Source organism: Bidens hawaiensis, unplaced genomic scaffold (genome assembly GCF_021521415.1).
Source record: "Bidens hawaiensis isolate Kalapana, Puna unplaced genomic scaffold, B.hawaiensis_p1.1 tig00067589_1, whole genome shotgun sequence".
Lineage (NCBI taxonomy): Eukaryota > Viridiplantae > Streptophyta > Magnoliopsida > Asterales > Asteraceae > Bidens > Bidens hawaiensis.
In genome coordinates this window covers 1-61,249 of record NW_027501984.1, presented here as the reverse complement: position 1 = coordinate 61,249, position 61,249 = coordinate 1, and the positions used below count along the sequence as shown (strand labels likewise).

Sequence of the window (61,249 nt, the reverse complement as noted above, 5' to 3'; positions counted from 1 at the left end):
CTATAATAAGTATTATTGTAATTAGTGTTATCATTTAAAAACCTAAAAACCATCTATTAATGTTAAGTGACTTTGCTGTGAAACGTGTTCCGGACGAATTTTCCGACCAAATATCAGTTGTAATGGACCCACTACGACAATCGTCTAAAAAGCATAGGATATAGTCTTATCGAAAAGTCAATACCCAATTATCAACGGATGCTCTGTCGCAAGGGATTCCCACCAAAACCGACAAATTGGGATGCTAGCGATTTTTTTTAATGGGTTTTGCTGCAAATTTGTCGGTAATTACTGTCGGACTAAAGAGGTTTGAGTCAGTAATTTGTTTAGTAGTGAAATGTTGTTTCAAAATTTGTTATGGGTGTGTTCAATTTGGAAAACAATGAGGTAAGAACGTGCATTTAGGTAAATTGAATTAAAATATGTTAAAGAATAACTTTATAATGAAAGTTTTCTAAGTTGGCGTGTAAGAGTTTAAGAGACAATGCTTAATAACACTATTGAAAGTGTGTACATAAAAGAATTTGAGAAAATTGTTGAAAATTGTTGGGCCAATTATGCTAATTATTATTCTAATTAGTTAAAAATTTTGTTGGGTTGCATGTAAAACTGAACTATGTAGTTAACAAGAAGGAAAATTGCAAAAAGTGAAGGATTGAGATATAGACTCAAATTATTACACTTGCAAATTTAAGGTAAGACTTAGGTTAAGAGAGTGGCTTCGGTATAAAGCAGGATGGAAGATCTGTCGTGGTGCCGGTACAAACACCACCCCTCATATGTGCTACCCCCCAAATCCTCGTCTAGTCGGGGTGTATGTTGAACAAGAGAGATGAGAGAAGCTATGTAATTTGTACAATACAAATCATCCGAGCAAAAGCTAAATAAATTAGTAGAACGAGAATGAGAAAGATGAGCATCTTTATGGTTCTCAAGATGGTTCATGGAACGAATGGGCAAAACAAAAGTTGATTTGTCACTAACTAGAAAGATGGATAGTAAAAGATGAAAAGGAGGTAAAAGTGTAGCTAGGCAGATCTACAATGGAAGTAGAGATATCCCAAGATACCCTTAAGTTTTTTGACGAAATGTAAAATTAGTGTAAATTTTTTTCTTCCGTTTTATGTATTTTGATACCCCTGAACAAATATTAAGATGCCCCTGGATCTAGATATTTTTTTTGATACTCCTGAATATTTCTTCTAGATATGCCTTCGGGTAAAAGGATGCCACCCACCTTTAGTTAGAGTTATAAATTTGAATCAAGCACCAAATTCGGTTTTAGATCATTTATATTATAAACCATGTTACATTTTGTAGCCTAAGACTGCAAATGATGAAAGTTTATTTATTTAGCCAGGTTTCAAAGGAATGTATATTAGTCGAAAGCTCCTAAAGTGAAATAGTGAAATTGTATGAGTTATTGACAAGTAACCAATGTTTATTTAAGACCTTTGATGAAAAAGATGTTATACGAGTAAGTATATAAATGAAATTGCTATGTTGGATGAAGTTGCTGTATAGTCTGAAAGTCCTTATAAAAACATGCTTATATATTATAATGCACATACAATGTATTAATTAAATTGCAAAGAAACTAATAGAGCTATCCCATTTGTCTTGGGCCCGTGAAAGACATGTCATGGAAGTATTAGGCATGTCCAATATAATTGTAAACACATGAGTGACGTGACTAGAATTTCATTAGCATTAATTATGTACAGTACGGTATTGCATGATTGAAAGCATATGACATTGATCTAAAACCTGAAATTATTGGATAAAAGATTTTTATGTATCAACATTGGGTGATTATCATTTTAATAAAGTGCATCAGTATCATGAGAACCATTTATTGGAAGACCTAATCACTATCATGAAATCGTTTAAAACCCGTCAACTTGATGACCGCAATTAGATAAATGGGTTATACCGGTCATTAAGTGTGTTTATGTTAGATGTATTTGTACGAATAAATTTATGGTTTCTGAAATATGATTAAGTTCTTAACTCCAACTCTCATAACCGACATAATTATTATCACTAAATTCACACCATGTGGCAATACATTTGACATAGTTGCATACATGGTGATACATGTGGCATGTCACACCACAATGGTGGTCTATGTGAGTGTACGTATGACACGCCATATAACATCATTGATCTTGGTGATAGTACATATAGAAATGACAATTAGCTAGGCATGGACGAGTTATGGGAAGTCTAGTCTAATACTCGATTAAAAGGCGCATCTCATGCCCGCCGATACCCCTTAATCATTACATGTTGGATTCGCGAGTTTCCGTATGACTATCTAGAATCCCCATTATATTATAACATTATATGGTTAAAAGTTACTCGTTGGAGTTCTCATTACCCAAAAATCGATCTTAAACTCACCTAACATGATCACATATATCACTACCCTTCTTACAAATCAATAGGTTTTTATAATTTTATGTTTATATGAAATTCAAATACTATTAATTATATTTTTGAATTTCGCGCAATATACTAACATATTAAGTTTCAGTGCAGGTAACCAAGTATGAGGTCACTTTTGGGTTAATCGAATGATTATCACATAATGCAATTCCCGTCTCAAATCCGTGAATAGAACCTGTCTCCAGCTAAATACACGTCACGAAAATTTTGAGTTTGGATTTGTCTGCCTTCTAATTACATGTCATATAAGTGTTGTTTCAGCTTTAATGCCTAAAATAAATAAATAAAAAATGATATAAAATTTTAAAATTTTATCTCTTTCTGTCAACCCTAATTTATATATCGCCAATTTTGTCATGTCCACATGTTACCAACTCATAATATTCAAAATAACTTGGTGCAAATCCGTAACACATGCTGTTGAATTCAACTCCTTATCTACTCTCATATTATATTTAATAATTAATAATTTAAACTAATAGATTATTGGTAATAGACATGCTTACTTAAATTTACAAAAGGGAATAAAATCCTCAAATAAATGTATTGATTCGTATCCCCAATTATTATAATTTGCTGCATGGTAGCCTACTCACTCTCAACTACCATGACCCATCTTAACATAATCGATCCCTTGTTAACGAAACAACTCCAAAAAGAGTTATTACTTAATGTACACACTCTTCTCTTGCCACATCGTTTACTTTATTAGCTATACAAACATATAGATATGGTATACGGACAAATAGTCATGATATACGAACAAATAGCTATACGATATACGGATAGCCCTAATATAGTGATATATGCTCGTATAATTTTATAATACACCTGGTGTACCAAAGACGGATCTTTTAGTTGAGGGGAAAATGGACATCTATTTTACATCATTTACATCAATATATATATATATATATATATATATATATTTTATGATGTTCCTTTTCTATTTTATTAATATTTTACATTAAGCCCTACTTTTGCTATATATACTTGACATCAAGGTTCATTATTGAAAGATAAGATTTAAAGGACACAGATTTAAGAGGGAAAAAAAGGTATCATCACAATCATATCTATTGCTGTATAAAGATTTCTAATGGAATCTGTAATTTATCTATTTTTTGAAATAGTGGTGCTTTTTTAACGAGAAATTTATGTAGTATGGAAGACTTGAACCCCAAAACCTCCCATATTTTATGGATCTAGTGAATTAGTAGTTTAATATGTTGGACCAAGCTGGGGCCGCATTGTATAGTTTAGATATTATATTGTATTTAGCTACATTGTTTGCGGTGACTAATATTTGTTTTAAATTGTAATTTAAATATAGATATTTTCTAAAATTATCTTTCTGTTTTTATGATATTGTTCCTAAAAAATTCTTTTAACAATAAAGTCGGCTATACATTTTTTATAACCAAAATAATTTATATAAAAATGATTAAAAATGACACGATATGATGTATTTACAGATCTTGGTGTTATTAAATGAATATTTACATCATTATTGTGTTTAAGAACGAGTAAATTTAGTGCAACTCTTTTACCTATTTTAGAGTTCTAGCTTAACTCATTTGATTTGACTTGTTATGGTTTGTCTTATTTTTCTCCTCTACTGATAAAAAGTCTTGGATCGACTACTACGATGTTCATACGTTTACCTGTAACACCCCGACCGATGGCGGATTATACATCGGGGCGCCACGTATTGTTTCATTACTCGCGACACTATTTGGGTGTCAATATTTAATAAATACATTTCATTGCGCACGCGCAGAACACGACATAAAGTAACATAATTCATATCATAACTTAAAATATTCAAATAACATAATTTGTCTTGTTACATTTTAATCTAGGTCCAAACAAAAAGAAAGCATCCTACGTGTCCTTGAGATTCCCAAAAGCAGCTACAGCAAACCTGAACATGTGTTAAAATAAAACGTCAACACTTGCGTGTCGGTGAGAAATCAAGTTTAATAGATATAAATAGATAATACAAACACTGCGCGCAACATGTGCTTAACTGGGGTTTAACATAGGGTGTAATCAGATTGTGATCAAGCCTTAAATCATAGCTCATAGTTCAATCCGTGCTCCCAATTGAGCACAAAAACAAGAAATCATACGTGCATGTGTAACAAAACAAGAAAACCGTAAACGATAGGTCTCCCGTGTTCATCTAATGGATCCATGAAAACTTCGGAATAGGCCGTCAAAGCGGTTAATGATTCACACATACAAATAAACAGCCAAGTAAACGTCCATAACACATGGGGTTTTGCGCACATAAATTTCATAAACAAGTTTAAGACTCAAGTTGTACGAACACATGAACATCCCAAAACGTTAAAAATAAAAGGGGATTAAGTACGGCCACATCGGTTACATTGTCGACACGGGACTTGAGTTGGATGGTGAAGTCTACAGGTTGGGCAAAAGGGTTGGTTTCCTGTGTAAGGTTTCTTAGTTGACAGGGTAGGGAGTGCGGGATTGGTTAAGGCATAGTTATGGACTACAGGGGGTGTTGGGTAAGTTGACAGTGGGTTAGGAGCGTATACTGGAGGTTGGTAGGCGGGTTGCTGGACAACGAGCGGGTTGGTAAGCGTGTAGGCTTGATGATTGGATTTGCGCTTACGCTTGAGGTTGTTACGGTTTGAGGGTTCTGGCTTGGTTTCTGTTGGTTCTGGGACAGTCTTGGTGAGTTTGGTCTTTTCGGCTCCCCGCAGGAACAGGGTTCCTGCCCTGACATGGTTGTCGCTGAGCACAGCGGCCAACTCGATGGCGTCAGAGAGGGTTGCTGGGTTCCTGGCCCATACAGAATCTTGAATTTCCATGGGAAGACCCCCAAGAAACTTCTCGATGGCTCGGCGGGAAGGGGTAACTAGGTGCGGGACAAGCAAACTTAGTTCGTGGAAGCGCGTAGCGTACTCGCGCGCTTCGCCACTGTACTGCTTCAAGTTCCAAAATTCCTCCTCAAGGCGCTTTATTTCGTTGGGAGGGCAGAATTCTCTAGTCAAAAGTTCCTTGAATTCCTCCCAGAGCATGCTAGAAGCAGCCTCTGCGCCACGCGCATGAGCTACTCCGTTCCACCAAGTAAGCGCCCTTGATTCTAGGACACTTGAGGCGTATAAGGTTCGTCGGTCTGGAGGGCATTGGGTATGGAGGAAGGTGTTCTCAATTTTCTCGAGCCATTGGAGCATTACGGTGGCTCCTTCAAGCCCTGTGAATTTCGGAGGGTTACCCGCATTAAAGGATTTAATATTGTATCCGGAGGGGTTGGTATTATTTTGGTTTAAGGCTTGGGCTATCGCGGCGGCCATTTCCTGGGAACGTTGCTGCCTACGTCTGCGCGAGGCTTCTCTCCTCTGATAACGGCGAGATAGCGGAGGCATTCTATAAAAGTTTTAATTTTTGTTAATATCTTGGTATGGGAAATCGTTTTAGCGCAAGTTATATCGTCGTAAAGCTTGTTTCGCGGAGTTAAATGCTCTCAAATTTTGAAGTAAAATATGAATTTAAATGCAAACTTAATACAGGTAATGAATTCGAATTGAAAATCGACAATTCATGCATCACCATGACTTTCCGAATTCTCAATTTAAAATATCGAGTAAATGAATATTGGAGATTGACAATTCATGTATCACCATGACTTTTCAAATCTTCAATTTAAAATATCGAGTAAATGAATATTGGAGATTGACAATTCATGTATCACCATAACTTTTCAAATCTTCAATTTAAAACATAAAGTTAATGGGGATTGAAAATCAACTATTCATGTATCACCATGACTTTTCGGATTTTCAATGTTAAGTCCCAACAACAAACGAATATGTAAGTAAAGGAATAAATTGAAAGTTAACAATAAAAATCGAAAGATCGCGGATAAAACACGAAATCATGTGCTGCATATACGCAAGCATTTTTTTTATAAATATCGAGTAATCAACAATTAGCGCGCAATCATGAGATATTTCTCATGCGCGAGAAGGGACTCTTAGGTATTCTAGGTCGTTACGTCTAACCACCTATCCTAAAGTCACGGAGCTCTGATACCAATCTGTAACACCCCGACCGATGGCGGATTATACATCGGGGCGCCACGTATTGTTTCATTACTTGCGACACTATTTGGGTGTCAATATTTAATAAATACATTTCATTGCGCACGCGCAGAACACGACATAAAGTAACATAATTCATATCATAACTTAAAATATTCAAATAACATAATTTGTCTTGTTACATTTTAATCTAGGTCCAAACAAAAAGAAAGCATCCTACGTGTCCTTGAGATTCCCAAAAGCAGCTACAGCAAACCTGAACATGTGTTAAAATAAAACGTCAACACTTGCGTGTCGGTGAGAAATCAAGTTTAATAGATATAAATAGATAATACAAACACTGCGCGCAACATGTGCTTAACTGGGGTTTAACATAGGGTGTAATCAGATTGTGATCAAGCCTTAGATCATAGCTCATAGTTCAATCCGTGCTCCCAATTGAGCACAAAAACAAGAAATCATACGTGCATGTGTAACAAAACAAGAAAACCGTAAACGATAGGTCTCCCGTGTTCATCTAATGGATCCATGAAAACTTCGGAGTAGGCCGTCAAAGCGGTTAATGATTCACACATACAAATAAACAGCCAAGTAAACGTCCATAACACATGGGGTTTTGCGCACATAAATTTCATAAACAAGTTTAAGACTCAAGTTGTACGAACACATGAACATCCCAAAACGTTAAAAATAAAAGGGGATTAAGTACGAGATTACTCACCTGAAAAAGGTGTGTTTGAAAGATAATGCAAGAACCAACTTTTAAACAAGCACAAGTTAACCTATAAATAAGAGGTTATTGGTTTAACGATTGGTTTTTATGTCTTGAATATATGCAGTAAGTATCGATTTTTGTTAGTTAAACAAATTAAAATATATATATTTATATTTACCGAGATTCCGGGCAGAACAGAAGAGAAGACGGAGGCAAAGAGAGGAGCGGAGGATCTTCGGCAGAGAGCAAAGATTTGGGGAGTGTTTTAAGTGTAGTGTGTGTAGTGTTAATAAACAAGAAAATAGTTTTATTTATAGGAAAACCCTAGGGTACACAATCCCTTAAAAGGAGGAAAAGATCTTATCAAATCAAGCAAAGATAGTAAAAAGTACAAGAATCCAAAAGCAAAAGATATCAAAAGATATGCCGGCAGCTGCAGGGGATGGGGAAAAGCTGACAGGTTACAGGTCAAAGCATGGGAGGGTCAGATAAAACACTGTTCAAGACATGCAAAAGAAGATTTCAAAAGATTATGTCAGTCGCTTTTTCTGTCAACCAATAGGATTGGTGCGCATGCTGCGCCGAAAGTGGCTTTTCGGACAGATGTCGGAACTGACCTAAAGTGCTCAAACAAAAGATAAGATATTTCAAAAGCATACAGGCTGGCATAGACTGAAGAAAAGACTTAAGGTCTAGCGCGAGAAGACTCGAGCGCGCGCGCGCGAGGGCGAAGGCAGACAGAGAACAATCCTTAGCGCGCCGCGGGAAGAACTATAATTCTTAGCGCGCTGCGAGAAGAACTACAATTCTTAGCGCGCCGCGGGAAGAACTATAATCCTTAGCGCGCCGCGGGAAGAACTACCATTCTTAGCGCGCTGCGAGAAGAACTAAAATTCTTAGCGCGCCGCGAGAAGAACTACCATTCTTAGCGCGTCGCGGGAAGAACTACAATCCTTTGCGCGTCGCGGGAACAGTTGGTCTTCGCGCAGGCTTCCTTGTAAGGAGTCTGGCGCGTGGAGCTGCGCAGACATCCTTAGGCGGGAAGAACCAAAGGACAAACAAAGAGTTAAGAGAAAAGGGGGTTTCAGGCTCAAGGGTTAAGCAAAAAGGCGGGACGGCGACAAGAGAGAAAAAGAGGCGGGACGGCGACAAGAGAGAGAAAGGGGCGGGACGGCGACAAGAGAGAGAAAGGGGCGGGACGGCGGAAAAGAAATTATTATTATTAGTAAGTAATATAAAAATATATATATAATTTATTTAATGTTAAATTTACAAAGATAAATAATCAAATTTTAAATCATAAAAAGAATCGGATTCGAAAACGGGTACCTGGGTCGGGTCGGATTGGGCAGTTGTCACAGTCTCCCCTACTTTAAGAAATTTCGTCCCGAAATTTATCTCGAAGTAGGTTGCGCAGAGAAAAGGTGCGGGTACTTGATCTTCATTTGATATTCCCTTTCCCAAGTGAACTCGGCTCCGCGCTTGGACTGCCAACGAATTTTAACAATAGGGATGCGACTGCGCTTGGTTTGCTTTACCTCGCGATCCATAATCTCAACAGGCTTCTCAACGAAATGCATAGACTCATCAACTTAAACTTCATCAAGTGGTATGTGGAGGTTCTCGTCAGCTAAACATTTCTTGAGATTGGATACATGGAAAGTTGGATGCACATTGCTGAGCGCGGGCGGCAGGTCAAGCTTGTAGGCAACTTTTCCCACCCTCGCAAGAATCTTGAATGGACCAACATAACGAGGTGCAAGCTTACCTTTCTTCCCAAAGCGGACAACACCCTTCCAGGGCGACACTTTGAGGAGAACAAGATCACCAACTAGAAATTCGAGAGGCTTCCGCCTGCGATCTGCGTAACTCTTCTGTCGGCTTCTGGCAGTCAGCAGATGATCACGGATCTTGGCGATTTTATCGGTTGTCTCTTGAACTAGTTCGGGTCCTGTGATTTGAACTTCACCCACTTCGTTCCAACAAATCGGTAACGGCACTTTCGACCGTAAAGTGCTTCAAATGGGGCCATACCGATGCTGGAATGATAGCTGTTATTATAAGAGAACTCGATCAGAGGTAGGTGTGAATCCCAATTACCTCCAAAATCAAGAACACAAGATCGAAGCATATCCTCAAGGGTTTGGATGGTTCGCTCAGACTGTCCGTCAGTCTGAGGATGATATGCAGTACTCATGTCCAAACGAGTTCATAACGCAGATTGGAGAGATTTCCAAAAGCGAGATATAAAACGGCCATCGCGATCAGATATGATGCTCAAGGGAGTACCATGACGGCAGACAATTTCCTTGACATATAAATGCGCAAGTTGCTCAACACGGTAAGTTTCACGAATGGGCAGAAAGTGGGCAGACTTGGTCAATCGATCCACTATTACCCAAATGCTATCATGCTTGCTTGCGGTCAAGGGTAACTTGGTGATAAAGTCCATTGCTATACTTTCCCATTTCCACGTAGGAATTTCAGGTTGTTCGAGCAAACCAGATGGGCGTTGATGTTCAGCTTTTACCTTAGAACAAGTTAAGCATTTAGCTACGAACACAGCAATATCCTTTTTCATACCAGGCCACCAATAAGAAAGGCGCAAATCTTTGTACATTTTGTCAGCACCAGGATGAACGGAATAACGAGTTTTGTGCGCTTCACTCAGTATGACAGAGCGAAGATTCTCATCATTGGGGATCCAGATGCGATTGAGATAACAGAGAATTCCATTCAGGTTAGGGACTAGATGTACTTCCGCACCACACGCTAGCTCGGCGCGTAGGTTGCCTTTGCTGATCGATGCGCGCTGCGCGTCGCGAACGCGCGATTCAAGATCGTTTTGGATCGGCGCGAAGCGAAGCTGCGTGCGCGGCAAGATACAGTTGAGTTGACTGGGTTTGCGGCTGAGCGCATCGGCTACCACATTAGCCTTTCCAGGGTGATATCGGATCTCACAATCGTAATCGCTGATGAGTTCGTTCCATCGGCGTTGTCTCATGTTAAGTTCCTTTTGATCAAAAATGTGCTGAAGGCTTTTATGGTCGGTGTAAATGATGCACTTAGTCCCATAGAGGTAGTGTCTCCAGATTTTTAAGGCAAATACAACTGCACCAAGTTCGAGGTCGTGAGTCGTATAATTCTTTTCATGAATTTTGAGTTGCCTAGACGCGTAAGCGATAACCTTGCCTCGTTGCATAAGTACACAACCGAGACCTTGGTTGGAGGCATCGCAATAAACGACAAAGTCGTCAGTACCCTCAGGTAACGCTAGAACAGGAGCTTCGCACAACAATTGCTTGAGCGTTTGAAAGGCTTCTTCTTGCTTAGAGCCCCAAATATACGGTTTGCCTTTGTGCGTTAATGCTGTTAAAGGCAAGGCGATTTTTGAGAAGTTCGCAATGAATCGCCGGTAGTAACCAGCTAAGCCCAAAAAGGAACGGATTTCGGTAGGAGTGGACGGTGTAATCCAGTTCTTGATTGCTTCAATTTTGGATGGATCGACATGAATACCCATCTTGTTTACAACATGACCAAGAAACTGTACTTCATCCGACCAGAACTCACACTTGGAGAGTTTGGCATAGAGTTGTTCGGTTCGAAGCTTTTGCAACACCAACTGAAGATGTTGTTCATGCTCGGCCTTGGTTTTTTGAATACACCAGAACGTCATCGATAAACACGATCACAAATCGGTCCAAGAAAGATCTACACACCCGGTTCATTAGATCCATGAAAACAGCGGGTGTGTTGGTTAAACCGAAGGGCATGACCAAGAATTCAAAATGACCGTAGCGGGTTCGAAAAGCAGTCTTGGGAATATCCTCTTCGCGGATACGCAACTGGTGATAGCCAGAACGGAGATCGATTTTGGAGAAACAAGAGGCACCTTGGAGTTGGTCAAAGAGGTCGTCAATACGTGGTAAGGGATACCGGTTCTTAATGGTGAGCTTGTTCAGCTCGCGGTAATCGATACACATGCGAAACGAACCGTCTTTCTTTTTAACGAACAACACCGGAGCACCCCATGGCGAAGAGCTAGGGCGAATGAATCCTTTATCGGTCAACTCTTGAAGTTGACTTGCTAATTCTTGCATTTCAGCGGGTGCAAGTCGATAAGGAGATTTGGCTACGGGGGATGCACCAGGGACAAGGTTAACACGAAACTCGACTTCCCGAGCGGGAGGTAAACCAGAAAGATCATCGGGAAAGACTTCAGGAAAGTCACGCACGATGGGGATTTCAGAAAGTTTCTTCTTTCCTTCATCGGGTTTGACCACATGGGCTAAGAACGCTACACAATTCTTCCGCAAAAGTCTTCGGGCTTCAGAGCATGACATAAGTTTAAGACCGTTAGAGGGTTTCTCGCCGTAGATATGAAGATTTTCACCATTTTCCCGAGGAACGCGAATCAACTTCTTGGCGCAGATTACTTCGGCGCGATTTTGCGAGAGCCAGTCCATTCCAATAACCACATCAAAACTTCCAAGAGGCATGGGGATGAGGTCGATTAGAAAATCATGTTCATTAAGGTTAAGCGTGCAATCTTTGATCACGGAGTTTATTAAAATAGTTTCGCCATTAGCCAATTCAACTGAAAAGTTTTCGTTTAAGTTTACTCGCGGTCGCTCAAGTTTTTGTTCAAATGCGCGAGAAATAAAACTTCTATCGGCGCCAGTATCAAAAAGTATAGATGCATATTGTCCGTTAAGTAAAAATGTACAATTAACCACGTCATTATTCGCTTGCGCTTGGTGCGCGGTTATATTAAAAGCTCGGCCGCACGTCACTTGGTTTGAAATTTGGTTAACCGGATTAGCTTGCGTAATTTGTACTTGCAGTCTCGGGCACGCGTTCCGGAAATGACTGGGGTCACCGCAGTTATAGCACGACCTGGGTCGTGGATTAGGGTATGTTGGTTGTGGGTTTAGCGGGTAAGTTGGTGGTGTTTGCGCGATCGGGTTGGCGGGAAGGACTCTACAGTTCTCTGCAGTGTGACAAGTACGGCCACATCGGTTACATTGTCGACACGGGACTTGAGTTGGATGGTGAAGTCTACAGGTTGGGCAAAAGGGTTGGTTTCCTGTGTAAGGTTTCTTAGTTGACAGGGTAGGGAGTGCGGGATTGGTTAAGGCATAGTTATGGACTACAGGGGGTGTTGGGTAAGTTGACAGTGGGTTAGGAGCGTATACTGGAGGTTGGTAGGCGGGTTGCTGGACAACGAGCGGGTTGGTAAGCGTGTAGGCTTGATGATTGGATTTGCGCTTACGCTTGAGGTTGTTACGGTTTGAGGGTTCTGGCTTGGTTTCTGTTGGTTCTGGGACAGTCTTGGTGAGTTTGGTCTTTTCGGCTCCCCGCAGGAACAGGGTTCCTGCCCTGACATGGTTGTCGCTGAGCACAGCGGCCAACTCGATGGCGTCAGAGAGGGTTGCTGGGTTCCTGGCCCATACAGAATCTTGAATTTCCATGGGAAGACCCCCAAGAAACTTCTCGATGGCTCGGCGGGAAGGGGTAACTAGGTGCGGGACAAGCAAACTTAGTTCGTGGAAGCGCGTAGCGTACTCGCGCGCTTCGCCACTGTACTGCTTCAAGTTCCAAAATTCCTCCTCAAGGCGCTTTATTTCGTTGGGAGGGCAGAATTCTCTAGTCAAAAGTTCCTTGAATTCCTCCCAGAGCATGCTAGAAGCAGCCTCTGCGCCACGCGCATGAGCTACTCCGTTCCACCAAGTAAGCGCCCTTGATTCTAGGACACTTGAGGCGTATAAGGTTCGTCGGTCTGGAGGGCATTGGGTATGGAGGAAGGTGTTCTCAATTTTCTCGAGCCATTGGAGCATTACGGTGGCTCCTTCAAGCCCTGTGAATTTCGGAGGGTTACCCGCATTAAAGGATTTAATATTGTATCCGGAGGGGTTGGTATTATTTTGGTTTAAGGCTTGGGCTATCGCGGCGGCCATTTCCTGGGAACGTTGCTGCCTACGTCTGCGCGAGGCTTCTCTCCTCTGATAACGGCGAGATAGCGGAGGCATTCTATAAAAGTTTTAATTTTTGTTAATATCTTGGTATGGGAAATCGTTTTAGCGCAAGTTATATCGTCGTAAAGCTTGTTTCGCGGAGTTAAATGCTCTCAAATTTTGAAGTAAAATATGAATTTAAATGCAAACTTAATACAGGTAATGAATTCGAATTGAAAATCGACAATTCATGCATCACCATGACTTTCCGAATTCTCAATTTAAAATATCGAGTAAATGAATATTGGAGATTGACAATTCATGTATCACCATGACTTTTCAAATCTTCAATTTAAAATATCGAGTAAATGAATATTGGAGATTGACAATTCATGTATCACCATAACTTTTCAAATCTTCAATTTAAAACATAAAGTTAATGGGGATTGAAAATCAACTATTCATGTATCACCATGACTTTTCGGATTTTCAATGTTAAGTCCCAACAACAAACGAATATGTAAGTAAAGGAATAAATTGAAAGTTAACAATAAAAATCGAAAGATCGCGGATAAAACACGAAATCATGTGCTGCATATACGCAAGCATTTTTTTTATAAATATCGAGTAATCAACAATTAGCGCGCAATCATGAGATATTTCTCATGCGCGAGAAGGGACTCTTAGGTATTCTAGGTCGTTACGTCTAACCACCTATCCTAAAGTCACGGAGCTCTGATACCAATCTGTAACACCCCGACCGATGGCGGATTATACATCGGGGCGCCACGTATTGTTTCATTACTTGCGACACTATTTGGGTGTCAATATTTAATAAATACATTTCATTGCGCACGCGCAGAACACGACATAAAGTAACATAATTCATATCATAACTTAAAATATTCAAATAACATAATTTGTCTTGTTACATTTTAATCTAGGTCCAAACAAAAAGAAAGCATCCTACGTGTCCTTGAGATTCCCAAAAGCAGCTACAGCAAACCTGAACATGTGTTAAAATAAAACGTCAACACTTGCGTGTCGGTGAGAAATCAAGTTTAATAGATATAAATAGATAATACAAACACTGCGCGCAACATGTGCTTAACTGGGGTTTAACATAGGGTGTAATCAGATTGTGATCAAGCCTTAGATCATAGCTCATAGTTCAATCCGTGCTCCCAATTGAGCACAAAAACAAGAAATCATACGTGCATGTGTAACAAAACAAGAAAACCGTAAACGATAGGTCTCCCGTGTTCATCTAATGGATCCATGAAAACTTCGGAGTAGGCCGTCAAAGCGGTTAATGATTCACACATACAAATAAACAGCCAAGTAAACGTCCATAACACATGGGGTTTTGCGCACATAAATTTCATAAACAAGTTTAAGACTCAAGTTGTACGAACACATGAACATCCCAAAACGTTAAAAATAAAAGGGGATTAAGTACGAGATTACTCACCTGAAAAAGGTGTGTTTGAAAGATAATGCAAGAACCAACTTTTAAACAAGCACAAGTTAACCTATAAATAAGAGGTTATTGGTTTAACGATTGGTTTTTATGTCTTGAATATATGCAGTAAGTATCGATTTTTGTTAGTTAAACAAATTAAAATATATATATTTATATTTACCGAGATTCCGGGCAGAACAGAAGAGAAGACGGAGGCAAAGAGAGGAGCGGAGGATCTTCGGCAGAGAGCAAAGATTTGGGGAGTGTTTTAAGTGTAGTGTGTGTAGTGTTAATAAACAAGAAAATAGTTTTATTTATAGGAAAACCCTAGGGTACACAATCCCTTAAAAGGAGGAAAAGATCTTATCAAATCAAGCAAAGATAGTAAAAAGTACAAGAATCCAAAAGCAAAAGATATCAAAAGATATGCCGGCAGCTGCAGGGGATGGGGAAAAGCTGACAGGTTACAGGTCAAAGCATGGGAGGGTCAGATAAAACACTGTTCAAGACATGCAAAAGAAGATTTCAAAAGATTATGTCAGTCGCTTTTTCTGTCAACCAATAGGATTGGTGCGCATGCTGCGCCGAAAGTGGCTTTTCGGACAGATGTCGGAACTGACCTAAAGTGCTCAAACAAAAGATAAGATATTTCAAAAGCATACAGGCTGGCATAGACTGAAGAAAAGACTTAAGGTCTAGCGCGAGAAGACTCGAGCGCGCGCGCGCGAGGGCGAAGGCAGACAGAGAACAATCCTTAGCGCGCCGCGGGAAGAACTATAATTCTTAGCGCGCTGCGAGAAGAACTACAATTCTTAGCGCGCCGCGGGAAGAACTATAATCCTTAGCGCGCCGCGGGAAGAACTACCATTCTTAGCGCGCTGCGAGAAGAACTAAAATTCTTAGCGCGCCGCGAGAAGAACTACCATTCTTAGCGCGTCGCGGGAAGAACTACAATCCTTTGCGCGTCGCGGGAACAGTTGGTCTTCGCGCAGGCTTCCTTGTAAGGAGTCTGGCGCGTGGAGCTGCGCAGACATCCTTAGGCGGGAAGAACCAAAGGACAAACAAAGAGTTAAGAGAAAAGGGGGTTTCAGGCTCAAGGGTTAAGCAAAAAGGCGGGACGGCGACAAGAGAGAAAAAGAGGCGGGACGGCGACAAGAGAGAGAAAGGGGCGGGACGGCGACAAGAGAGAGAAAGGGGCGGGACGGCGGAAAAGAAATTATTATTATTAGTAAGTAATATAAAAATATATATATAATTTATTTAATGTTAAATTTACAAAGATAAATAATCAAATTTTAAATCATAAAAAGAATCGGATTCGAAAACGGGTACCTGGGTCGGGTCGGATTGGGCAGTTGTCACATTACCCCTTGTGTATGACTATATAACGCTTTTATACAAACGTATACTCCCCAAATCAATCATTTCGACAAGGGTTTGATTGGTAAATAGAGGAATGTTAGTATAGTCTCTAAATTATTAAAAAGACGATTATGATTAGAGTAGAGATAAGTTGACATGTAACAATTCTTTTGTCTTTCTTTTTACATGTAAAGAATAAATATATTAAATATAATAATCATAAAGACTACTAGTAAAGTTACCTATCTAGATTCATAAATAGGACAATTGAAATATTGTAATAATTTGAATATACTTTTAATGGCTTTAATGACCTTTGACATAATTATCTTTAAATTAAACACGTTTAATTTGTTATCACCTCTAGCCACCGATTTGGACTATACGCCAACAACTGACAATGACTACCTACCCACATCACCTTCATCGCTATGGTCTCTTCTTCCGGTTATTCTATTCTATTTTATTTATTTATTTTTTCATGTTTTAACCACAACTATTATGACTATATCATCAAATACTAAAAATCTATCAAGCTTTAAACATTTTATATTAAAGGAGGCCAACTCCAAACTTATATAAGCTTCCGTTTACAATCCAAGTATATTATAATAACTAGGTTAGAAACCTCATATATTATAAATGTTGAACAAATTCAACTTGTTAACTAGTTATTTTTATAAAGATTTATATGTTGGATAATATCCTTAGTCCAAAAATTTTAAAACTATAATAACAAATATTAAGTTTTAATAAACTATTAGTTTAAATTTTAGATACTTGACTATTGAAATTCATTATTATTTAGTAACAAGAAACAAAAAAATAGACTACCATAAATCGAAATGTGGCCACGTTAGTTATTTATTATAATAATATTTGGAAAATATAATTCATTCACACTTATCAATATCACTATCCTCTAATTATAAGAACTGCTCGTCCATGCTAGTGAACAATCTAATATTATCGTTTTTCAATCAACATGATTTCTATATCATAACTACTTTATAAGTAACTTTTGTATATTTCTCTATATCAATTTTGGTATATATGCATACACGCACACATACACATACACATACACATACACATACACATACACATACACATACACATACACACATACACATACATATGTCTAGACGAAACTACTTCTAGAATAAATTGACTAAAATAAATGATACACATACACCCGTTCGAACAGTTATCCAAAGTAAAAGATACTTCCAATTATTTTAATTCATGCTTAATATTGATAGACTAGTTAATGTATTAAAAGAATATATATAACTCAACAAAAGGCAAGTTTCTTCAATGTTTTACTAAAGTCGCTTAAATCTTACAGACAAAAGTGCTTTACTTTCACTGTATGTTAATATTTGATTTTTTTTTATAGTTTATCTTTTTTTTTAAATTAAATGACATAAATGGATGATATATGAAACCATACTTTTATTATTTACTGATTATTTATTATCAAGTTCAGCTTGAATATGAGGTAATTATGAAGAAAACGAAACTTTACTAAATCATATTAAAGTTTTTACTAAATCATACTAAATGGTAACCAAAACCAATAACTGCTTTATTGAAAAAGTTGACATGACATGTATAAAAAGTTTTCCCAATATTAAAGCATAATAAAAGTTGAGCACTAATCTATTCTAGAACATAGACTCAATAGACAAAACTTGTAAAATAATTTTATCCTTAAAATTAAATATACTTCAATAATTTGTGGATATATTATTAACACTAATCTGTTGTAAATAAATTCCAAATTAGCTCAAAATAAAATATTGACAAAGAGAATCATCAGCCAAATAGGTCCCGAATATGGGACACGATTGGCAAACACTTGTTTGGACTTACTGTTTTATTATCTTTGTCGGATCCAACACCTTTACTTTAAAGTTTTAACTCATGTTTCTTGTTTCTTAATGTCTGGAACGAAGCTTGCTTTCCACTCACAAATCATCTTCCAGTAAATTATCCCACCAATCAAACATAGGTTTCACTCAAACCACTCACCTTTAACTAACTCTTTACTCATTGTTTTTAATCGGTTCCAGTTAAAGATCATTGCAAAGTTATTGTTGAAGACTCCAGAAGAAACAGATAAAAACTCTGGATTTCTTCTTAGATTTCTTGAAAAAAAAGAATTTGTTAGTTTCTGGTTTGAAATATGGTTGACTCCAATATGGGTTTTCAAGAAGTTGATTGAAGTTTGATTATTTTAAGATTTTAATCTAAATTCTTGAATAAATTGTGAATTTGGTTGCTTTTACGTACAGTTAGGGGTTTTTAGAAAAATAATAACAAAAAGAAGAAGAAGGGGTGTAGTTGAGCTCGAGCCCAAGCTAGGCTCATTTCAAGCTCTATTCTAAAGCCGAGTGATTAGTTTTTCAAGCTTGAACTTAGCTTATTTAGTATTTATAAATTAATTTATATACATTTGTAATTAATTTTTGTGTATAAATTTTAATTACAAGGTTTATATGTAACATAATATAGATAATAACAATTATATATATATTTAATACAATAATAGGCTTGTTTAGCACTTTATCTTGTAAGCCAGCTCGAGCGCAATAAATAAAGTTTGGGTTTAATTAAACAAATTATTCTTAGGACTCTAGCTCATATAAGCTAACTCATTTCACGTTTTTAACGAGCCAGTATTAAGTAGCTCACGAGCCGTTTGTGTGATTTACACCCCTACATTTTAGTGATATGTATTCCAATTTGTTAACATTTGAGTACGGTTACTTAATTATGTGGTGATGACACTTGGACTTTTAATATAGCTTGAAATAGTTTGTTCATTTTTTTTCATAGATCAAACATTCGAACTTCTGTTTAAGTTTGCTTACCGTAGTGCTAATCGTATAGGACGCCTTATTGAGCTATGAATCCTCAGCTGAAGAAATCAAACTCGAGTGGCCCCTTAACAATCGAAGACCAACAAAAAATTGTTAGTAATTCGGTTTAAGTACTTTAAATTTACCCTAAACGCAAAATTAACTCTAAGGGTGTTTAATTTCAGATTAATGAAGTGCGTGAGACGATTAAGAAGCAAAAGTCAGTTGAGAAGATCAAAGAAACTCGCCCAAACGAGTTTTCTCGTTATTGTTGTGACGCATCAATAGCAAGATACCTAAGAGCACGAAATTGGAACATTAAGAAAGCTGTTAAGATGCTTGAAGCGTCGTTGGTTTGGAGAACGAATTATAAACCCGAAGAGATTCTATGGGTAAGTAACAAGTTTAACTAAACGTGCAATATGATAAATACCGTAAATCCTTTTATATATAACACAAACCGAACTGCATCTGGATAATGGGTAAGCGAGCAACAAGCTGCGCCGCTATCCCCTTTTGAATCGCAAAGCCTATTCTACTAAATATAAATCCTTGGTTCCTCGGGCTCTGCGAGTCACTGTGGACCACCTTCTGCACCCGCTCCAAGAAGCGAACCGCCTCGGGAGCTAGGGATCCAAAAGTGTCGAAGGCAAATGGAATGAACAAGTGCTGATTCTCCAAACACGATGTCTCATGCTTAGCAACCTTCCTAGACTCCGCTCTCAAAACCGCCTGTCCCGGTACGAAGCCACTGTCTCTCAGCCCCACCAACGGGGACACCCCAGTGAGGTCAACACACGCATGCTTACCCCCTGCCCAGCCAAACACAAGAACATCCGCAGGACGCAGGGTAGATCTTCCCTCACGCGGATCAGTCCAAAAGTTAACAGGTGCCTCTTTCTTGGCTGAGATCCCGGCACGTCTAAGCACATCCCATAACACATCTCTAACCCAGTCATGACGATACTTGAATCCCGACAATTCCTTACAGTGGAGGGCATGCTCACCGAATCTATCCAAACAAGCTTTTTTACAAATGGGGCATAATTCATCTGGAGGGAAAAGGGGAATCATAAGCCGGTATTTAAGGATGGCTCTGTATTCAACTGTCGACATCCGTTGCCCAAGACCTTCAATGGGCACAACAGTCAAAAAATCCTGGGCATGAGCCCTCTTGAGACAAGCTAAAACTGCCTTTTGTCTCGGGGTCATATCGAATCTCTCCTCCAAATCATGTACGTGTTTACCATAAAGAGCACTCGCCAAGGTTTGTTGAGGTTTCTTGGGGGCGGTCTCCTTATCAGTAAAACCGCCTATATCAAGGTTCGGGAGAGTTGTTCCAATATTACCAAGTGCAAAAGAGTAGTCAGGATCTACCCCCGTAACACCAGCATTTCGCAGGACGTGGTCCTGCAATTTCCACGACTGAGACCTGGAAGCCACAAATGCATATGCGGAGACATCCTCAGCCGAGAAAATTCCTAAAGTAGATTTGTTAAATTTTAAACAACGTATAATAAACAGGTCAAATGAGTAGATTTGTTAAATGAGCAATATGATCAAAAATTCAAAATTAACTAGATTTGTTAAATTTTAAACAACGTATAATAAACAGGTCAAATGAGTAACGATAGCCTAAAGTAAATGTTGGATCCGTTAATTATGCTTTCAAGATTCGTATCGAGTTTTATAATGAATTATATTAAACATGTGAGTTGTAAATCTGTAATTTTAAAATAACAATCTAAGTTTTTTAATTAAAAAAATTAACTTATGATTCTTGTAACCATTATTAATTTATTACTTGTAATTTTATTATGTTTGTAATTCTCTGATTATTTCTTACAAAAGCTTAATGTCGTCTTACTTATCGTTGTTTATGTTTGTTTGATCAAGGAACATGTTGCTACCGTGGCAGAAACAGGAAAAATCTACCGGTCGAGTTTTAAGGACAAGAACGGGCGGGTAGTTATCGTTATGAGGCCAAGATTTCAGGTTTAAACATTTTATTTGGCTTCCATAGTTTTTGTTTTTTGTTTTTGTTTTTGTTTTTGTTTATCTTTATAAATAGTGTGCAAATTAATTAACACGAATATATTATATTAAACAGAACTCAACGTCAGTAAAAGCCCAAGTGAAGTATTTGGTGTATTGCATGGAGAATGCAATATTGAATTTGCCTCCGGATCAAGAACAAATGATTTGGCTCATTGATTTTCATGGCTTCAGTTTGTCCAACATATCGATCAAGTCGACCAAAGAAACCGCTTATATTTTACAAGAACAATATCCCGAGAGGCTCGGTTTAGCAATTCTATACGATCCACCTAAATTCTTTGAACCGTTTTATAAGGTATACATTTATGAACCGAAATGTCTTAGGAGTGCTAAATGAACCGTGTTCACAGGATCGTGGGTCGAACATGACTTGATACTGAACACAACATGAACTTAGCAATCATGACAGAGACATGAACCTGAATAAATGCATATTCACGAATTCACATGAACATGTAAAAAGTTCTATTGCTTTTCTTTTTTTCATATTAAAAAAAATACAAATTTACAAGTAAAAATACAAATGTGTATAGAATAACTAAGTGTAAACTATAAAATGGAGATTCATTTCATCATTTAAAATTTTGTATACAATACCCAACTAGTTTAAGATTTAAAAAATTATATAAAAATAAATTAGCTAAACAGCTACATCTATCATTTTTAGGTGTGCATGGGTTGGTTTTGGTATGTTTTAAGCTCAAATCAAACCAAAACCAAAACTTTGATTTTTCGGTTTCACATATGGGTTCGGCTCAAGCATGGGTCGTGTTTTGTTATATACTAGCTTGGTGCCCCGGCGATGCTGCGAGATACACGCTCAAACACGACATCGAACGTATAAGCGGTGACCTCACTGTAGCACGCGCGTAGCCTGACTATAGTATGCATGTAATGCGGTGTCGGACGTGTAACCATTCGTCGGTGAACGGGTAACTCGGTCTGAAACATGACCCAAGTCCACCAGACCCGTTGCGACCCTAATTGCATGTCACGTAACATGTTATTTTTTAAATTTTAATAAGTATAGCAATACCATGCTCAAATTAAAGAAAATAAAATGCTCGTTTTTATGGTGTAATTTTTTTAGAAAAAATATTAACATGTAAAACAGTTATTGTCGTTAAAACTTCTGGGGTTGTTGGTTTAGAATAAGAGGGTTAATTTGTAACTATTTAACAAGTTAACAAAACTTACCCCTAAGTTTAAGGACCATAATTGTAAGTATGTTTCAAACTAAATTAACTTTAACCGTACATGATCATAGTAAGCAAAGACTATATTACCCCTAGATTTTCAAAATTGATTGCATTAGTGATTATACTTTAAGCAATGATGATTGTATCTCTTAAAATTTAAGAGGTCCTTCACTCATGCATTATATATAGTATAGATATAGATATAAGCTTTAAATGTTAGGCCCAAATAATGAAGTTGGGCCCAAACTTTTGACCAAAGATAGCTTGGGCCATAATTTGAAATAAAAACATTCAAACAATTTCAATTTCAGTATAGTTCGTTTTGTAACGAGGTGTAATGAAACCGAACTGTAACTTTCGGTCTTCAATAAATCAAGATGAACCATCAGCTATCAATTTGGGTCGAATGCTCGGTTTAGTTTTGTCGGTTGTGTTAGTTCGATTAATCAGTTTTTCGCTCGCCTCAATATTATCTACAATTGTGATTGTAGATAGTAAAGCCTTTCCTAGAGCCCAAGACAGCAAACAAAGTGCAGTTTGTTTACTCAAACGATCAAAACACCAAAGCCATCATGGAAGGCTTATTTTGCATGGATGAACTCGAGTCTGCATTTGGCGGGAAAGAAGAAGAATGCTTTGATATCAAGAAATATGCGGAGAAAATGAAAGAATATGATGCAAAGAGGATCGATCTTTATGGAAGAGATAGTTGTTCTAACCCGAATTCTAACCCTAACCCTAATGAGAAAGCAATCGATACAAACTCGGTTACAGCAGCCGACGAGGAAAAGACCGAGGCTAGAAAGACTGACGGTAGCTAATGAATCTCTACAAAGGGTAAAGATTTTTGTATGTAATCGTATTAAACAACGTATGTTTTAACTGATTATCAATAATTTTTATGAGTTTGAATTTAGAAAATGTTTATGTTTAGTCTTGGGTGAAATAAGCAATTTCCGACTATGAGTCTAAGATTACTCATTTTATCGTTATAATTATTAATGAATTCATAAATTATAACGTTAAATGATCTCCCATTGGTTGACATGGTATTACCGGGAGCCTAAACAAGCTCGTTTAGGCTCAAGGTAAAAGAGATTGCTATTTGTATGATTTTTATTTAATATATGAGATATATATTACATTATTATGTAATATATAAAACTAATAATATAAAGGTATATAACAAATAATAAATAATTAATACGTAGTAAACAGTTGATCTTAAGCTTTAGAAATAGAGCTCGAAGTAGGCAGAGACTGAACTTAAAACGGACTCAGGCTTAGTTCTGCTGACCCAGTGATTAGAGGTTTTAGGTGTTTGGATATATGTTTGATGTTAAAAGTTGTAAATGACAAAATAATCACTTTTGAAGTAGTTAATATCACAAACTATGCATTACATCCTTAAATAATCAAATAATGAGGAATAATAGGTTACCAAATACTATAAACTAATTATCTTAACAAATATAGACAATCAAGACTCATGACATAATGAATACATAAATTTGCAGCATCTACTTACCAATGCAAAATTTACCAAAAATGTTAGTCAGAACTTCTTCAGATATATCTTCTCCACTTATCTGGCCAAGCGCGAGTGCAGCGTCCCTCAAATCGATGGTCCAAAAGTCAAACGGAAGATCATCGTCTATGGACGCCTTCAGCCTCGTTAAAGACTCCTTGGTCCGAACAAGTTGTTCACATTGTCTCTGATAATAATAATTCATCAACAAAAACTTGTAAAAAACCGATGGCTGAATTTCAAAACGAGTGTCATTTTGTAACGGTTGGATCGACCTGAAATGCTTTTTGTAAAGTTGTTTTTAACATTTTGTTGATGTACAGTTGTTTACTCTCACTAAAAATGTAATTTGGCCCCAGAGCTATTTTGTGATTGATTAAAGTCCTCATATTTTGAAAATTGTGGTTTAATCCCTCAACTTTTAAATAAGATAAATAAACTAAATGGTTTATAAACTGTATATAATGTTATTTTATTTACTATAGAAGGGGTAAGTATATATGACATTTTTAGTGTTTTTCAAAGACAATTAAGAAGTGTGTACATATGAAATTTTAACTTTTTAAAGGATATAAATATACATGAATTGATCACTGATTCTATCAAGAACTAGGGGTGTGTACGAAACCGAACCGTAACTATAATAACCATAAAAAACCGATGGTTTGGTTTTATATTTTCTAAAACCGATTATTCAGTTCAATTTCAACCAAAAACTAAAAAGGTTTAAAAAACTGAACCAAACTGAGTAAACCAAAGAAACTGAATTTAAGTTATTTATAATCAGTAAATAGCGTATCCCAAAAATTTTAGATCCAAATGTTTAATAATATATCAACTAGTCATTTATAAAAAAAAAAAATTAATAACAAGCGTAGCCCACAAATTTTATATCCAAACGTGTAATGATCAATTAATCATTGATTTAAGTTTCATGCCCAAATTCATAATTTTGGGCCATTTTTTAGCCCAAAATTTTCAAGCCCAAATGGTAAAATCAAAAGTCCAAAACCAAACCGAAACCGTAACAGTTTTCAAACCCAAAAACCAAACTTTCGGTTTTGGTTCGGTTTGAGCCCAAAACCAACCCATCAACACGCGTATCAAGAATTGTCAATTAGCATATATCTATCAAACCTGGTTAACGGCCCACTTGCGTCCACCTGCGGGAATATTTTGGAGGCCTACAAGCTCGAGAATTGTGGTCTCTAAATCTGAAATTCCTTGACCCGTAATGGCACACGTGTAAATATGCTTATCAAAAGATTCAGCTATGGTGTTAACAAACTCCAAGCGTGCAGATGGGGCCCGGTCGATTTTATTAATCACCAATATTACTGGAGATCCTGAGGCCGCCTGTTGTCACCAAAACATGTGTTAGTTAGGTGTACAATTGTTTTTTTAATAAAACTTGATTCGCAAGCTAGAAGTGATGATTTTGAACTTTGACCCCTATATGGATGCGGGTCAATTCAGATTATACTGTCTGTCATGTTGAATTTTGGATTTTGACCCATGTATGGATGCGGGTTAACCTGTTTAGAACATTAGCTAAAAAGCCTAAAATGGTTTTGAGTTGTCCAAACGGGTCAAAAGTCAACCTTGCCCATTTAAACCCATTCCAAAAATGAACCATTTTGACCCGCTCCAAAGTTACCCAATTTGACCCATTCAAAAAATTTCCAACTATTCAAAAATCACTCGTTTTAACTCGTTCCACAAATTGTCATTTTCACATGCTCCCAAAAATTAACCATTATGACCAATTCAGCAAATGACCCATATTGGAACGATTTTGGCCCGTTCCAAAATTTACCCATTTTGCACCGTTTCCAAAAATTGCCCATTCTGGTCCGTTAAAAAAACCACTCATTTTGACCCGTTACTAAACCCGAAAATCTTGACACAGTGGAATAACTATTTGAAATAAACAACAGAAGGGGCCCACAAGCAAAACTTTAGCAACTTTAAAGTTTAAGTTGGTAAAAGTAACTAACAAGCAAAAACAAATAGAAGAAATTAATGTTTTTTAACCTTCATCATCATCATCGTACTCAGTATATCCCACCAATAGCAAAGCTATGTTAGGGTCTGAGGAGGGTAAGATGTACATCTTACCCTCCTCAGACCCTACCATAGCTTTGCTATTGGTGGGATATACTGAGTACGATGATGATGATGATGATGATGAATGTTTTTTAACCTTAGTGTGTTTAATCCTGCCGAGCAGTTTAGAATCTTCATGAGTCCACCCATCAACAGCACTAACCGTCATTATAACCACATCAGCACCCAAAGCAACCGCTTCCGATCTTTCAACACCTTTATTTAGAAAAAAAAAATATAAACTAGATAATTTAAAACAAAAACCTCATTTAAAAATAAAAACTAAAATTCAAATTTCACCTATTTTCTCCACAATATCATCGGTTTCTCTGATGCCAGCTGTATCGAGTAGCGTTACGGGGATACCTTGTACCGTCACATTAGCTTCCACAACGTCACGTGTTGTTCCAGCAATGTCTGTAACTATTGCTCTTTCACTCTGCAAGCTAAATCATAAATATTCAATGAGCAAAAAAAAGTCAAAAGTGAAAAAACAAGCTATTACTTTTTTAAAGTATGATTAAGTTCCCCAGAATATGTTTATTGTTAAAAAAAATATAAGACTTAATTTCAAATACATCCTTCTAAAAATTCAAACTTTCATATGATATATCCTTCTAAATTTTATAAATATCATATTTACCCTTCAAATACACTAAATCGCTAACAATATCATAATTACTCATTAGTAAATAAAACAATAATAAATTCAACTAAAGCTAAATGTGTTTATTTTGAACATACCTTACTCCATGAATTTAGCAAACTAGATTTCCCAACATTTGGGCGACCAATAATGGCGATCTGTAATTATCAATGCATCGATGAGAAACAATCGCAATTTTTATCTAGTCAAAATACAAACGTGCCCATAAATCCTCTTTCTTAGTGCTATCATGATATCTGGTGAAATATTGTTTAGTCCATCATATGCATGTTAAAACTGTGTGTATTCAAATGTCATTGGTTGAATTGCACAAAGATTTGTGGACCAGAAGCCATCCAACAACAACGAATCCAAAACCGTTCTGTCCGGTATCAAACCAGTTACCAATGGTAATGATGATGATATTAACATTTGTACATCATGCATAAGATCACACCCTTCATCCAAAATTACGCTGGTCATCATTGGTTGGAAACCAGCAGAGAGACCTGTGCTCATGAATGGATAGTCAAAGATGATATCAGAAACAGTGGATTGCTACTCGAATCAGTTTCCAACTTTATGTCTTGACTTCTTGAGCTATCCACTATTTCCTGAAAACCTCCCCAACTATTCATTCATGAAAAAAATCCCTGTCGCTTTTCAACCAATGGTGAACTAGCATGAATTTGGATCAAGTGTTTGATCATATGCATGATGGTCTCAAGTTATCATCATCATCAAAACAAATCTTTGTTGGTTTTCAACCGATTTTGGATCTGTTGTTTGATTATGAAACATTGTTGTTGGGCCGTTCAGATGGGGCGAACTGGTCGAGGTCAAAACATGAACACAACTTTTTTGTGTAATTCAACCAATGACACCAAATATCATGATGGTATTAAGAAAATAGATCCTTAAGATTTCCCACATTGTAAAATAAAAACAATTTAGGGGTTTTGTGTATGTTGAGTACACTTTAGGTGACTTTACTTGCTTAAACTACAATTTTTTTTACCCATTTGACCCTTTAAGAGAAAAAAGTTAACCAAAATTGGCCCATTTATGACCCGTTTACTCAAACTAAACTATAGGGTTAAAAAGGAGAGTGAATTCATTAACCCCCAACAAATCAAAAAGAAAAATCAAGAATGTGTTTTGAAATGTAAAAGAAACTTTCTTTGACTTTTACCAATCAAACCGATATTTTGTTTACGATGATAATACCTGTAATCCAGACTGCAAAAACTTGTCATAGTTAGCAGTTTCCATTGCACTCTCCACATCATGTGACATTGCCCGAATTTTACTCAAAACTAAATTCATGTCTAGTGGCGGCATTTCATCATCAAAATCTAACCGGGCTTCTATCTCTGTAAGCAACTCAATGCATTGTGTTCTTAGTGATTTCACTAGAGAAGAGAAACCACCCTGTCATGAAAAGTCCATATAATTGAGCATTATTCCATTAACCATTATAATATTTTATTTCAAACCGGTTAAGAAAGAAACTCATGCCTGAATTCCTGCAAGTGCAGCATCGGCTGCAGCCACAGACCTGGCGGAAACAAGTTTTCCAACATCTTCTGCTTGAGAAAGGTCTAACCGACCGTTGAGGAAAGCGCGAAGTGTGAATTCACCTAATATATAAAAGAGCATAAAAGTAAAAATATATTAAGTGTCAAATCTATTCGAGACTTCAAAATGTTTTAGAATTCATGTTTAGAAGATGATTAGGATTCCTTATTGAATACGGCGTATTTCACCCTAAGGGTAAACTTGTAAATTTAAAATCAGCAAAGACAAATCTATTATCAAAATAAGCAATCTCAAACTTATAATTGAAAACAACTTATTTCACCCTAAAATCAGCACTATTATTCATCCAAAAAGAACTCAACGCAATAAGCAAATAAGGTGATTTATAAACAATCCTTGACACCAATAAAGTTTATGACTTTGGAGTTTAATGTTTAGTGGTATGAACTCAACCTGGTTCTGCAAGCTTTGCGCCAGCTTCTAGACAAACCCTTAGCACACGTTTTAGGCAAACATCGTTCCCGTGACACTGTAGCTCAACCACATCTTCCCTCGTGTATGATCTTGGAGCTAACATAGGTACCACTAATACCTGATAAAAAAAATGAGTATCAATACGACCACAATTGCACGCTTATAAACCAAACAATTCACCTTCTAAAATCTCAACAAATTCGATCACTTTAGACTGACCATTTAAAGATCATTTTGATTCTCATTTTCAAATATGAATATATAGGGGGGGGTGTGGTGCGGTTCGGTGCGGTTTTTGGCCAGAACCAAACTGAAAACAAAAACTTCGGTTTTTGGAGTTATTGAAACCGTTCGGTTTTGGGTTTGGTATCGGTTCGATTTCGCTTTTTGCCATTTGAGCTTGAAAATTTTAGGCCGAAAAAAAAGTTGACAAAAAATAATGAATTTAGGTATAAATGATTTTGTTAATTGTAAAATAACAGACTATTATACAAATTATCAAAAATATTGGAGTCACATATTTATTAAATTCTTTTAAATTACTTAATATAAAATATAAAAAAACAACACTTTAGGAATTCGGTTTGGTTCGGTTTTTTTACGTGCAAAACCAAAACCGAACCGTTTGTGCGGTTTTTACAAAAACATAAAACCAAACCGTCGGTTTTTGTTTCGGTTTGGATTTTCGGTTTTTTCTGTTTCGGATCGGTTTTTTCGGTTTCTTGCACTCCCCTATGAATGTATATATGATTATTACAAATTGAAGAATCAAATTAAACAAAACAAAACATTTACCTCATCAACAACATTGCCATGAGAATCACAAACCACACCATACTCCACCACATGACTAGTCGGCTTCCAATAAAAATCCTTCCTTTTCCGTTTCTTCACCGGCCGAAAAACCCGACCCGCAATATTCACCGCGGACGGGCCCGATAATCTCACAATCCCCACCGCACTCGCCTGCCCACCTAAAGACGTAACAATGGCAGCAATTGTACTACTTGAATTCACATCCGGGTCGGGCAGATTCGACCCGACCCGTTCATCTTTGTTCAATACCAAACCACTCTCTGCAATTTGAAAATAATTCTTTTAACACAAATCATAATCACTTTTACCCAAATAAAGTATTGTGATTTGAATCAATCCAATTGTATAGACGTACCTGTGGATGAGACTTGAGGGTTGGAGATGGGTTTGATTGATGAAGACGAGAGGAAAAGAGGGGTTAGGGTTTTAAAAGTAGGAATTGCAGGTGTGAGTGAAGTGGGTTTTAAGGTATGAGCGAGAATATGGCGGAATACGGGAAGAAGAGACATGGCGGACACTGGTTTGGTTGTTTGGATAGAAGGGGTTTTGTGGGCAGCTAGGAGACAGAGAGGGTTCTGGGTACGGTACCGCAGATATTGATGTAAAAAACAACCATAACCATAACCATAACCATAACCATAACCATAACCATAACCATAACCATAACCATAACCAGTATTTTAAAAACCGGTTAAACTGGATTTCGCACGGCAGACCGGTATTTTGGCCGGTTTGCTAGAACATCGTACCGCCGGTTCCTGTCTAATATACCGGTTTTTACCGGCAAACCAGTTTTGTACCCGAGAAACTTTATATTTGTGGCCCATATTTTTTCAAAATAGCTTTTGACCCAACAATTAACATTCAAACGTGTAAACTTTAAGACTATTTTTTAAAAAACCGAGTGTTTTTGCATTGTTTTTTTAATATGGATTAACTTTTGGATTATTTTTTGTTATGTAATCATTTACTTTTGGGTTATTTTTGGATTATAGAAAATTATAAGGTAAACCATTCAAACGGTTGAACCTTCTGATATAATCCGGTTCAACCGGTTGTACCATTTTTTAGCTCAATCCGGTATAATTAAAATACGGTTTTTGAAACATTGACTATAACGGTACACTACCAGAACCGAAGACAAAAAAGTGGTAAAATGCGGGTATTATTTATTATACCGTATTGTGTTGTATGAATCCGAAACATTAAAAAAATTAGATACCAAATTAATATTGAACATAAGAAAGAACTAAGAACTGTAAAGTTATACCTACCTTCAAAAGAGAGACATCTAAAATGGTTACTAACTATATTAGTAAGGTGAAACAATTAACATTTATTAAAGTATGTGGTGTTTGTGTGATTAGATTTTTCTCTCATATTCTTTACGTGGTTTATTTAAAAAAAAATTGTTTTAAAGTGATTCTTTTTAAATTTCTAAAAGAATATATATTACTCCACATTAGATTTTAACAAACATGATTGAAGGCATCAAACTCAATACTAGGTGGCCAATAGCCTCATGGATGGGGTTAGCTGTAAAAGAGAGATGGAGACGAAGAGAAAACTCAACATTCAGGTTGGATGAACCGTAACATATAAACGACTTTCATCAAACCCAACATTTGTAATGGGTTCTTTCTGATTTTAGTTGGGTCACTTTAGTTAGGTCAATTCAATAATGGGCATGTGCCCAAGTTCGTTAGTTTGCATGGGTTTTTCATGCATTAGAAGTCCAGTCATTAGTCAAGTCCTTATGTGTCGTTCAGGTTTGTTAGTTTCTATTTGTCCTGGTCTTTAGGAGATTGTGATGATCATCGTGGTCACGTACTATGTCATGTTGAGCCAGTTTTTTTTTTATGGTTGTAAGCTATTTAATAGCATCAGTAGTTGTTGAACAAAGTCATCCAGAAAATTTGAGTGATTCAATATCTAATATTACCTTTACAAGTGGTATCAGAGCAAATCTGGGAGAGAAATATGAGAGAGAATGGCTGCAGAGAATGCAAGTTTTCAAGTTCCAAGTGTTCCAAAGTTTGACGCCGACTATGAACATTGGAGCTTGTTGATGAAGACGTTGTTAAAATCGAAGGAATACTTGGTTGTGATCGAACCTGGTTATACGGAACCACGTGAAGGTGCAGATGTCACTCCGGCTCGACAGACGAGCCTAGATGCTATGCGTCTCAAGGAATTGAAGGCTCAGAATTACCTATTTCAATCCATTGATAAGCAAATCGTGAAGACGATGACCCGCAAAGACACGGCGAAACAGATATGGGACGCCATAAAAAACAAGTATCAAGGAAACGTGAGGGTGAAGAAGGAACAACTGCAAAGGCTTCGAAGAGAGGTCGAGACCTTAGAGATGAAAGAAGGAGAAAGTATCACAGAGTACTTTGGCCGGGTGATGACAACGGCCAACGAGATGAGAAACTTAGGGGAAGAGATGGATGATGTAAAAGTGGTAAAGAAAATCCTCCGGTCTCTAACTGAAAACTTCAATTATGTTGTGTGCTCAATTGAAGAATCAAAAGATACTGATGAAATGACAGTAGATGAGTTGCAGAGTTCGTTGTTGGTGCACGAACAAAAGCTATGTAGAAGAACAAACGATGACCAGGTGCTAAAAACTGAACTCGAACCCACTGGCAGAGTAAGGGGAAGAGGACGAGGTCCATCCACGAGGGGACGTGGTCGGGGACGCGGAAGATCCAGACCCGACTTTGACAAATCATCCGTTGAATGCTACCGATGTCACCAACTCGGGCATTTGCGTATGAGTGTAACCAAACAGAGAAGTCGGCAAACTATGCCAAATTCGATGAAGGCGAAGACCTGCTGCTAATGACTCATACCACATTGAAGGATGAGTCGAAGAAAGGTTTATGGTTCCTAGACTCTGCTTGCTCGAACCACATGATTGGGAGGAAGGATTGGTTCATGAACTTGGATGAAAGGTTCACGCATACAGTGAAGTTGGGCAACGATCTTCAACTAAATGTGAAAGGAATAGGATATGTGAAGTTGGAAATAGGAGGTGTCTCTCAAATTGTCTCGAAGGTGTACTATGTTCCAGAACTAACCTCTAGTCTCTTGAGCATAGGACAACTTCAAGAGAAAGATTTAACCGTTGTGATTCAAAGAGGTGTTTGCAAAATATATCACCCACACCGTGGTGTGATAATAACTTCAACAATGACCAAGAATAGAATGTTTTTGGTAAATGTGAATGTAAGAGTTTCTCAACACAGGTGCTTCAAGACAGAAAGTGATGAAGAGGGTCAAATGTGGCATAGAAGGTTTGGACATGTGAACTTCAAGTCCATTCGAACCATGCAGTATAAGGGCCTTGTGAAAGGGTTGCCAAAGGTGGTAGAACCTACTACAAATTGTGAAGTGTGCAACCTAGGCAAACAACAAAGAGAGAGTGTGCCAAAGAAAAGTATGTGTAGAGCTAATGAAAAACTCCAGCTCATTCACACTGACCTTTGTGGTCCAATCGAACCAGAATCTCCAAGTGGCGAAAAGTATGTGATGGTCCTTATTGATGATTATTCTAGAAAGGGTTGGGTGTATTTTTTGGGCAAGAAAAGTGAAACTTTAGACCACTTTAAACAATTTAAAGTGATGGTAGAGAAAGAATCTGTGTTGTTGATTAAAGCATTAAGAAGTGACAGGGGATGTGAGTTTAACTCAAAAAAATTCAACGATTTTTGTGAAAGTTCTGGAATTAAAAGACAACTTACTATAGCCTACACTCCACAACAAAATGGAGTGGCAGAGTGCAGAAATAAAACTTTGATGAATATGGTAAGATGTTTGTTAATTGAGAAACAAATGCCAAAATGGTTCTGGCCAGAGGAGCAAATTGGGGCTACCATGTTTTGAACCGATGTGCCACTGCATCCCTTGAAGAAAAGGTCCCTGAAGATTCCTGGTCTGGACACAGACCCAGTGTTGACCATTTCAAAGTTTTTGGTTGCATTGGGTATGTGCTCATACCTTCACAACTGAGAACCAAACTTGATCAGAAAAGTATTAAATGCATTATGGTGGGAATTAGCAAGGAATCTAAGGCTTATAGGATGTATGACCCTATAAAGAAAAAGGTGATTATTAGTAAGGATGTGAAGTTTGTTGAAAATGAAAGGTGGGATTGGAACAGTGTTGAGTTTGGAGCAAGAAATTTAATTGTGCCTGACAATGATGAGACACAAGAAGGAGCCAATAGTCAAACAAATGCACAAGATGAGACATCTCATGACAATGTGGACCCACCACCTACACCACATGTCATTCAAAACCAAACAAATGAAGAAACTAGTGGCCATTTAAATAATGAAAATAGTACCTCACCTACTCACCACAATAGTACACATTTAAATCACAATGACCCTACACCAAATATTGTAGTTGGTGAGTCTTCCACCATGCATAAAAGAAATAGGTCAACACCAAGATGGATGCATGCATATGAATCAGGGGAGGGGCTATCAGAAGAAGAAGCTGAGTTTGTCATGTTCAGTTCATCAGATGATCATGTGTATTTTGAAGAAGCCATTAAGGAAACTAAGTAGGCCAAAGCCATGGAAAGTGAAATGGAAGCTATCACAAAAAACCAAACATGGGAGCTGGTAGAGCCACCCGTGGGAGTGAAACCAATAGGAGTAAAATGGTTATTCAAGACTAAGTTGAATGAGAAAGGAGAAGTGGATAAGTTCAAGGCTAGACTTGTGGTGAAAGGATATGCTCAAAGAAAAGGCATAGATTATGATGAAATCGATGCTCCAGTCGCACGTTGGGAGACCATTAGAAGCTTACTAGCCGTTGTTGCTCAAAATGATTGGGTTGTATACCAACTTGATGTGAAGAGTGGGTTTCTCAATGGGGAGTTGAAAGAAAATGTTTACATTGAGCAGCCACAAGGTTTTTTCAGAAAGGGAGAAGAACACAAAGTTTGCAAGCTGAAGCGGGCACTTTATGGTTTGAAACAGGCTCCGAGAGCCTGGTTCAAGAGGATCGAAGGTTATTTCATTAGGGAAGGATTCACAAAGAGTCAATATGATCACACCATGTTCATTAAAAGAGAATCCAAATGAGTTGTCATTGTTAGTCTGTATGTCGATGACTTAATATACATGGGAGATAATAAAGTTATGTGTGAAGAGTTTAAGAAGTCTATGATGATGGAGTTCGAAATGACAAATTTGGGAAGGATGAAATGTTTCTTGGGTGTAGAAGTGCATCAAGGAAAGGAAGGAATAAAAATGACTCAAAGGAAATATGCCAAGGAGATATTGGAGAGGTTTGGTATGTGGGAAAGCAATGGGGTAAAAAATCCAATGGTGCCTGGTACATCAGTCACTAAAACTGGTGATAAAAACAAAGAAAGTGAGAAGAATTACAAGAGACTGGTTGGAACTTTCATGTATTTAACAGTGACAAGACCAGACATTATGTATGCAGTATGTTTTATTTCCAGATTAATGTTAGATCCAAGAAGTGAACACCTGCTCTTGGCCAAGAGAATACTGAGGTATGTGAAGGAAACTTATATGTTTGGGCTAATGTACCAACGTAACAGCAATGCAAAGTTGCAAGTTTTCACCGACAGTGATTATGCTCGAGACATTGAAGATTGGAAATGCACTTCTGGGTACGTATGCATCCTAAGTAAAGCGGCAATTTGTTGGAGTTCAAGGAAGCAAGGGATAGTCACACTATCCTCAACTGAAGCTGAATATGTGGCAGCAACAACATGTGCATGCCATACTATGTGGCTGAAAGGATTACTTGAGGAGATAAATGGAAAAGAAACTGAAACAACAGACATAATGTGTGACAACAGTTCGATGATCAAGCTGTCAAAGAACCCGGTCCAACACAAGCTCACCAAACACATTGATGTGAGGTTTCATTATCTAAGGAACCTTGTGAATGAAGAGAAAGTACAGTTGAAGTTTTGCCCTTCAAAGGATCAGGTTGCAGATGTCATGACAAAGCCAGTGAAGTTGGAAGTCTTTGAGAAAATGAGGAAGATGCTTGGAGTGCAGGATCTTGATGATTAAACTGAAGGGTAAACCATACTTCAGTTTAAGGGAATGATATGTAATGGGTTCTTTCTAATTTTAGTTGGGTCAGTTTAGTTTGGTCAATTCAATAATGGGCCTGTGCCCAAGTTTGTTAGTTTGCATGGGTTTTTCATGCATTAGAAGTCCAGTCATTAGTCAAGTCCTTATGTGTCGTTCAAGTTTGTTAGTTTCTCTTTGTCCTGGTCTTTAGGAGATTGTGATGATCATCGTGGTCACGTACTATGTCATGTTGAGTCAGTTTTCTTTTATGGTTGTAAGCTATTTAATAGCATCAGTAGTTGTTGAATGAAGTCATCCAGAAAATTTGAGTGATTCAATATCTGATATTACCTTTACAACATTAAGGTCGGAGAAATTTCGTTTGATGGGGGTTTATCATATCAAACACCATACTACCATTTATAAATACATAACTTCATATGGAACCTCCAAACCAAACAAAAACCTGGTATCATATTCATCAGGAAATCCTTTTAATTTTTATAAAATTAAGCCATCCCATTCATATATTTATCTAAAGTTATTTCAACTAGGAGTGGACACATTGAGGGTGGATCCTATCTAAATAACTCACTCTTCGATTTTTGTATATTACGTCAACTACGGAAATAATGACCCGGGCTATTTTGAACACTAATGACTAACTTAGTAACTTGTATAAATAATGGTTTATTTTTTTTCTTTTTAAGCATTACTCGGCCTTTTTATTTACTTTTCTTTTCTTTTCCTAAATAAAAGTGACTATGCCTACAAAAAACTTATACCGAAAGTTATAATTTTAATGACAAAATTTTTAAGAAATTTTTACATATATCCCCTTATTAAGACCACTAATCACATATTTTCCCAACTTATAAAACCAATTTACATATTTCCCCTCTTTATAAAAAATTACCAATCTATCAATTTACACTACTATCTAATAAAATAAATCAATAAACCAAATAATCTTTTCACCACCATAGAACCACAAACTCTACCACTGTGGCACAGTCTGTCACCAGAGAACCACTGCCGACGACCCACATCACCTTTCATCTCTTGTTCATTTTAGCATACTGATAGAAGCCGAAACCACCGTAGCCAACCAATTTGCCAAAACGATTTTGCCTTAACTCGGATCTCTCTTTCGTTCTCAACCCAGATCTGACATCTTAAACGCCATCGAACTCGCTACCCGCATATTTAAGATGGAGACGGAGGGCGGCAACCGGAAACCGTGACTTGACGCGAACCTGCAATTCCAGAGAGAGAGAGACGAAGAGAGGGAGAGAGCAAGCTATAGTGTACGCCGATGGTGGTCAACGTGTACGGCAATCTGCAAGTGGTGCCGCGGTGGAGCTTGGAGAAGAGTCGAAGACCAACACTCAATATCATCACGAGCAGTAACATTAAGACCACCCGTAGTGGTGCGTTGTGGATTGAGTTTTGGAGGATAACGCGGGGGGTACACCGCCCCCCTACGTTTTGTATTTTTTTACGCGTTTTATCTAAAACGCTAGAAACGGCACAAATATCAAAAAAGTGACCGTTGCATTGTTACCGTTGAGAATAAAAAAAATATTTCTTTATATATTAAACCAACTAATTCCCAATCAAAACTCATCAAATTCTTTGGTGTTCCCGGTTCCAACAATGACAAAACCGTCTTAGAGCAGTCTCCTGTGATGGAGAGTTACATATATGGGACCGTTCCCGTCGCTTCGTTTTGGGCTAACGATAACTTCTACCATCATGGGTACTATCTGGGTGATGGAATATATCCAGAGTTCGCGATAATCGTTAAAACTGTAACATCCCCAAAATTTCAATCCAAATATGACAAGTTAATAGAAGAAAGGGGATTAAAAATGAAAATTTTTGATTTATTAACCCATCGCGATACGCGACGGGCATAGTCAAGGAGACATCGCGATACGCGATAGGAACGTCACAGAAACCCAAAAAGGGCGGTGTCGGTATAGGCTACGGTTCAAGACATTAAGCCATCGCGATACGCGATGACTAGGATAATAAGAAAGCGACACGTGTACGCCACGTGTCCACATGTGGTAGAGGGTGTCTTAGAAAATGACACGTGTCCGCCACGTGTCAACACGTGGCAGAGGGTGTTTAAGAAGGTGACACGTGTCCGCCACGTGGCAGAAGGTGTCTCAGAAGATGACACGTGGCGACACGTTCAGCTATAAATAGAACGTTTCATGGCTCATTCCATTCACACCAAATCACTCTCTCTAGAAATATTTTCTTTCTCTATCTCGGTTTTCGTGCCACCGACTCGACGATCATCACCTCGTAACCCGTACCATATACCGACGACTCCTCGAATTTCGTACCGACAATCCCAACGACCGGCGCACCTCGTTTTGCGTGCCGGCCTCGTAACGCGTGTCGACCTCGTAAACCGTGCCGACCCGACGTCCCGCCTCGAAGTACGTGCATGACCCGGCGACCCCCGAACGTTGCCTCGTTTTGCGTGCCGAGGATTTGTTGACCAAGATTCTCAATATACGTGCAAGCGTCGAAGTGCTGCCCGAGAATCTAGAAAATAATAAGCTAAGCAAGGTAGGGGTTCTGTCCAAATAAAATATTATTATTTCGAAGGCTTAGACCCTAGTCAGAGATATAGCCTAGACCTTGATCAAATTAAAAGATAATAATAAAATAAGATTTCTTTATAATTAAAGAAATACAAAATTTATATAAACAAATGTTATAACTAAAACATAACTTTTTATGATAAGAAATATAAGTATTCATATATACATGGAAAGATAGTTAAAATAATATCTCTTCAAGAGTAATAAAGATAAGTTTTACCTATAAGAGATATAGTTAAAAATAGTGTTTCTTTATAATTAAGAAACATGAGATTTTATATAAAAAGGTTATAGATAAATGACGCTTCTTATTGAAGAAGAAACATATCATGGACATTTTTTCTTGAAGAAGAAACATAGTACATGACTGGAAAATAAAGAGAAGGAATTCATATCCAAAATGTTTTTATTCACACAAACAAACAATCAATCAAGGTTTAAGTTATCAAAACCAGACTAAAGGTCTGTAGCCGGATTAAGAAACGATCCGGGTATTTATATAAACCTATTTTATTATAGGTCAATCATTCATTTATTCACAAAAGGTTTTCAAACGAGATCACCACATCATTCAGAACAGACAATCAGAGGTGAATACGTTAAACCTTTTTCAGTCAAGATAAACGGGTAGTTTATCTTAAATAAAAACAGTCACATAAAGATTTATGGGATTACGTGATCCCTAATTAATTACAAGATAGAAAATAAAAGCAACTCAGATCGAGTACACATGTGTCTGGATCCAAACATAATTAATCTAGTCTATCAGTCAAGGCTACGTGGCCGCAGACTAGAGATCATAATAAAAGTTCTCCAATGGGCATCAGTTCCCAATGGGCGTCAGTTTCCGAAGGGCATCAGTCCCGGAAAACCGTAATTGTGTGTGTATGGCAAGTGGTACAAATCCCAGAAATAAGAGACGTTTCTGCTAAGGGTGTTTCATGAAAACTATCTTGTCAGTTAAAGAAAGATTTATAAAATGTTTTTAGAGTCAACGATTCATCAGCATATCGCTGACGTATTTCCCCCCCAAATATTACAGGAAATAAAGGTAGCACAGGTAGCATGGAATTATAGCCAACTCATGGAGATAGATACACGCAAGGTAGAGATGGCTCAATATTTTAAATTATTAAAATATTACGAACAATATTTAAACAAAGTTTTATAAATAAAACAAAGGTTTGAAAATCAAACTCTTGAATATTTATTATTCAAGAAGCTTATATTAAATCAAATATTTTGTTATATTTTACAAATAAACTAATATTTCAAAACATAAAATAATATTTTATTATAAACTAAAGACTTCCGCTAAAACTCTGATATATTTTCAAAACAGGTACCAACTATTGGTCACACGCCTAGGCCCTAAGTGAGGGTGTGACAAAAACATTCAGAGACCCGATGGATGAAAAAAGACAGTATTTTAAGAAAGTGCAAGAGTCTGCGAGAAAGGATATCGAGAGGTGTTTTGGTGTTCTTCAACAACGATGGCATTATGTTAAAATCCTTGTCGTCTGTGGTCTTTAGAAATAAGGAGATGTGCTATGTATGCGTGTATCATAATGCATAACATGATCATCGAGGACGAGGGAAGAGCAATATGTCCAACTTTCATATCGGACCCGGATCCACCACGGACTCCGGCAAGTATGGAGCAACGACTGGAAAACTCGAATTCCGTGCGGTCAAGAGAGATACATAACGCACTAAAGGAGGATTTGGTCCAACATCTTTGGATGTATCGTCCTCTGCCTGGTGAAAACGATGATCAAAACGAGGGCAACAATGAAGACGATGATGAAGACAACGACGACGATGGCGAAGACGATGAAGACGACGACGACGACGAAGACAACGACGACGAAGAGGGCGAAGACGACGACGACGAATAGTTTTTTTTTTATTTTCATGTAATATTTATTTAATAAAATATTATTGTTATTTGATTATTCTTATTAAAAATTAAAAAAAACAACAAGTGTAAAAGTGACTGGGTGCCACGTGGCGCATAATGCCTGGGGGTGGAGAGTTATGACTACAACCTGTTTTTGTAAAAAACCATAACTCTGACTGGCGCCACGTGACGCATAATACCTGAATGTGGAGAGTTATAACTACACATGGTCTAAGAATCATTATATAATAATATGGTCATAGAATTTTGTTTTGTTTTCAATATTAGGAGTTCTTTTAATATTAAAGAATAGTTTGATATTATTTGAATAAGGGTATATTTGTCTAATAATTAGTAAATTATAATAAAATGGGGAGATATGTAATATAAGTGGATTAAAGAGGGGAAATATGTAATTAAATGTTTAGCATTGGGAAAATGTGTAATAAGAAAACTTAATAAGGGGATATATGTAAATGCCCCAACTTTTAAAATCCATTGTTTTTTTCTAATGGATTAATCCATATAATAGTAACAAATTTTAAAAGTTGTTCCAATCAGGTAACTGATAAAAATTTTGTTCCAATTAAGTCATTGAACTTTCACTTTTGTTCAAATCTTAGATATTTTACCTAAATAGCAGGTAATTTAGGTTTTTTATTTAATTTTTTAACGTTTTTACTTTGCATAATAACTTTTAGAAAAAATGGATTTTAATAATCCAAACTATCACTTATTGGTCAATAATAATCTCGACTAACATTCTAACTACTAGCAATCCCAACTTTCAATTTTGTTACCAATAATAGTCCCACACTAACTGATCATTAACTACGTTTATTTTTAAACACAAATAGTCCCTGTCGTTTCCACATTTTACGATTTGACATAGTAACCATTGAATCTTCATGGATATTATTAGGATATATCATATCTGTCTCATTGTATTTCCGGCCACCACACCCACCAGCGGCCGTCATAAACGGCCTGAACCACCATATTCTTTCTTTTTCGCTTGAACATCGAGCTCCTTCTTGGAATTTAGTCAGCTACTCCTCAAATCACGAGCCGCAGGAGTGGTTCCTCATGAGGAAATCTGAATCTGATGTGCGTGAATTTCTACAGTAACACCGACGTTAATGAATTTAAAACAGGAACAAAAGAAATCGACGATCCAAGGCGGATTCTTTCGCCGACGTCAATGGCGACGATGAGCGGCTCACGGAGAGTGCGGGAGCTTATTAAGGTTGCACGGCGTGTGAAATTATCAGGGGGTTTTGTGGATTTAAATTGGGGATTTTTTGTTTTACTAGTGGCGTTTAGAGATTATCCACATTCAAGACATTGTGCAAAACATTTGTTTGAGAAGAAATCACATGAACCTACTCTAAATTGATAAGTTAGTAAATTATCACCATCAGATTTTGTCGATCTCAGTGGTTGGTGATTGGAATGAAAGAAAACAAAGATGGTGGTGGATGGTGGTTGCGGCAGGCGGTTGTGGCAGCCGGAAATACAATGAAACATCTAATATCTATAAATTAACTTAACAGATTCAATGGTATAACATATATCTATAAAGATTCAATGGTTATTGTATCAAATCGTAATATGTGAATACGACAGGGGTGTTATTTGTGTAATTAAAAATAAATTGAGTTAATGATTAGTTAGTGTGGGACTGTTATTGGTAACAAAGTTGAAAGTTATGATTGCTAGTAGTTAAAATGTTAGTTGAGATTATTATTGGTCAATAGTGATAGTTTGGATTATTAAAATCCAATTTTCTTAACTTTTAAAGGTTGCGGAAATTAGGAAAAATGTGAAATATATTTTTAAAATTCCGAAAATTTGCAAACGAGCTGTTAGGTACTGAAATGAACTGAAAAATCGCTTAAACGAGCTGTTAGGTGCTGAAACAAACTGAAAAATCGCTTAAACGAGTTGTTAGGTGTTGAAACGAACTGAAAAATCGCTTAAAGGATCTATTAGGTGCTGAAACGAACTGAAAAATCGCTTAAACGAGCTGAAAATCGCTTAAACGGGCTGTTAGGTGTTGAAACGAACTGAAAAAACGCTTAAACGAGCTGTTAGGTACTGAAACAAACTGAAAAATAGCTTAAACGAGCTGTTAGGTGCTGAAACGAACAGAAAAATCGCTTAAACGAGCTGTTAGGTGCTGAAAAGAACTGAAAAAATCGCTTAAACGAGCTGTTAGGTGCTGAAACAAACTGAAAAATCGCTTAAACGAGCTGTTAGGCGCTGAAACGAACCAAAAAAATCGCTTAAACGAGTTTTTCCTGTTAAAACGAGCTGTAGCGTGTTGAAAACGTGCTGATTCGTTGGTCCAAAAAAATGACCCGAACCCCATTTTGACCCATTCCGACCTTGACCCATTCTAACCCAAACCTGTTGACCCTAACCCATTCTGACTCGTTTTGAACATTTTTTTATTTGTTTTTTCAATTTTTGCAATTTATTGCAATTTTCATATCTTTTTTTGCAATATTTCGAAATTTTAAAAATATATTTCGCATTTTTACTAATTTTCGCAACCTTTAAAAGTTATTATGCAAAGTAAAAACATTGAAAAATAAAAAAAAACATAGATTTCCTGCTATTCGGGTAAAATATATAGGATTGGAACAAAAATGAAAGTTCAATGACCTGATTGAAACAAAAGTTTTTATCAATGACATGAGTAGGACAACTTTCAAAGTTGATTACTATTCTATGAAGTAATCCCTTTTTTTAACTATACATTGTTTTACCCTAAACGAAGTTGTAGATCCACAAAGATTTATTTATCAAACCTATTTTTATTTTCAAAAAAAAGTTAACAAATATTTTGACAACCAACAAATTGTAATAAACATTAGACACATGATCACCGAGACTAAATGTGTGAAATAAGACACATGTTAGTGTTAGTGCTCTCAGATACTTGGACCAAAAGCTTAACCTCATTACATTATATCATATGTATTATCTTTTAAATTAAAAGCATCACTATTAAAACTTATTCGATCAAGTGAATCAAAAAACCAAACACAATATTACATAAACTTTATACGACTCTTTTATAAGTAACAATAAATGATAACGAAATACAGTGAAAACTGTAAACTCCTTATTTATATGCAACCAAAAACTTAAAGCAACAAGTAAACACGAATTATGATACATAAACAACTTCTAATTCTAATTAAAATAAACTTCATAAACAAATATATTAGTCACCAAGAAATAATCATTAGTAACTGAACTTTAAATCTCTACCAAATCGGCTATTAAAATCTTTCTTACCACCTTTATACTTTTCACATTAACTATTCAGTTCCTTTAAGTTGGTATTGCACAAAGTTTTACAATCACGCTATACTACTACATCAAATACGTAACTATTAAAAATAATTATGTTTTACATCACTATACAACTTTTAGTCAAACAAGTTTACCAAGTCGTGTTCGAGTTTACCATATGCTTAGTTAATCAGGGCGACCCATTAACCAGACTATCCCATTTTTTGCAAATCAGCCAAACTGATTAACATACGTACAACTTGATTACCATCCGTCCACCCATCCAACACGTTTAACAGACTAAATGAGTTAAACGGGCCAATATACAATATTCGAAACTTTGGGGGTGTGAATAAATAAATACTCATAATCCTCCTATACTATTAAAACAAATTAGTTTGCCTCCATATGCCTTTTTCCTATTGGAAGATTACATTTCCTTCCAAAATTATCTCGCACTTCTCTATTTTTCTTACCATTTAAATAAATCAAAAATAAATTATATTCCTAATAATTAAAATACTTAATGTATTCATTTAAGTCAATAATAATACCGGTTTCCAAGTTTCAATTCTTTCAACTTCATTACACCCTTTCCTTCATACTCAATCTTAACTAAACAACAAAATCCCCCATACAATCGGCTATTATTTTATGTCAATCGGACAATGATTTGATTAGATCCGACATATTCAACTGACACCGTCGTTCGTCTAAATAAGGGCATCGACGATAAACGGAATACTCAATAACATCCCGGAAACGATTTCCGTCAATCGATGAGTAGATCCATGTCTATTGTTAATCAGATCTTCACTTCGATGGTTGTTTTACCGTCAATCGATGTTTTTTTCTGGTTAGTATTTTATATTGTTATGATAGTATGTTTAATTATCCTAGGTTAGTATTTTATATTGTTAGAATAGCATGTTTAATTCTCAATCTTAATTGTTAATGTTAATTGATATTTTTAATTGATAATTCCTATGTTTCCTATGGTTAATAGTTAATGTATAATTCATTTCAGATTTCAATTACATTATATGTTAAATGTTTAATTTTTAATGTGTCATTGATTCCAATTTTCAATTATGGTATTTGTTAAATTTTTGATGTGTAATTGATTTCAAATTACAATTATAATATTTTGATTTTTATTTATTCATATCATTAATAATACCTAACAACTTTTCAAAATCGGAATTTGAATTCGTAGTCAACTTATTGTCTAATTTTGTAAACATTAATTATAATATAATTGAATTTATATCAATTTGAATTCGTAGTCAACTTAATGTCTAATTTTGTAAACATTAATTATAATATAATTGAATTTATATCAATTTGAATTCGTAGTCAACTTAATGTCTAATTTTGTAAGCATTAATTATAATATAATTAAATTTATATCAATTTGAATTCGTAGTCAACTTAATGTCTAATTTTGTAAACATTAATTATAATATAATTGAATTTATATCAGTTATGACTTATGAGTTATTATGATTTTGTTAAAAATAAATCCCTAATTACATTCTGCAAATTTACTATATTTATTAATCGGTTATTATACACATCCCTAATATATTCTTTAATTTTACTATATTTATTAGTAGCAAAATAAGTTTATATCAATATCAATTACATTTTTTGAAATCCCTAATTGTATTCCCTAAATTAACTGTATTTAGACATTTTCTTTTTTTTTTTAACAATTCAAACTTTCTAACAAATACTGTTTATCTATATATACTATAACCAGAATAAAGAGATTCACACACTTCTCACTTACTTACTCTTCGATTCATATTTGTATCATTGTCAAGGTTTTTCATTTTCTTTCATACGGATAAATATTTTTTTAACTCATCTAAAATTAAGAAATGTGAATAATCACAGTGTTAAGAATATTAAATAATAATAATAATAATAATAAACCCTAGCCGCAACTCCGATCTCGAATATTCACAGCTTCCGGCGACTGGACATCCGCAACTCCGACCAACACTCACTACTTCCGGCGACTGCTAAATTTCACCTTCTGTCGGGGGGGGGGGGGGCAGGTGTTTCTATTAAAATTATCTATTTTGGTGGTTAATACGTGGTGCACGCCATGTGTTCGACGAAATTACGACTTAGGTTCGGATAAGTTAAAGGTTGTTTACTTGCATTGGGTGCTTAAGGGGGTATTTTGAGTTGGAGTTCTACCCAATTTTCTTTATTTTGGAGTTACACCTTCCTCCTCTTATGCCTTAGCGGTTGTTGTGGGGTGCTAGATGGGGGTGAGCAACCCATAGTTGCTCCCCTCCTTCGAGTGTGAGGGGTTTGGTCTTTGATTCTTGCTCTAACTCATCTCGAGTCGGGGTCTTTAGGGGTCCGTTGTCTTTTGTAATTTGTTTGTTTTCTGGTCTCGTGTGTACATAGCTACCATAAAAAGAATTCGAAACGTTAATACAGGAGGGCTTGGTCCTAGCTCCACTAACGGTTTAAGGCCATGCCCCTTTAAGCATTTCCACGAATGTAAGGATGGTAGACCTGGGTCCTCGGGGTTTTTCCGCCTACTTGAGCACATGCAAAGTACCCATTTCAAAATGGATACTCGGAAGAACCTTTTAAAAGATGCTATCTCCAAGGATTTGGACCTTTTTATAGATGTTGGGGAAGCCCTTCGGGCGGGGGATAAATGGTTATGTAGGAGGTGCATGACGTTGCATGCCCTTAGCAGGGGGTGCAAGCATGTTGATGGTGTCTATTCTTTTTCTGTGGATTCTGGAGATGTTGGAGAATTCATTGTTGTGATCCAGAAACCTAATCGTGTGTCTGTGGATAGGGACCCAGGTCCATCTGTAGGAGTGGTTGGGGATGTATCCATTTTGGAACGGGTTTTCTCCCTTCCTATTCAAACAGTTAAGAGCATCCCCCCAAGTTGTCGTTTGGCGTTTGCTCAGACTTTGGCATGCGCTTTACGCAAGGTAGTGGATTCTGTAACATCCTGAATATTATAATGATAAATAAAGAAAGTTACGTTTAGTGATTTCGCGTTATTAAGTAAGTAATACCGAGTAAAGAACGGATCATGGACTTAGATTAATTAAGATGGATTAAGGGTAATGGGCCTTAGGTCCATGGGCTTTAAGGAATATAAATATCCCCTTAAACCATCCTAAAACCCGAACTATCATTTCCATCTTTCATAAATCTCTACACACACATATACTACACCTCACACGGCCATGAGAGAGAGCGGGATCCGAGACCAAAATCAAGCCAACCATTATTAGATCTTCGATATACGAACTAGATACTAGATAACCACGCAAACCGAACACATAAAGGTAAGATTTCGATCTTAAAGTTCATGTTTTTATAGACGGTTTGCCATGAAGCTTGAAACGATAATTGATCGGATTTAAATGAAGCGTAAAGTAGCGAACTTGATGCTAGGACGAACCTAATAAACCCTTAAAACATGTACAGTTCATTTAAGATAAACCATAGATCTTGTATTAAACGTTTCTGGAATTAAAGGTCCAAACTTTACGTGTTTTCGGGTCAAATCTTAACCAAAAACGACCATAGGAATGATCGCGGGATAGTCAAATACCATACCCATGGATTTCTCGGTAAAACGATGATGATTTTGGTGATTAAGATTGAACAGAGACGGTAGCTGGGCAACTTCGCCTGCAAGTCATAACTTCGCCTTCATGCAAGTTCGCTTGCAAGCAAGTTCGCCTAAAGCTAAGTTCGCCGAGCCTTAACTTCGCCTGGTGATAAGTTCGCCCATGATAACTTCGCCTAAAGCTAAGTTCGCCGAGCCTTAACTTCGCTTAATGATAAGTTCGCTCAATGCTTAACTTCGCTTAATGTTAAGTTCGCTTATCACTAAGTTCGCTTACAGTAAGTTCGCTTAATGTTAAGTTCGCTTACAGTAAGTTCGCTTAATGTTATGTTCGCTTATTGTTAAGTTCGCTTAATGATAAGTTCGCTGGAGTTAGCAAGTTAGAAAATAAATTAAAAACCTAATGAAAAACGTGTTAAGACAGTTAATGGAAATAAAATTTTTCCAAGCTGACCTGGCAGCTCGACCCCAGCCAGGGGCTCTGCCCCTTGGCTAGGGGCTGCCGCCCCTAGACCCCGCTGCCAGGGGCGCTGCCCCCGGACCCCCGTTCGTCGTGGGTTATATAAAGATAGAAAATACAACATGAGTAGTAGTAGTTAATTGATACATGTAAATATTATACAGTTAGCCGTGCACAGCTCAAGAAGGGAATAACGATTAACGGAGAGCGTAACAGGATTCAGGTGAGTTTCTAGCCCCACTTCTGTGTCATGTTTTCGGGGCTGTGTGCATACTCGATATGTTTGTTAATACACTTATCCTAAGTGATAAGTGTATGCCTTATATGAATGATGTGAAATGTATGAATGATTGCTTGTTAGCACGTGAACGATATTCGGATATTGCACGTACTGTCAGGTTGTAGTGTTACGTATAAGGTAAGTATAATGTATTTGCTTATATGCATGAATGCGATAAAGTTAACAAACGAAGGAAAGGCATGGTTGTATGGTAACGAAGAGGGACCAGACCCTTATAATATCTGTGATATTAGGGACCAGACCCTTATAATATCTGTGATGTTAGGGACCAGACCCTTAAAATATCTGTGAGGTTATAGGGCGAAAGGCTCTTTAAAACGTATGATTATGTATGTAAAGAAAGTATGAAGGTAAGAATGAAAGTGTATGCACTTATGTGTGTATGAAAGAAAGTTAAAAGGTTAAGTATGAAATGTAAGAAGGTATTGTATGAGTATGTGATTAACTAGAACTCACTCAGCGTAGCTGACTTTTAGTATGCATGCAGGTGAGTAGAATGAGGCAGGTAGCTTGAGGAGGACACATGGCAGAGTTGGACGAAGCTGGCATCTAAAGATTTTGCTATGATGTTTTATTTTAAAAGACTATGTTTTGTTTTTAAATGACTATGAATGCTCGATAAGACAAGAATTATGGTTATGGAATGTAATGGTTTGAATGTTTTTAATGTTCCGCGAATGTTTTAATTAACTATGATATTTAGAACTGCGTTCATGAGTAAATCCAACACGAAAGTAGGGCTACCGGTAACGGGGCCTTACAGATTCACCAGGCTCGATTGAGAATTGGGTCAAATTACTATTGTTGCCGCGTTGTACTTTAAGGGTGGTGAAACCTTCCACTAGGCAGGAACGCAGGTCAGGAAATCGAAAGTCTTTGCAATGTAGCAGCATTCATCAAGCACTTGCGGTGTGAAAAGATGGATCTGGTTTTGATGACTTGGTTCTTTCTCTCTTTGATAACGTGGGGGGAAGCACTTTTTGTAAAAGAGAGGTGGGAGGGGAGGAGGGTTCTGAAAAAAGCCTCAATATTAAACAATGTCTCAGGAAAGTCAGGGATGGTCATTTCACAGCTGCAGTCAAGGTATTATGCTCAAGCGGGGTTGCCCCCCTCGGAGATTCAACCATGAAAGCCCTTATTGATAAACACCCAGTGGTGTCGCCTCCGTCCTTGCCTTCTAGCTCTGTCGCCTTGCCTACTCTCTCTGTTGATGGGGACTGTGTGCTTAGATGTATCCGATCATTTCCTAAAGGGACCTCATGCGGGAGAGACGGGATGCGGGCGCAACACTTGTTGGACACTCTTAGTGGTGAGGGATCAGTGACTTCCATGGGTCTGCTCTCAGCCATCACTGAAGTCGTCAACTTATGGCTGGGGGGTCTGTGCCCCAAGGTGCTCGCTGAGTTTATTGCTTTGGCCCCCCTTACCCCTTTATTAAAGCTGGATAATGGAATTCGGCCCATTGTTGTGGGGGTTATCTGGCGTAGGTTGGTTTCTAAAGTGGCTATGAAGATGGTTGGGAAGGAAATGACTCAGTATTTAGGGGACTTTCAGTTTAGGGTAGGGACCCCTAATGGGGCAGAGGCGGTGCTTCACAGCGTGAACCGGTTTCTTAACTCCTTTCACGCGGACGGTTCTTTGGCTATGCTTACCGTGGACTTCTCCAATGCCTTCAATATGGTCGACCGCACAGCCCTTCTCCGGGAGGTTCATCATCATTGCCCGTCTATCTATCTATGGGTCCAGTTCCTTTATGCCCAGCCGGCTAGGTTGTACGTTGGTGATGACTGTATAGGGGCTACTACTGGGGTTCAGCAGGGAGACCCCCTTGGGCCCTTCCTCTTTGCCTTAGCCTTACACCCTCTTGTTCTCCGGGTACAAAATGATTGTAACCTCCCATTTCATGCTTGGTACTTGGATGATGGGACTATTATTGGTGGTGCCAACGAAGTCGCTAAAGCCCTAGACATTATCAGCTCGTAAGGGCCATCATTGGGGCTTCAACTTAATATTAAGAAAATCGAGGTTTTTTGGCCAACGTGTAATGGAGTGAAAGTTAAAGATGGGCTTTTCCCTAGTGGGATTGGTAGACCAGAGAGAGGGGTAAAGCTCCTTGGAGGGGCTATTAGTCGAGATCCCTACTTTATTAAGGAGTTGGCGAGGCGGAGAGCATCTTGTGCGATTGATCTTATGGAACTCTTACCTTGCCTTAGGGATCCCCAGAGAGAACTCCTCCTGCTTAGGTCTTGCATGGGGGTTTCTAAGTTGCTTTTTGCGTTACGAACATGCCACCCCCATATGATGGATGATGCGGTATCCTGTTTTGATAAGGGGCTTCGAGAAGCCATCGAAGACATAGTTGTATGCGGAGGCCCGTTCTTTGGTGATCTTCAGTGGCGACTTGCATCTTTACCGATGCGCTTGGGGGGTTTAGGCCTTCTTTCGGCTCATGATGTTGGGGTTTACGCTTTTGTAGCGTCGAGGGCTCAGTCTTGGAAGCTACAGAATCACATCTTAAGGAATAGCGGAGTTGTTGACCTGGACTCAGACTACGTGCAGGCCCTGGAACGTCTAAATGGCGCTCTCCCAGACTTTGACATTGGCGGTTTCTCTAATAAGGACACCGCCCACCAAAGCCTCAAAAAACTTTGGCGAATGCCCTTTTTGGCAAAATCGCTCAGAGCCTGGGAGAAGTTTTTGGATTGTCCCCCCGACAGAAGGCGGTTATTGAATGCTTACAAGGTCCTCATGCCCAGGATTTTCTGACTGTTATCCCGATTGATGGCTTGGGCCAGAGCATGTCTGCGGTCGAGTATAAGGCCATTCTTAAGTACCGTTTGATGGTCCCAATGTACCCAGAAGACGAAACATGTCCGATCTGCCGTAAGGCTTGCCTGGATAAATTCGGAGAGCATGCGGTTCATTGCAAGGAGATGCCTGGGTTCAAATACCGACATGGTTGGGTGCGGGACGTTCTTTGGGACATCTTAAGGCGAGCTGGGATATCAGCTAAAAAGGAAGCCCCCGTAAACTTCCTTACAGTCCCCACGGAAGGGAGATCCACTCTACGACCGATAGATTTGCTCATCTTTGGTTGGACTCTGTGGTGTACTCACGATGTGACATCGTCCCAGCTTTCAAGTTCAGGAACTTCATCTCCGCCCTCTCAACCTCGGCGTCAGCACAGAATTTATTCATAACCAGCTCCTTCAGATCATCCCACCTCATAGCCTTAATCTCCTCCCGACTCTTCATCTGCTCAACCGACTCCCTCCAGTACATTACTTCTTCTTCAAAGGATTGGGTGGCATAACCGACAGCTTGATCGGGACAACACTCGCTAATGCGGATAATTTTATCCATGGTGGTTATCCATTGAAGAGTAGCGATTGGGTCTACCAAACCAGTCAGCTTTGGCGGGCCACAACCCTTGAAAGACTTATAGTTGCAACCGCCTCGGCCTCTCTTCCTATCATCATCTATCACAGGCTTGACCTCACTCGAAGCTTCTCTCTCTCCTACATCATCTTTCCTACCATCTCCACCTGCCCCTCCAGCAGTTCTTTCACGGCTTCCACCCGACTCTCCCGGAGTAATATTCTTCACAGCAGTGGCTACAGCAGTCGCTACAGCTTGGACAATAGCTGCCTAAATTTCAGGATCCAGCTGAAACCCTTCGTTGTTGTTCGGGTCTCTCCTAGCTGCACTTCCTTCATCTTCGGTGTTGGAAGCGGTCTCAACCGAAGGTTGTTGGGCACGACGAGGCCTGCCACGACGTCTAATGGGGCCCTCAGTTCTCGCATCACCTCCCGTTCCAGCCATCGTATTCTAAAAAGGGAAAACACAAACGTCATCACTCAAGGAACTATTTAGTACAAGGATAGTAAGGTTAACAGGTAATAACAGTGGCCAGATGTGATTAGCTTATCACGTTACTTTCCGTGTCCTATACACTCCCTCTTATGAGTCTATTTGTGCTGGTTCTACTCTAAACAGTTAATCAATCAAACAATCAGTTAATCTTATCCCTAACATTCACATGTTCTTTCTCTAGCAATTAAGCTAACATTTACATACATAGTTAATCATACACTTTACCGTTACTGAGCTTGCTTGAATGACACATGGCATTCTCGAACTGGCATCTTCTTTCTTTCCTTACTTAAATCCCATTCTCTGTTCAAGTCTGAGCATGTAGGATGCTTAAATCTCTCGAACTTTGCTCTGATACCAACTTGTAAGGCCCCGTTACCGGTAGCCCTACTTTGGTGTTGGATTTACTCATAAACGCAGTTCTAAATATCAGAGTTAATTAAAACATTCGCGGAACATTAAAATTTCAACCATAATATGTTACATAACCTTCAAATCTTGTCTTATAAAACATTCATAGTCAATTAAATAAAACATAGTCTTTAAAACATCACAACATTTCTTTGAGATGTCAGTCTCTTCGATTCCATGCCATGTGTCTTCAATCATGCTAGCTGCCTCAACCTATTTGCCTGCGTGCATACTAAAAGTCAGCTACGCTGAGTGAGTTCTAGTTAATCACATAACTTACTTTACATACACATATACGTGCCCGAAGGTACGCGTTACATACTTAACCTGTCCATCATTCATCATACACAATCATAACTAACCTTACATTATAAAGAGCATTCGCCCTACATACCTCGGATATTATTAGGGTCCGGTACCCTCCATCCTCGGTTATTATTAGGGTCCGGTCACCCTTCATCCTCAGATATTATTAGAGTCTGGTCACCCTTCATCCTCGGATATTATTAGGGTCCGGTCACCCTTCATCCTCGGATATTATTAGGGTCCGATACCCTTTCTTCCATACCTTTTTAACATACTTTTCTATATACATAATCGTAAGTTTCATACATGCATCATTCATTCTTCATCTTACAACATACATATAACATCAACCATTTCCTGGCAATACATGCAATTCCAAAGATCGTTCATGTATCGACAAGAAACCATTCATACATTTCACATAATACATATATGGCATACACTTATCACTTAAGATAAGGGTATTAACTAATCACATCGAGTATGCACACAGCCCCAAAAACATAACAAGGAATGGGGCTAGAAACTCACCTGGAGTCGATTACGTTCACCATTAATGGTAATTCCTTTCTTGAGCTGTGCACGGTTAACTGTATAATATTTACATGTATCAATTAACTATTCTATCTCATATCGTATTTCTATCTTTTTTTATAACCCACAACGAATGGGGGTCCGGGGGAGCGCCCCTGGCAGCGGGGTCTAGGAGCGGCAGCCCCTAGCAGGGTCCAAGGGGCAGAGCCCCTGGTTGGGGTCGAGCTGCCTGGTCAGCTTGGAAAAATTTTATTTCCATTAACCGTCGTAACACATTTTTCATTACAATTTTAAATCATTAATTAATTCGCTAACTCAAAAGTTCAAGGGCCTAATTGTAATTAATTCATTCTTTTCTAAGTCCTGGGACTGTTCTGTCATTTTATTAAACTTTCTAGTTCGTTATTCAGTCTTTATCGAATTTGGGGTTCATTTGTTACTTCTGTGTCTTATAACGAATCGGCTAATTTGTTACTTTATAACGAATTGATCTTTATAGCGAACTGAACCCTATAACGAATTGGACCTTATACGAATTGAACCTGGTAACGAATGACTCCCTTTTATAACGAATGACCCTTCTAACGAATGAGGGTTCATTCCTCATTTCCCATAGCGAACTGTCTGACGAATTGCGTAACGAATTAGGCTAATTCGTTACTTTTCCTTAACGAATGAGCGTGCCTAGTTTGTTACATGCGCCTAGGGTTTAGGGCATCTGACAGAATGTTAGATGTATTTTCAAACATTCCCCTCGCCGACGGCGCCGCCTTTCCGGCGCCGTCGTCGCCGGAAAACCGGAAATCTCGCTGGAAAAACGAGATCTCTTCGTTTCTCCACCATTTTTCACCGTTTTTCGTCCCGTTCGATCCAGATCTGAGCTAGGGTGACCCCTAAGCTCATCTTAGGTTCGGTTTATATCCGATTCCATCCGAACCTCGTGACTTAACGGTTTAACAGTGTCGGCCCGTCGTTTCGCGATTATATCTAACGGGTTTAAGCTAAACAACATCATACTATCATTACCTCGGGTCGGTGCTCGATTTCCTTCTTGATTTCGGCTAGGGATAAGGAAGAACTAGAGAGAAATCTTAAGTGTGTGTTTTGGTGGTGTATGGAATATGTGTGAATGTGGATTAAGTGATGATTAATGGTATTTATATTTAGGGATCATGGGCTTAAGCCCATGGACTCTACTTCTTTCTTTTATACCCAAAGTCCATGACCCATATCCATTTATCCCAACACTAGCCCAACTCATTTCTATTTATCTCTACCGATAACGACCCACAGTAAAATAGACGAAATTTATATTATTATTATGATCAAAAGTAGGATGTTACAGATTGTGTACTGAAGGCTTGTATACTCAGACTATGGCGTTTGAAGGACAACAATAAACCAGGAGAGGACTGGTCCATAGAAATGATTTTACAAGATGAGATGGTATTATTATATACAACTATAATTGTTTATATTTCTTTTTTTTCTTCCTCATTATATAAAATTAATTGTTATAATGTTTGTCTTATTAATAATGTAACAGGGTCATAGAATGCATACATATGTAAGGAAAGCTTGCATATCAAAACATGATGTTTGGTTAGCTGAGAATCGGTCATTGATTGTTCGAAAACCTTCACTTGGTGCAAATCTGTCAACATACCGTTATGTTGACAGCCCACACAAGCTATGTTTCACATCAGAAACTCGTTTTTCGATTTGCGATGAGTTTAAAGGTCACCTTTATAGATTGTCGTTTGCTATCTTTGATGATATCAAAGCCAAGAACATACCTCAGAATGGAACAATAGGTTTTAATATGATTGTTATGGATTTTTTTTATATGCTTAATTAATTTATTTATAAATTTTTTTGTTTAACTCATACAATATTTTAAATTACAAAATAATATACTCCAAGCTTGATAAGTCAATCAATTAATTTTCTTGTCCTGCTAAATTAACGGTACTGTTTTTTAAACAAATTTCTATTTTTACCATGTACGAAAATAAATTATGATATTTTATAATATCTGTATTTAATGCACTTCCTTACATATACTGATTAAAAAAAAATTCTTGGTTTACTAAATTAGTCATTCCGGAATTGCATTTCTTATAATATGAAGAATTATTATTCACTCATACATAATATTGGATTTTCTATATACATTTTCCAATGTCCATTTTCTATTATTTTATGACGTCTCAAGTTAATTGATATTTTTCTTATTCGATACTACAAGATATGTTGTTTATGTTTTCTCTTTAATGTTTGTAATGTCCATCGATTTAAAATGTTTATGAAACACTAAAACAATATAACATAGACCTATAACTAAAGTTATTACTTGTAACACCCCGACCAAAGGCGGATTATACATCGGGGCGCCACATATTGCTTCATTACTCGCGACACTATTGGTGTCAATATTTATTAATACACATTTTATCGCGCACAGCGCAGCGGGGAAAATATAGAACATAAATCAAACATAAATCAATATATTTTAAATTATAACATTCAAACAACATTAACTTGTCTTGATACATTTTAATCTAGGTCCAAAAGTAAAAACGTCCTATGTGTCCACAAGCTCCAAAACAGCTACTGCAAACCTGAACATGTGTTAAAATAAACGTCAAACACTTGCGTGTTGGTGAGGAATCAAGTTTAATACAATACATAGATAACAATAAATCTGCGCGCAACATGTGTATGTCTGGTTTTCAACAAGGGTGTAATCTGATCGGGACCAACTCTAAGAGACAAGACTGCCAGTGCTCACAATTGAGCTCACAAACAAGACTAACTGTGCATGTGTAAACAAAAGAGAAAATCATAAACGAATGTTCTCCCGTGTTCATCTAATGGTACCATGAAAACTGCGGAATAGACCGTCCATACGGTTAATGATCCACACATACAAATAAACAGCCAAGTCTACGTCCTCAACACATGGGATACTGCGCGACTAAAGTTCATAAACAGTTTAAGACTCAAGTTTTGTATGAACACATGAACATCCCAAAGCATTTAAAATAAAAAGGGATTAGATACGAGATAACTCACTTGATAAACGATGCGGTGTAAGATAAAGCAAGAACCAACTTTAAACAAGCACAAGTTAACCTATAAATAAGATTATTGTTTTAATGATCTGTTTTAAGTCTTGATTATAAGTTAGCATAATTAATAAGTAAATTATTATATATAATATATATATATTACCGGAAAAGCAGGGAAGAACAAGGAGGAAGACGGAGGCAAGAGAGGAGACGGCAGGAGGACAACGGCAGAGAGCAAAAAGGGAGGAAGAGATAATAAGAGAGATTAAGTGTTTTGTGTGTGAAGTGTTAGGAAAATATTATTATTACTTATAGAGAAACCCTAGGAGACATAAACCCTAGAAAAAGGGGAAAAGATCTCAAAAAGTAAAAGAAAAGATATCAACGGTAAAAAGTTCTGAAAAGTAAAGATATCAAAAGATATGGCAGCTGCAGGGGGCAAGATAAAGCTGACAGGGAACAGTAAAAAGCATGGGCGGATCAGATAAAGGTACTGGTCAAGCATGGCAAAAGCAGATCTCAAAAGATTATGTCAGTCACTTTATCTGTCAACCAATGGGGTTGGTGCGCATGCTGCGCCGAAAGTAACTATTCAGACATTAGATGGGTTAGGTCAACGGCTCAAAAGATAAGACAACACAAGAGCAAACGGCTAGATTTAAACAGAAGATACAAGGGTTAAGCGCGGGAAGGCTGAGTGCGCGAGCGCGAAGGCTGGCACAACAATCCTTAGCGCACTGCGGGAAGAATCACATCCTTAGCGTGCTGCGTGAACTAGAATTCTAAGCGCATCGCGGGAAGAACATACATTCTTAGCGTATTGCGGGAAGAACATGCATTCTTAGCGCGCTGCGAGAAGAGTCCTCTTCACGCATTGCAGGAACAAGATGTCTTCACGCAGGCTTCCATGTAAGGAGTCTGGCGCGTGGAGCTGCAGACATCCTTAGGCGGGAAGAACCAAAGGACAAGCAAAGAGTTGAGGGAAACAAGGCTTAAGGGCGGGACGGCGACAAGAGGGAAAAGAAGGCGGAATGAGAGAAGGAAGAGGGAGGGGACGGCGGAAAGAAAGAGAGAGAAAGAGGCGGGAAGGAAATTTATATTATTATTAAAAGTAAAATATAAGTATAAATAAATATTAAATCATAAAAGAAAGAGATCGGATAAGGGAAACGGGTACCTGGGTCGGGTCGGATCAGGGCAGATGTCACAGTCTCCCCTACTTTAAGAAATTTCGTCCCGAAATTTATCTCGAAGTAGGTTGCGCAGAGAACAGGTGCGGGTACTTGATCTTCATTTGATCTTCCCTTTCCCATGTAAACTCGGCTCCGCGCTTGGACTCCCAACGAACTTTCACGATAGGGATACGACTGCGCTTGGTTTGCTTAACCTCGCGATCCATAATCTCAACAGGCTTCTCAACGAAATGCATAGATTCATCAACTTGAACTTCATCGAGTGAAATGTGAAGGTTCTCGTCAGCTAAACACTTCTTGAGATTGGATACATGGAACGTTGGATGCACATTACTGAGCGCGGGCGGCAGGTCAAGTCTGTAGGCAACTTTTCCCACACGCGCGAGAATCTTGAATGGACCAACATAACGAGGAGCAAGCTTACCCTTCTTCCCAAAGCGGACAACACCTTTCCAGGGCGACACTTTGAGGAGAACAAGATCACCAACTTGAAATTCGAGAGGCTTTCGCCTACGATCTGCGTAACTCTTCTGTCGGCTTCTGGCAGTCAGCAGATGATCACGGATCTTGACGATTTTATCGGTTGTCTCTTGAACAAGTTCGGGTCCTGTGATTTGAGTTTCACCCACTTCGCTCCAACAAATCGGGGAGCGGCACTTACGACCGTAAAGTGCTTCAAATGGGGCCATACCAATACTGGAATGATAGCTGTTATTATAAGAGAACTCGATCAAAGGCAGGTGCGAATCCCAATTACCCCCAAAATCAAGAACACAAGATCGGAGCATATCCTCAAGAGTTTGAATAGTTCGCTCAGACTGACCGTCAGTCTGAGGATGATATGCCGTACTCATGTCCAAGCGAGTTCCTAGCGCAGATTGGAGAGACTTCCAAAAGCGGGATATAAAACGGCCATCGCGATCAGATATGATGCTCAAAGGAGTACCATGGCGGCAGACAATTTCCTTGACATAAAGCTGCGCGAGATGCTCAACACGGTAGTTTTCACGAATGGGCAGAAAGTGAGCAGATTTAGTCAATCGATCCACTATTACCCAAATGCTATCATGTTTGCTTGCTGTCAAAGGTAACTTGGTAATAAAGTCCATCGCTATACCTTCCCATTTCCACGTAGGAATTTCTGGTTGTTCGAGCAAACCAGATGGGCGTTGGTGTTCAGCTTTAACTTTAGAACAAGTCAGGCACTTAGCTACGAACACAGCAATATCCTTTTTCATACCGGGCCACCAATAAGTTATGCGCAAATCCTTGTACATCTTATCAGCGCCGGGATGAATAGAATACCGAGATTTGTGCGCTTCACTCAGGATATCAGCGCGAAGATTCTCATCACAAGGGATCCAGATGCGACTGAGATAGCAGAGAATTCCACTCAGATTAGGGACAAAGAGTGCTTCCGCGCCACACGCTAACTCGGCGCGAAGGTTATCATTACTGATGGATGCGCGCTGCGCGTCACGAATACGCGATTCAAGGTTGCTTTGAATCGGCGCGAAGTGAAGCTGGGTGCGCGGCAAGATACAGTTAAGTTGGCAGGGTTTTCGGCTGAGCGCATCGGCTACCACATTAGCCTTACCAGGATGATACCGGATCTCACAATCGTAATCGCTGATGAGTTCGTTCCATCGGCGTTGCCTCATGTTAAGTTCCTTTTGATCAAAGATATGCTGAAGGCTTTTATGGTCAGTGTAGAGGATGCACTTAGTACCATAAAGGTAGTGTCTCCAGATCTTCAAGGCAAAAACAACTGCACCAAGTTCGAGGTCGTGAGTTGTATAATTCTTTTCGTGAATCTTAAGTTGCCTTGATGCGTAAGCGATAACCTTGCCTCTTTGCATAAGAACACAACCGAGACCTTGGTTGGATGCATCGCAGTACACGACAAAATCATCATTACCCTCAGGTAGCGCAAGAACAGGAGCTTCACACAACAAACGCTTGAGCGTCAGAAAGGCTTCTTCTTGCTTCGAGCCCCAAATATATGGTTTACCTTTGTGCGTAAGAGCTGTTAAAGGCAAAGCGATCTTTGAAAAGTTCGAAATAAAGCGCCGGTAATAACCAGCTAAGCCTAGAAAGGAACGGATCTCAGAAGGAGAGGATGGCGTAATCCAGTTCTTGATTGCTTCAATCTTGGATGGGTCGACATGAATACCCATCTTGTTTACAACATGACCAAGAAACTGTACTTCATCAGACCAGAATTCACACTTGGAAAGCTTAGCATAGAGCTGCTCGGTTCGAAGCTTCTGCAACACTAACCGAAGATGTTGCTCGTGCTCGGCCTTGGTCTTAGAATACACCAGAACATCATCGATAAACACGATCACGAATTTATCCAAGAAAGGCCTACACACCCGATTCATAAGATCCATGAAAACGGCGGGTGCGTTGGTTAGACCGAAGGACATGACCAAGAATTCAAAATGGCCATAACGAGTTCGAAAAGCAGTTTTCGGAACATCTTCATCGCGGATGCGCAACTGGTGATAGCCAGAGCGGAGATCAATCTTCGAGAAACAAGAGGCACCTTGGAGTTGATCAAAGAGGTCGTCAATACGCGGTAAGGGATACCGGTTTTTAATGGTGAGTTTGTTCAACTCGCGGTAATCAATACACATGCGAAACGATCCATCTTTCTTTTTAACGAACAACACCGGAGCACCCCAGGGCGAAGAGCTAGGGCGAATGAATCCTTTAGCAGTCAACTCTTGAAGTTGGCTGGCCAATTCTTGCATCTCAGCGGGTGCAAGACGGTAAGGAGATTTAGCTACGGGGGAAGCACCAGGGACAAGATCAATACGGAACTCGACTTCACGAGCGGGAGGGATACCAGGAAGATCATCAGGAAAAACTTCAGGGAAATCACGCACAACAGGGATATCGCGAAGCTTCTTCTCTTCAACAGGTTTAACCACATGGCTAGAAATGCAATACACTTCTTCCGCATGAGTCTTTGGGCTTCGGCGCAAGACATAAGTTTAAGACCACTGGAGGGTTTTTCGCCGTAAATGTAAAGATCACCATTTTCTCGAGGTAGGCGAATCATTTCTTGGCGCAAATAACTTCGGCGCGATTATGCGAGAGCCAGTCCATACAATAATAACATCAAAGCTTCCAAGAGGCATAGGGATGAGGGTCGATCAGAAAATCGTTTTCGTTAAGATTAAGCGTACAATCTTTAATCACTGAGTTAATTAAAATAATTTCACCATTAGCCAATTCAACTGAAAAATCTTCTTTTAAATCGTTGGCGCGTCGCGCAAGCTTCTGCTCGAAGGCGCGAGAGATAAAGCTTCGATCGGCGCCAGTATCAAAAAGTACAGAAGCATAAAATCCGTTAAGCAAAAATGTACCATTAACTACGTCATTATTCGCTTGCGCTTGGTGCGCGGTTATGTTAAAAGCTCGTCCACAGCGTCACTTGGTTCGAAATCTGGTTCACCGGATTCGCTTGCGTAATCTGAACTTGTAGTCTTGGGCACGCGTTCCGGAAATGACTGGGATCACCGCAGTTAAAGCACGATCTGGGTCGTGGGTTTTTGGTAGATTGATTGTGGGTTCTGCGGGTAGACTGGTGGTGTTGGCGCAATTGGATTTGCGGGAAGGACTCTACAGTTTTCAGCAGTGTGACCAGTACGGCCACATCGGTTACAAAGTCGACACGGGTTTGGGTTGGGTGGTGAAATCTACAGTTGGGCAAAAGGGATGGTTTCCTGTGTAAGGTTTCTTAGTTGGCGGGGCAGGGAGTGCTGGATTGGTTAAGGCATAGTTATGGACTGCAGGAGGTGCTGGGTAGGTTGACAGTGGGTTAGGCGCGTAAACTGGGGGTTGGTAAACGGGTTGCTGGACAATGGGCGGGTTGGTAAGCGCATAGGCCTTGCGCCTGCGCTTGAGGTTGTTACGGTTTGAGGGTTCTGGTTTGGTTTCTGCGGGTTCAGGGACAGTTTTGGTGGTTTTGGTCTTCTCAGTTCCCCGCAGGAACAGGTTCCTGCTCTGACATGGTTGTCGCTAAGCACAGCGGCCAACTCGATGGCGTCAGAGAGGGTAACTGGGTTTCTGGCCCATACAGAATCTTGAATTTCCATGGGGAGACCCCCAAGGAATTTCTCGATGGCTCGGCGGGAAGGGGTAACAAGGTGAGGGACCAGTAAGCTAGCTCGTGGAAGCGCGTCGCGTACTCGCGCGCTTCACCGCTGTATTGCTTCAAGTTCCAGAATTCTTCCTCCAGGCGCTTAACTTCGTTGGGAGGGCAGAATTCTCGCGTAAGAGTTTCCTTGAATTCCTCCCATGTCATGCTAGAAGCTGCCTCTGCGCC

General features: G+C 38.4%; 2 protein-coding genes across 2 annotated transcripts; one reads left to right on the top strand and one right to left on the bottom strand.

Annotated features, from left to right (window-relative positions):
- The first annotated feature begins 18,878 nt into the window (after window positions 1–18,878).
- Window positions 18,879–23,008, top strand: LOC143604999 (uncharacterized). Its single transcript, XM_077081280.1, has 5 exons — window positions 18,879–18,991; window positions 19,064–19,270; window positions 20,775–20,873; window positions 20,989–21,231; window positions 22,627–23,008. The coding sequence occupies exons 1-5, from the start codon at window positions 18,926–18,928 to the stop codon at window positions 22,954–22,956; spliced, it is 945 nt and encodes a 314-aa protein (XP_076937395.1). The 5' UTR covers window positions 18,879–18,925; the 3' UTR covers window positions 22,957–23,008.
- A 575-nt stretch (window positions 23,009–23,583) lies between these two features.
- On the bottom strand, window positions 23,584–29,802 carry LOC143604998 (uncharacterized). The gene is made up of 10 exons (XM_077081279.1): window positions 29,600–29,802; window positions 29,224–29,504; window positions 28,408–28,546; window positions 27,934–28,055; window positions 27,643–27,846; window positions 26,514–26,573; window positions 26,070–26,208; window positions 25,867–25,985; window positions 24,801–25,019; window positions 23,584–23,850 (listed from the first exon to the last, which is right to left on the bottom strand). The coding sequence occupies exons 1-10, from the start codon at window positions 29,751–29,753 to the stop codon at window positions 23,656–23,658; spliced, it is 1,632 nt and encodes a 543-aa protein (XP_076937394.1). The 5' UTR covers window positions 29,754–29,802; the 3' UTR covers window positions 23,584–23,655.
- Window positions 29,803–61,249: the final 31,447 nt, after the last annotated feature.

Excerpts from the sequence above, each read along its gene's own strand:
- LOC143604999 (XM_077081280.1), top strand. The coding sequence starts at position 18,926 with ATGAATCCTCAGCTGAAGAAATCAAACTCGAGTGGCCCCTTAACAATC. Across the intron at positions 19,271-20,774 it reads AACCCGAAGAGATTCTATGG|GAACATGTTGCTACCGTGGC; the intron begins GTAAGTAACAAG and ends TGTTTGATCAAG. Across the intron at positions 20,874-20,988 it reads TTATGAGGCCAAGATTTCAG|AACTCAACGTCAGTAAAAGC; the intron begins GTTTAAACATTT and ends TATATTAAACAG.
- LOC143604998 (XM_077081279.1), bottom strand. The coding sequence starts at position 29,753 with ATGTCTCTTCTTCCCGTATTCCGCCATATTCTCGCTCATACCTTAAAA. Across the intron at positions 26,209-26,513 it reads TGCTAAATTCATGGAGTAAG|AGTGAAAGAGCAATAGTTAC; the intron begins GTATGTTCAAAA and ends TTTAGCTTGCAG. Across the intron at positions 25,986-26,069 it reads TGATATTGTGGAGAAAATAG|GTGTTGAAAGATCGGAAGCG; the intron begins GTGAAATTTGAA and ends TTCTAAATAAAG.